The sequence below is a fragment of the Lytechinus pictus genome, chromosome 1 (assembly GCF_037042905.1).
Source record: "Lytechinus pictus isolate F3 Inbred chromosome 1, Lp3.0, whole genome shotgun sequence".
In the NCBI taxonomy this organism is placed as follows: Eukaryota; Metazoa; Echinodermata; class Echinoidea; order Temnopleuroida; family Toxopneustidae; genus Lytechinus; species Lytechinus pictus.
Genome location: NC_087245.1, coordinates 3,758,845 through 3,830,933, shown reverse-complemented (window position 1 = coordinate 3,830,933; position 72,089 = coordinate 3,758,845). Strand labels below are relative to the sequence as shown.

General features: G+C 36.4%; 3 protein-coding genes and 2 non-coding genes across 5 annotated transcripts; 1 reads left to right on the top strand and 4 right to left on the bottom strand.

The window, feature by feature from the left end:
• Positions 1-17,564: 17,564 nt before the first annotated feature.
• Positions 17,565-34,453, bottom strand: LOC129255903 (ferroptosis suppressor protein 1-like). The gene is made up of 7 exons (XM_054894222.2): positions 34,329-34,453; positions 25,949-26,126; positions 24,320-24,555; positions 23,637-23,838; positions 22,515-22,661; positions 21,601-21,801; positions 17,565-20,467 (listed from the first exon to the last, which is right to left on the bottom strand). The coding sequence occupies exons 2-7, from the start codon at positions 26,121-26,123 to the stop codon at positions 20,310-20,312; spliced, it is 1,119 nt and encodes a 372-aa protein (XP_054750197.1). The 5' UTR covers positions 26,124-26,126; positions 34,329-34,453; the 3' UTR covers positions 17,565-20,309.
• Positions 34,454-39,434: 4,981 nt separating this feature from the next.
• Positions 39,435-64,131, bottom strand: LOC129254272 (nucleolar protein 58-like). The gene is made up of 14 exons (XM_064107146.1): positions 64,002-64,131; positions 55,034-55,110; positions 54,229-54,281; positions 52,154-52,278; positions 51,468-51,604; positions 50,146-50,210; positions 49,387-49,521; positions 48,700-48,845; positions 47,308-47,434; positions 46,620-46,783; positions 45,670-45,804; positions 44,687-44,939; positions 43,657-43,823; positions 39,435-42,219 (listed from the first exon to the last, which is right to left on the bottom strand). Exons 1-14 carry the CDS (start codon positions 64,044-64,046, stop codon positions 42,160-42,162), a joined length of 1,689 nt encoding a protein of 562 aa, XP_063963216.1. The 5' UTR covers positions 64,047-64,131; the 3' UTR covers positions 39,435-42,159.
• On the bottom strand, positions 48,458-48,554 carry LOC129268015 (small nucleolar RNA SNORD70). The gene has a single exon (XR_008585222.2). It is a non-coding gene; the product is annotated as a small nucleolar RNA SNORD70 (small nucleolar RNA).
• LOC129268035 (small nucleolar RNA SNORD70) lies at positions 53,188-53,279 on the bottom strand. Its single transcript, XR_008585225.1, has one exon. It is a non-coding gene; the product is annotated as a small nucleolar RNA SNORD70 (small nucleolar RNA).
• A 6,098-nt stretch (positions 64,132-70,229) lies between the features above and the next one.
• On the top strand, positions 70,230-71,657 carry LOC135156108 (uncharacterized). Its single transcript, XM_064107571.1, has one exon. It carries the CDS (start codon positions 70,230-70,232, stop codon positions 71,655-71,657), a length of 1,428 nt encoding a protein of 475 aa, XP_063963641.1.
• Positions 71,658-72,089: the final 432 nt, after the last annotated feature.

The following is a 72,089-nucleotide window of genomic DNA, read 5'->3' as shown; positions in this document are numbered from 1 at the left end:
CGGAGATTTTATTTTTTTATTTTATTTATTTTTTATCTTTTAAACAAGTGCACACCTAGTTACCAATAATGTACATAGCATTTCCATTTATTTGAAAGCAGGATAAAAGAGCATTGTAGATTAAATGCCTTGCTAACAGACATAGGTACCGCGGCCGGGGATCGAACCCCGGACTTTCCATATATAGCCAGGCGCCTTATAGACCACTCGGCCACGGCACCTCGGCCACGGCACCCCCGTGATTGTCCCACTACGATTCGGATGAACGCCATCTACGTTCAGGTGACGGGCGGGATCGATGTAATCATTGCTAATGACGAACCAGCCTCGCTGATTGGCTGAAAGTTTGATAGCCGAGTTCACATCTCTAACTTTGGTGTGTTCTTTGTTGTTTAATAGCTCCATGTTCTCTCTATGCATAATGGTGGATGTAGCAAAGGAATTGCATATATTTGTTCGAGAAGGGACATTGCATTGTCTTCACCAGTGGAGGATCCGGGGGAGGGGGGGGGGGGGGCACAGCCGGCCCTAGATCAAAAGCTTCGGTCCTGTTATGTTGGCTGTTCCGCTGAACTCCGTTGGCTCCACTCACCAAATACAGAGACCGAAGTTCTTGCTCGATCTGTACAGGAGATCGAGACTCAATGGCCATATGTTTATGTATAAAATATGATAAAATGGACGCGGGCGCGAAAGGATACGCTTCGTAGTTCCTCCAGGAATTTAGACTGTTGTGCTCAATATTTTGGCAAAATGTAACCTTTTGCACTTTGCCTTTGGACCATACTTTATGGAATAATCCACATCAGTCTACTAATACTGCTGATAACAGACTACGCTGGACCCTTGGAGCAAGGTATGACTATTTCATTATACTGATTTTATTGTTTCAAATTAACGTCTCCTGATCGAGAAACTCACAACTGCGAAGGGGTACAACGAGGTTGCTGCTATGTACAAAAGGCCCGAGCAGCCCGGGGCGAAACCATGATGCCAAGCCTGTCGGGGCTATGCAAGCCTCGCCAACGCGCAAGCATCATGAGCAAAGATCTCGTGCACGTTCCCGATCCCCGACGAGGTCAACAAACTCTCGATTCAGTGATGACGGAGGCGAAGAAGGGTCTGCTGCGTGTGAGGTACCACTACCAGGCGTCGAAGAAGGGTTGGAGGTGGCTATCAAAAAAGCTCTGCAAGTTATTCTTCTAGAAGAATCGTTCGTAAAAAACCTAGTCAGCTCCATAAAATCTGTTCTTGTGAAGGAAATTGAATCAGCAGTTTCCGATCATGTTGAGTCCATTTTATTCGAGAATGCAAATCTTCTGGAGGAAGTCGGTCGTCTAAAAAATAGAGTCGAGTCGGTAGAAGCTGCAGCTGATGAGGCGGAGCAGTATTCACGCCGCAATTGCCTGATTTTCAGTGGTATTGCTGAATCTGCAAACGAAGATACTGATGCCAAGATCATAGAGGTGTGCCAGAGGAATCTGGGTGTTACAGTGAAACAAGAGGACATCGATCGTTCTCACCGCCTTTCCAGCCATGCTGCGCTTGAGAACAAGCAGAAGGATCCTCGTAGTCGTAAGCCCCGGAATATCATCATCAAATTTTCCAACTACAGGGCAAGAGAGGCTGTATACGCATCTAGGGCTAAGCTGAAAGGCCTTTCAATTTACATCAATGAAAATCTAACACGGAAGCGATCTCAGCTGTTCTGGCAAGTGAAGAAGGGAAACCTCCCGCAAGTCCACAAAGTCTGGACTCAAGACGGAAGAGTAACAGCGATGAATAAGAGTGGGAAAAGAGTTGCTCTTTCAAGTGTAAAGGACCTCGGAAAACTTGATCAATTGAAGGAATGAGACAACAATATCAATCAAATTCACTGAACTGTAATACTTGGTCAGCTTGAGCACACAGGCGTTCCTGTTTACTATTTGCTTTTAAATTGCACTATTAAATATACGATTTGTTTTTAATAACGTTAATCACTAGAACTTGGTTCTTATTTTATTGAATATTTGTATAAAATTACATTCATTACTTACACGTAATACTTTTCACTTGTTTTGAAGTGTGACAATTTACATTTTATTGTTATTGTTGCTGTTGCTATTTTGCACATATTCGGGTCTTTCGTGTATATATATTTGATAATTAAAATGATTAATCTATATAAATTGCTTAGAGTGGAGGAAGTAAAATCTCAACCTAATTTCTACATAAGATTTAATGATTAAATACCCATGTTCAATTTGTAATAAATCTGTTAAAATAAATCAAAAGGCTTTGTTATGCACTATATGTTCACAGTGGGTGCATATAGTTTGTGGCGGGGTCTCAAGAGAGACCTATGATTCAGATGAACTGTTTGAAAATTGGCAGTGCCCGAAATGTATTCTCCAAAGTGTATTACCATTTTGGAATGATCCTGATCTATCTACTGAAGTCGTGTATAACTGTAATAATATTTCTGTCGACGCACATGATGATAGGTCAACCGAAACTAATGATTTTGCTCTAAAAGATATTAAAGGTATAAAATTAGCTCATCTTAATGTCAGAAGCATTGTTAATAAAGTTGCTGATTTACAATGTTGGCTGAATAATAACCCTTATGATCTACTAGGAGTGTCAGAAACATGGTTAACAAAAGAACATTCTGATAGTTTGATTTCTGTTAAAGGTTATAAGTTTGAGAGGAAGGATAGATGTACTCATGGAGGTGGAGTGGGATGTTTTATATCAGAAAATGTATCGTATATAAGGAGATTGGATCTTGAATCTGTTGCCTTAGAAATAAATTGGTTGGAGTTGCAACGTAGCAATAGTAGCTCATTATTTATTGGTATATTGTAAAGAAAACCGGATAATCACTTAGATTTTTTGACAGTCTTGAAAGTAATCTTGAGAAATTGTATACAGTTACAAACAACGTCATCCTTCTTGGTGATTTTAACTGTAATATGCAAACCATAAATAATCTTTCTAGAAAAGTTTCCAGTCTCCTTACTACAATGCAAATGACACAGGTCATATCTGAACCCACTAGAATTTCACCACATAGCCAGTCAGTAATCGATTTGGTATGTATTTCTGATGCACTTGTTGACAATATTATTAAGTCAGGAGTGCAGTCAGCTGGACTTAGTGATCACTCTGTGATTTTTACTGCAATTAAAGGGAAACATCAATCCCTTTCTCCGAAAATAACTAAATGTCGTTCATTCAAGTACTTTGACAGTGAGAAATTTAAAGATGATGTAAGGAAAGTTGATTGGCATGAGTTTTATTCCTGTTGGACTGACGTTGAAAAATTGTGGCACTACTTTAAAAACACACTCCTGGACATTTGTGACAGGCATGCCCCCGTGATATCAGTGCGGCAAAAACAAAGAGGGGTACCTTGGATAAATGATGATTTTTTTTGGTGTTAGCACGCGAAAGGGATTATTATCGAAAGCAATTTAGAAAAACAAGATTAATTTATTGGTGGAATAAATTTCAGTTTTCCCGTAACAGAGCTAATAACTTGATTAAAAATTTGAAAAAGAAGTATTATCAGGACAAATTTAAGGACTGCGAAAATGACATAAAAAAGAACTGGAACATTTTATCAAAGCTTATACCTAAGAAAAATAAAACCACGAGTCATGATGTTAAATTAACAATTGATAATGATCAAATACCTAACAATGAAATAGCTCACGTTCTAAACAAAGCCTTTAACGAAGTCGGCTCAAGGTTGCAAGCCGCTTCGGGTAATTTCTCGAAAGATTTATTTAACAATTTACAAACTCTGTTTATTCCAGATTGTGAATTTAAATTTTATGCAATCAAAAAGGAGTATGTTTTGTAAGAACTATTACATATTGATTGTTCGAAAGCGGTCGGAGTAGATGGCATTCACCCTAAGTTTCTTAAAGGGGAATCCAACCCAAATAAAACTTGTTTTTATAAGAAAAAGAAAAATCAGACAAGTTGATAGGTGAAAGTTTGAACAATATGGGACAAACAACAAGAAAGTTATGAATTTTTAAAAGTTGTAAATATTCGTAATCACTATACTCATGGAGACTTCAAATTGGCCGCATATGGGATGTCATAGTGATGTAAGGTAAGGACTACTCTTCCATGTACTCCAATACATATTATGGCTAAGATGTCATTTTCCCCAAAAGTTTTACTTCAAATTATATTTTTCTTATATGAGGACATTAAACAATATACTACCTGGGTTATATTTAGATTACTGCCCCAGGGGAATGGATACTTAGGAGAAAACCACAAATCCCTGATAATAAAGTACATGGCCTATGGGAAAGTTGTCCTTGCCCCTTGTCATAATTTACTTACACAGTTGCCAATTTGAAATGTACATACTATTAGTGATCTCAATTCTAAAGCAGCTATAACTTTCTTATTGCTTGTCCGATTTCTTTTAAACTTTCACCATTCTGTTTAATTTATTTTTCTCCTTCCCAACACAACATGTTATGGCCAAGGCTGGATTCCCCTTTAAAGGGGAATCCAGCCTTGGCTATAAAATTACCAATATTTATAACTTTTAAAAATTCATAACTTTCTTATTGTTTGTCCAATATTGTTCAAACTTTCACCTATCAACTTGTCTGATTTTTCTTTTCCTTATAAAAACAAGTTTTTATTTGGGTTGGATTCCCCTTTAAGCTGGCAGCAGAGAGTATAGCTGGCCCTTTTAACCCATTTATTTAATGCAACTTTACAAACTAGTGTTATTCCAGAAGATTTCAAAACAGCAAGAATTACTCCTGTACATAAGGGAGGATCATTTGATATTGACAATAATTATAGACCAATTTCTGTGCTTCCAGTCCTGTCCAAAATACTAGAGAGAGCAATACATGATCACTTGTATAAGTACTTAAATGTAAATGATCTACTTGCAAATTGTCAGTCTGGCTTCAGACCGTCTTATTCTACTGCCACTTGTCTAACTGAGATTACAGACTTTTTGTATGATAAAATGGACCGAAAACATGTTACTGGTGGTATTTTCTTGGACTTACGCAAAGCTTTTGATGTTATTCCTCACAATTTTATACTTGCAAAACTTAAGTACTATGGTATTACTGGCAATGAATACAACTGGATGGAATCGTATTTAACAGACAGAAGGCAATTTGTAATGATTAACAGTTGTCGCAGTGAATTTTTGAAGATAAAATCAGGTGTCCCACAATGATCTATACTGGGTCCATTGATATTTTGTATTTTTATTAATGACATGTGTAATTTGAAATTGCATGTACATTCTAAAATGTCTCTTTATGCTGATGATACCGCCATTTTTAATCACGGTGAATCAATTAAGGAGGTACAAAAGTATTTGCAAGATGATTTTGATTCAATAAGTAAATGGCTAGACTTAAATAATATGCATTTACACCCGCAAAAAACAAAAGCCATGGTATTTGGTCAAAAGAAAAAGTTGAGGGGTGCTCATTTGTCAGTGAAATTCAGGAACATACAATTAGAAAATGTAAAAAAGATTAAATACTTAGGTGTCATGCTCGATCCGGGCTTGACTTGGTGCGAACATATTACTAATATCGTTTGTAAAATATCTCGGGCAATAGGTTGTGTAAGGCGGGTTAAGCACTTACTGTCCTTTGATATCATGGAGAAGCTGTACTTTTCTATGATTTTACCTTACATTGATTACTGTATTACATCTTGGGGAAGCAGTGCAAAGATACATTTAGATAAGATACAAAAACTTCAAAATAAATATGCCAGAATGCTTTTGAAAAAAAATTATAATACATCACAAATTTCTTTGTTGCAGTCACTGAAGTGGCAATCAGTAGATCAGCGTATAAAATATCAGTATTGTGTTCTTGTATATAAAATAATGAATGATTTAGTTCCAAATTATTTAAAACCTTTAGTATGTAAACGGCCCGTGAAATACAGGACAAGGTTTTCTTTACGATGCCCCATTCAGCTTCCCAAAGCTAGAATTGAACATAAAAGAAAATCTTTCGCATATGTCGGACCCAAATTATTTAATGCACTTCCTCCAAATTTACAAGTTTGTACCTCGTTAGTTTTTAAAAAATTATGCAAAGCCTTTCATACGAATTGATAAAGAGCGAAATGATATTCCATTTATTTACAATGCTATGTATGTTTAAATCGTCATTTCCCACTCTATATTTTGGTGTTAATTGTTTCTGATGTTAGATATTTTGTATTTTTGATGTTGTTTGTTGTTGTTGTTGTTCATAGTTATCTTGACATGTATTTTAAACTGCAGGGCGCCTTTGTAAAGCAGTTTAAGAACTGAACAGGCCTACCCTGCAGTATAAAATAAATGAAACAAAATAAATAAATAAATAAATGTATTGGTTCGGATAAAACAGGGAAGTGAAGTTGCGCGACAGCCGAAGTAAGTCATTGTTTTTTCCCCTTTTAAGTTTATTTTTCCCCGTTTTGGTACATTTCAGGCCAAAACGGAATAATAATCTTTATTTTGGTACAGTTCTTTTTATATATTTTTATGAAATAAAGACAGAAATCGACGAGCCAGCGGGGGGGGGGGTTGCATTGTTAACCCCCTAATGGTGGCTGCACGATAGCTAGCCGTCTGTGTATACGAGGAGAAATAATTAAAAAAACTCCTCGAAACAGACGGCTGCCAGCTGTCTAAGCCGGCCCGTGCCCCCCCCCCCCTTAAGAGCCAGAATCAAAATTTGTAATGTAAATGTACAGTTTTTACTCAAGTGTGCCACCTTTTTTAATTTGTCAAATTTTCATCGGGAAAATATGCCCCCTTTTCGAAAATCCTGGATCCAACCCTGGTCTTCGCGACTATTTCATCTGACTCATCCGATCTTATATTATTTCTGCCGAGATTTTTTTTTTTTAACAAGTGCACACCGATTTACCAATAATGCATATAGCATTTCCATTTATTTGAAAGCAGGATAAAAGAGCATTGTAGATTAAATGCCTTGCTCACGAGATGTACTTCAACTTCGATCACACCGAATTCATTAGCGAGATTTAATGCATCACCATACGCATCTTCAATTCTGATTCCATTTAGAGTTTTGCATACTATATTCTTACTTCGAGAAAGTTTCGATGACCTTCTTTGCTTTAGCATAGTCTCCTATTATCAGCACATCTGCTTTCATTTGCGTCTGCGAGGATTTCATTGTATTCTGCCTACTTACTTACTGGGCTCATCATGTAATTTTCTGCCACGGTTTTACTAGCGAAGGATTTGTTTGCATTTTCAGTGTCACGGTCTGAATGAACGTCATTATCAACTGTGCCAGATAGTTTATTGTATATTGGTTTTTGTCTCGCCTGCATAGCAGAGCGAGACTATAGGCGCCGCTTTTCCGACGGCGGCGGCGGCGACGGCGGCGCGCCGCGCGTCAACATCAAATCTTAACCTAAGGTTAAGTTTTTGAAATGACATCATAACTTAGAAAGTATATGGACCTTTGTTCATGAAACTTGGACATAATGTTAATCAAGAATAAGTGAACATCCTGCTCGAGTTTCAGGTCACGTGACCAAGGTCAAAGGTCATTTAGGGTCAATGAACTTTGGTCAAGTTGGGGGTATTTGTTGAATTACTATCATAACTTTGAAAATTTATGGATCTAGTCAATGAAACTTGGACATAAGGTTAATCAAGTATTAGTGAACATCCTGCCTGAGTTTCAGGTCACATGACCAAGGTCAAAGGTCATTTAGGGTCAATGAACTTTGGCCAAGTTGGGGGTATTTGTTGAATTACCATCATAACTTTGAAAATTTATGGATTTAGTTCATGAAACTTGGACATTAGGTTAATCAAGTATCACTGAATATCCTGTGCGAGTTTCAGGTCACATGACCATGGTCAATGGTCATTTAAGGTCAATGAACTTTGGCCGTGTTGGGGGTATATGTTAAATTACCATCCTATAACTCTGAAAGTTTATGGATCTAGTTCATAAAACTTGGACATAAGAGTAATCAAGTATCACTGAACATCCTGTACGAGTTTCAGGTCACATGACCATGGTCAAAGGTCATTAAAGGTCAACGAACTTTGGCCGATTTGGGGGTATTTGTTGAATTACCATCCTAACTCTGAAGTTTATGGATCTAGTTCATAAAACTTGGGATATAAGAGTAATCAAGCATCACTGAACATCCCCTGTGAGTTTCAGGTCACAAAACAAAGTCAAAGGTCAGTTAAGGTCATTAAACTTAGGCCATGTTGGGGTAATTGTTGAAGTGCCATCATAACTTTATGGATAGAGTGAATGAAATGTGGACATGTGTGTAGTTGACAGTCTTAAGTCTCCGTTCAAATGTCATTTATGGTCAATGAACGTGGTATTATGTCATTATATGAATGATGTTTTTGTGAATGATTATTTTATAGTAGTTTTCAAAGTTAGCACTGCTGCTATATTAAATTGCGTAATGCAGGCGAGACTGCCAGAGGCGTTCCACTTGTTGTCTATTTCTGTAATCTTCAAGTTATCTATCAATATCAGTAATGTATCATGAACAATATGCCTTGTGACGAGTTGACAGTGGACGGCAATGGCTGTCAACTTGAGGGGACTCTTCATGGGAGCAGCTGGAATCAGTTGATTGCCGAATAGCATGATACTCTTCTATGCAGGCACTATATGTATGGGAGTAGGTTCATCAGAGTGCAACCCAGCTAATCTCAAGTTGCGGGATTTTGAATTCATTATTGGAAGGCGATCTTAATTAAGCCAAATGCAGTTCAAAAAAGCGTTTACACTTTGCTTAGCAGATGGACAAAGGACGCTTCACTCTTGACTGAATAGAGGCGGAATCCCTTTATAACTTGTTCTCAGATGGGGGATCCGTCGGGGGGGGGGGGTCCTGTTTGAACGGAGATGGTCCGATAAACATGAATATCTACATGTATATGAATGAGATTTCCTTGTAGTGATTCAATGTCACAGATGTTGGGAATAGGACAGAATTCCGTTTTGCAGCTAATTGTCAACAAAATTTGCATACAAATCACAATAATGACGACCATTTGAGGTAGTAGGGGAATCCGTAATTTAATTGCCGTTCACTGTAAAAATGCTGTTTAAAATTTTAAGCACGTTGTTTAAGCCCGTCACTCTAACAACTTTAAATTTTTTTAAACTACTGCTTAAACTTTTTAAACAACTTGTATAAAAAGTTTAAACAATTACATAAAAGTTTAAACAACTTGTTGTTAGAGTGACAGGCTTAAAGTGATCATTTCACTTTGTTCTGATTAAAAAAATTCTCCTTTTGGTTCCTGAAAATGGGCTTAACATTAGGCTTATAGTGTAAAAATACCATCCCAAAAGTTTCAGAGAATTATATTTACAGGATCAATTTTAAAACCTTGGAGATGTAAACCAAAGTTTGAAATAATTGGGAGTTGGTTTCAATGACTATGTGTATACAGGGAATCTGTGCACCACAACACATTAATTCTAGATGAACACAGCATGACCTACATACAGTGTGTACAAGGTATACTCTGAATGTACAGTGCAGCTAATAGTGTGTGTATAAGAGATACACACAACAGAAGGCAGTCAAAATAGCCAACGGACTTTTTGAATTGGAGAAAACTGGTCATAAGCTGAACCCGTCTACTAGACGGTTCTCAAAATCAGGCTAATAAATTGCTACTTGTATCTAAATTAGAGCTTTTCATCCTATATTGTGGTCTGTTTCAGGGTTTTTGAGGACAAATACAGGCACTCATACGCACGTTTCAACTCAGTTTGAGAATTTTTTTAATCAGCTGCTCACAAAGTTAAACGATCCCTTTAAACAGCGTGCTATTTTTTTCTGTGCTGGGCGTTGTCATGAAGAGACAGCCGAGGTAATGTAGCGCTGTGGATGTCATGGCAGCCATTTTCGGCAGCTAAAACACTAGAATGACGAGCAATATTTGTATTCAAATGAAAATATATTAATGCTATTTCAGATATTAGATAGGCCTACTGTAGAAGCCAGTGGCGGACCGTGGCCCGGAGGAGACAAAGCATTGGAGGGAAACAATACAGTGCCCCTCCAATCATTGTCTACCGCGGGTCGCGCGTTTTCGTTTTACACCCTGGCGAAGGCATTTTCCGCAAAAATAGCCACAAAGCGACTAGTGAAGAGTCTACACACGTCGCTGGTTGCAGCGTGCGACACAGGCGAGCCAGCCGGGCGAGCCCCACACCACCGCATGCAATCTGCAGTTACTGATCAGAGCATATAGTTCCTCGGCACTTCATGGACAGAGAGCAGTCATATGAGTGAAATCAGAACATGCTTTTGCAGTTACGTTTTTTTATGAAAAGTTATGAAAAAGTTTTTTTCTTCTAAATATAAATTATTAACTAAATGAATAGAATGACAGACAAAATAAAAATAAATAGATAGAGACATAGATAGATAGATAGATAGATAGATAGATAGATAGATAGATAGAAATAGAGAGAGAGAGAGAAAGACAGAGAGATGGATAGATAGATAGATGGGGGAGAGAACTTGAGAGATGGAGAGATGTTATAGATAGATAGATAGATATATGGACGGATACAGAGAAATAGAGAAAAAAGACAGACAGATGGATAGATAGAGAGAGAAAGAGAGAGAGAGGGGGAGAGAGAGATAGAGAATCTGAGAGATACGGTAGATGTTAGATGGATAGATAGATAAAGAATGAGAGAGACAGAGAAGATATACAAATTAACAGATAGATAGATACTGTAGTTTAGTTACATAGATATAGAGATAGAATTTGAGAGATAGATAGATAAATAAATAGATAGAAGATAGATAGAGAGAGAAAGACAGAAAGATGGATAGATAGAGAGAGGGGGAGAGAGAGATAGAGAATTTGAGAGATAGATAGATGTTAGATAGATAAAGAATGAGAGAGACAGAGAAGAGCGACAAATTAACAGATCGATAGATACTGCAGTTACATATAGATAGATAGATAGATAGAAGATATATAGATAGATTGATAGAGAGAGAGAGAACTAGAGAAAGACAGATGGATAGATAGAGAGAATTTGAGATATATATATATATATATATATATATATATTGGATTTTATTGCAATGAAAACTATCAAAATACAATCACAAGCAGTCAAAGACTGAAATAAGTGAATGTTTACATACAAATAGAATCATAACAAAATATAAAGTAAACATTATAAATAAATATCAAATACAATACAAATTCATACAGATAAAAAAGAAATGTATCATAAATAAATACAAAAGGCCAAAAGTAAAGTGTCACCAAAGAAGAAAAAAGCGGAATGAAAGATTAAGAAGAAAGAGGTGAGAGAAGGGAAAGAAATTGGGATAAGACAAAGAGAAGGGAAAGCAAGAGGTGGAATTTGAAAGAGAATAGGAGGCAACCTTCAGAAGAAAAAAAATCATTATGCAATACAAGACATTTAACAATGGTAACAAGTAAATAAAGTAGTAGTTGAATCGAAACGAGCACAAAAAAGGGAAAAGTAGAGTTGAGGAAATAGACTCCCGAAGGAAGTCGAAGCAGTGTTGATATTGCACATGAGTAGATTAACAGATGGATAGAGAGAAATAAAAGAGAGACAGATGGATAGATAGAGAATTTGAGAGATAGATGTTAGATGGATAGACAGATAGATAGGTAAATAGAGAATGAGAGAGACAGAGTAGATAGACAAACTAACAGATAGATATATCATGTAGTACCATAGATTGATTTATAACATAGATAGTGGATAGACAGATATGATAGATATAAGGATAGATTTCAATATTTTAGCTATTATTCGTTTTCATTCATATAAACGATCATGTGCGATAAAGTAAAAAAAAATCATGAAGCCAACGTATATAGTTCAGCGGAACAACCAAAATACAGAGACTGAAGCTTTTGGTCTATAAGCTCAGCTGCATTTGCACGTATGTTCTGCGGATATCTTCGGTGCGGACTTTTGGATCGCGCGCCCAGCTGATTATGTAAACAAACGTAGACGTAGACTCTTCACTAGTCGCTTTGTGGCTATTTTTCCGGAAAATGCCTTCGCCAGGGTGTAAAACGGAAACGCGCCTCCGGCGCACGGTCCGCCACTGGTAGAAGCTGTTATTTTTGCGGATTACGCGATCAGCTGCGACACATTTATACCGTGTTTACACTTAATCGGCTTTTGAATCGGCTCGCGGTTCTGAACCGCGAGCCGATTCAGCATCGGCTTTTTCATAGCGTGTAAACGCGAGTAACTTGCATCGGCTCGCGGTTCAGAACCGGCAATTTGCACCACCAAAGTAGTAGGTTCAGAACCGCGAGCCGATGCAGAATTGGCTTTTTTACTACGTGTAAACAGACAGCCGATTCTGCATCAGCAATTTGTGCGCATTTCATTTACTTTACCATTGTAACGTAATTGTAAGTGCACTGATCCAGCGTTGTCTTTATTATGACGTATATTGTTGGTGTGCGTATCATTTCAGGTTTTTGAATCGGCTCGCGGTTCTGAACCGCGAGCTGTAACAACGTGTAAACGCAAACCAAAAGCCGATTCTGCATCGGCTTTTGGTTCTGAACCAAAAGCCGATCAAGTGTAAACACGGTATTAGTAATCAGTGCCATTGTCCCAAAATAACAGCAAAACTTTGCTCTTGCAAACCTACTTCTAATATGTGGTGAAAAAGTTAAGATATGCACCTATATATTCACAGAAAATAAGTTCGAAAAAGTAAAGTTATTAATTAAATTAATTATTAGCTAGAATTTCACTTTTTTATTTCTCAAACAAAATCAGAGCGTTAAATATTTCTTAACATATTTTTATTTATCAATATTTATTCACTCAATGTAATATTACAATGTATTTTCCATTAAATAATTTGATTTTATTGTCATCAACAACCCGCGAAAATGTCGGGACCCCCGTGAATCGAGAAAAATCATGCATGCGAAAATAACAGCAGTATAATCAATCAGTTCTTTCTCAAATGCTGTTTTAACAATTATCATGTTTCAGTAGATGGGATAAGAGAGTGTTTATACTTGAAATTGTCAAATGTTTGGTAATTTGCATCTAAATTGGTCAGAACCAAAGAGTTCCATGACATTAATTAATTGTTAATTTTGATGCATGAAGGCTTACTTTTAGTATTTTGCAAAGTGTATTCGATTACACTAATATTAGAGATGAGTTATAGCAATAAAACAAAAACAATATAGGCGCATAAAAGGTAGAATTACCGATTAAAGTTTCCAAACAGGGGCGGCGGAACAAATTTTCGTTTGGGGGGCAAAGCCAAAAAGGGCACTTGTCAAAATGGGCATTAGGTGCCAACGGATTATTTCACAATAGAATTATCATCTGCACGAAGTAGTTGTGTGTTTTGTAGTAATTAAATTGAGCAAAGCATTTTTAAAGTGATTTCTGATTGATAAGATATATATTTAGGCTTTTTTCCACGAGTGAGCGTAGCGAGCAACCTGTTTGGAAAAAAAAATCAAATTTGAAGTTGTAAAACTCGCTTTTCGGTCAATTATGTCGCTAATTATACCATTAAAAGGACATCATTGCGAGATGTTGCGAGTGCGAATCGCGAGCTCAAACTTGGGTATTTCATGTAATAAGACATGAAAGTCAAACATTACAAGCAATTTTTGTAATCATGAAAAAGACGTGTATCTAACTACAGAATTAACGCAAGGGCGAGCGGATTTTTTTTAAATATACTTGCAGAAAAGGAACCTGTTATAGGGACTGCATTTAGTGACTCATGAATAATATAAGTATCTTGCCAGGCGCGTAGCCGGGGGGCGGTGCCCCCCCCCCCGAAAACGTCCCCCAAAAGAAGGGGGAAAAATTGATAAAGGGAAAAGCGAAGGGAGAAAAGGGAAGGTAGCTTTGTGGGTTTTTCTTTTTATTCTTTAACTTTTTTTTCCTCAAAAGTATTAGTACCTTAACGAAGCTACTTCACTCTCACTCTAAATCTATATATATAAATTTCGCTTCCGCGCTTTGCGCGGTTAAATGACAATAATGCAGTTCTTTGTTTCCCTCACCCTCTATCTAATCCTGTTTTTCCACCTCGGCTATAGGACTAGTGTGTTTCTTGCCAGTTTAAGTTCAAATGTATACAATAGGGCATGGAATTATAGAGTAAGGTTAGGCCGAAGTATATGAAATTATCTTCTTTTTTTCAAATTGATCACGCAATATTTCCGCACTTCTGGTCGGCCCCAGGCGAGTTAAATATTTATGCCGATCTCAATTTTTGCCGTTACCCCCATATAGGCCACTTCTCCCGCTTTTCAGCTCATTACTAAACAATCATGGGAAAACGGGTTTCTCATTAAAAAAAGTATAAAATTCGTGTCGTATTAAATAAAAAAGTACAATATTTCTATTAAATTCTCTGAAACTTCATGTCACCTCCCTGCACATTCATCTCAGACTTATTTTACGCACTCAGTTTGAATGACACTTAAGTTTCATACGACGCGCTCCAGGATGAGTAAAAGAAATTATACATCATCCTTTTTTATGTAATTTAAATAAATCACAAAAGTTTCAACTTTTTGCGCTCTGTTTTCTTTGTATTGAAGTTCAATATAGTCTTAGGAAATCAATTGAATTGGAACCTATGGGGGTATTAGAGATATCTGCATTTAATGAAACGTCCGCCCTTTGAAATGTCAGAGTTTCACTGCTCTGCGTGGGGAGGAAAATCTTTGTTGATTATTGGTGATATTCCAACCTGATAACTGGACATTCTTCATGGGTAAATGCAAACAGTCCATAACAAATCCCTTTTAGATCAGGCCATGCAGTATATAAAAATATAAGCTCGCGCTTCGTACTCGCAGTTATTAACATCTGCATCTTGTTCATGATCACAAACATTGTTCTAAATGTTCAATTTTCAGGACAAGATACATGAAATTTCTTCAAAAATTTATCCCGCGCTTTGCGCTTGCATTGTTTTTAATAACATACAATTTTCTTGTTTATAAGAATAAAGGTAAGAAGTAACTGTAAGACCCTTCAGAAAAACAATAAAAGTCAGTTTTGAGAGGACGTTAAAGGAAAAATGTGGATGAAAATATTTTTTCAGCCCCCCCCCCCCATTGGCGAAACCTGGATATGCCCCTGAAAATGTAAGTAAAAAAAATTGTTAAACATAATCCAGTCAAATAGAAAAAAAACACATTTTATTATTAACATTAAACATTATTATAGCAATTTGAATTCTATGAATAGTAAGTGTTTGTGACCAAAAAGGACGAGAATGAGCTTGAACGTGAAAATCGATACATATTCTACGAGCTTTCTTTTGAAGTTTATACAAAGATTCGAATTTAGTTTTTCCTTCTGCTGCCCAAGTAATGGTACAATAATGAAAGAATTGTAAAATTAAACAGTTATACAAACTAAATGACACATTTTGACATAGGGTTACACGTAATTTACATAGGACACCAATGCTTTTATAATTATATTTTGTTTGAAATACATGTATTATCAATAGTCCTGGTAATAGAGTGTCATCTAGAATGATTTCGAAAAATTAAACTGAAGTACACACATTCAAATTTACATTGTTTATCAATACCATTTTGAGCATTTATGTTAAGTTTACTTGAATATAATGTGTATCATCCAAGATGTCCTCATTCCTTATCCCATATTTATTATCACAAAGAAAAAAACATTTCCAACACTGTTAAATATCTATGGACATCTTTTTATTTATTTATAAAATTATGAATAAAAAACAAATATATCATGTGCATCAATTCATGAACTTTATAAAGTGAACACTGAAATAACTTAATATATAAAAATTCTATAAATATATGTCATAATGATATTAAGATATACATTGGCTTAATGCTCTCTCTCTCTCTTCCTCTACGAATTAAGGGGGAAAGAATGGAACAATTAAAAAAAAATTGTATGGCAGTTTAATTTTTCTTGGAAAACATATTTTCTTGGAAAACAAGATTACTCGGATGTATTACAACAGACTATTTTTACTTAAAGAATATTTTGAAAATAGATCTTTAAGCCAATAGCCTTATTTAAGCAACCTTTTATTCCATCGCCTCAAGTCCTCAAATCTAGCCATGTTGTTTACCCATAATTCAACATTCTGGGCAATGTAGTCTTGAGCTGGTGCTGTTCACAATAGTTGTGGCATATTACCTTTAAATGAGGAGCAACACCTTTGCAAGAGAGCAAAGACATGGTATTTTCTTTATTTCAGCAAAAGCATTTCAAAGATGAGGAACCAAAGCAAGTACCTTAGAGTAAATCATCTATGGATAATCCACTACTACTCAATGCAGCTTAAACAATCTATGGTATTCTTCATCTTATCATATTTCTATGATTCCTGTTAATGACTATCCATAGATTAGTCCTTGATTACAAAAAAAAAACCCAAAAAACTATGGGCCCCCTTGTTTTGTCAGCAAAATACACAGGAATCCCCCTTTCACTCTAATTGAGAATAATCCAATTTGACTTGTTTTAGCAATGATTTGGCCTAGTCTTTAAGGGTGAGAAGACTGATAAAGAGATATCATCATGTCCACACATACATGCTTACAGATAGAGGCTGTGCGGGCCCTAAACTTAAGAACACATTAGATATATTCATGATTACATCAATAAAGTTTATAATAATCTATCATCATGTCCACACATACATGCTTACAGATAGAGGATGTGAGGCCCTAAACTAAAGAACAAATTAGATATATTCATGATTACATCAATAAAGTTTATAATAATTATCTATCATCATGTCCACACAAACATGCTTACATATAGAGGATGTGCAGGCCCTAAACTAAAGAACAAATTAGATATATTCATGATTACATCAATAAAGTTTATAATAATCTATCATCATGTCCACACATACATGTTTACAGATAGAGGCTGTGAGGCCCTAAACTAAATAACACATTAGATATATTCATGATTACATCAATAAAGTTTATAATAATCTATCATCATGTCCACACATACATGCTTATAGATAGAGGCTGTGAGGCCCTAAACTAAAGAACACATTAGATATATTCATGATTACATCAATAAAGTTTATAATAATCTTAACCCTCAATCTCCCGGGGTATTTTGATTCTTGTCAATCCCGGGGGGGGGGGCCATTATGGCCCCCCCTTAAGATCTCGGCCGCCGATTGCGCGAGCGACGCACAAATTTGCACACTGGTAGTGTGCGATGTAATCTACAAGGCTGTATGGTAAAATTTTCCAAAATAATGAGATTTTATTTTATATGAATTAATTATGCTAATTTATGCATAAATCATACTTTTTGCTATAATTCACTAAATAAAGCTCCTAGAATGCTAATTTTTGGTAAAAAAATTCTTTGTAGCAATCTTAACAATCGCAATTAAAAAAACTTCGGTTCGGAAATCAATTTCTTATGTATTTTATTGTTTTATGAATTTCTTATGTATTTCTTTGTTTTTTCACTTTTTGTTTTTTATTGTTTTTTCAATGGAAATCATTCCAGACTTAGTTCTGATCATAAACAAGGCAAAATTAATTCAGTTTAATCAGTAAAAGTAGAAATAATGATAAATTTATGAATTTTGGCTAAATACACAATTTGCATTGGATTTGTACATGAAATCACGTTTATGAGCAATTTTGGGTCTGACATGCACTTACATAATGTTGCATAATGTCGTAACCGTGTACCCGGGCGTCACAAATTTGGTCTCAAAATTTGCGCAAGACTTGAAAGTAAAAAGTCAGTGAGCGGCGAGGTCAAAAAAATTTGCACAGCAGATATATCGCGAAAATTGTCAAGGGGGGGGGCCATTATGGCCCCCCCCCCCGGGAGAATTAGGGTTAACACAAGATCCGTCTTTGGAGTACCACCTAGTTTAAAATTAACAGACATAAACTTAACCCAGTAAATACCAAATTATCTTCTCCCCAACTACATGTTATTTGTACAAACCAACCGGTTGCTGAAGCTTGTGGGTTAATTTGTTGATGCCAAAGTAATTTGCTTATTCTCCAAGAGATTTGGCTTATGTTAGGTTGACTGTACATGTACAAAGCCCCTTCAGTCTGTGATGCTAGTCAGTTATTATTGACCAATTACCAAAGTAAATGAAAAGTGAAAAAAGTATAAAACACAAATGCAATTGAATCAATTCATTCTTTCAATCTGTATAACATATCGGATGATGATATTCATAAATCCACAAGGCCTGAAGTCAGGTTTAACTTCAATAATGGTCTAAACTGTAGTTTAACTATGGATAGTGAAAGGTGACACCAATGTTCTACAGTAGATATCAAATTTATCAGCAAAATTTATGCTCAAACAATTAAGAATTGCCTGATAATATATCTACACGTACATTAGTTATTTTTCCCCATGGAAGTACAGATATGAAATATACAGTGTTTTGACATGTTTGGCTTTTCATGAATCAAGAAAAATTTCAAATTACGGGCAAGAAATGTATAACAAACTGCACGCCATTACAAATGAAAGCATATTTTTAAAAGATAATTTCAACAAAACTATACTCTATACAGCACTGAAAAAAAATAAATTACAAAACATACATACTTCAAAATGAAACTTGATCAGTAAACATTTCAAAATAGGCAATTCACACACAGTTACAAAATGCAGCATACTATTACAAACTAGTACTTGCATAAATTACATCAAGTATTGCACACTACTCTGCTAAGGGCGTTCCTGCAACTATACAATATTTCTAAAAGTATTCAACATATTCCCAAGGCGTTATATATGTATATATATACACAGTCCGTATAAAAAAAAACGGGACAGATTTGAAAAGTCTCTAAAATTTTTGTTGCAAATTATGTCTATATTTTGATGTTCATAGATGCTCTGAAGTCTTATCTTTCAAATGCCATTAAAAAAATTTAGTTTTGTTCATGCTTGAGCGAACACGGAATGTTTTTGTCTGGGGTTAAAAAGGAGGCTTGCGCCAAAATGGCATAAAATGATAAATATGATGATCGGACTTCTTGCTAATCAGCAGACTTCCTCTTATCCTTATCATTATCTTTGCCATAATTTTCGAATTATGCGGTCAAAATTCATTTTCAAATCTGTTTATTTGCTTGAATTTGTCTGTTGTTGTTTCTTTTTAATATGTTCTCTTTTAGCTTTAAATATTCCTTCTTTAAGCAAAAACTAAAAATTTGTAACCGAAGTATGGGAGAGTGTGCATTTTTTTCAAATCCTTTCATTGTGTGCTACAAAGGTTATGGTGCCTTTGAACAGTGGCATACAGATGGGCGGGGGCTCGGGGTGTTCCCCCAATAAAAACAAGTGGAAACGAAATAAAAGGAAAGATTGAAAGTGAAATATGATTTATTTTCTGAATATTCTGTCAAAATCTATCACAAAATTTGATATTTTAATACAAAAGTGGAAATTTTTGCTTGCTCACTTTGCTTGCTCACAACTTTTTAAATACATTTTATCCGATCTGCCATATCTAGCTCCTTCAAAATTGACCCAATAAACCATTGACATTGAAAGACGAGATTCCTTTCCTGTTTGTCCTGTCAAGCACATAATTATTCTTGGTCAAGAAATCAATAACTCCTTGAAAATAGGATTCATGTTTTCAAAGGTACCATAACATAATTTGTTTCACATAATAAAATACGATTTGAATAATTACAAGTTCTCCCAACTAATAATGCAAATCTTCTTGCTAAATTGGGTTGACAAAAAGTATTCTTTTCTTACTTATGAAGGAAAATTCAAAGGTTAAAGAAGTTTCAATGAAAAAACAAAATATTTCAAGTAAATAAATGTGTAAATGAAGTTTGACAGCATAATTCGAAAATCATGGCAAAGATAATGAAAAGGTTAAGAGGAAGTCTGATGATTAGCAAGAAGTCAGATCATCAAATTTCTCATTTCTGCCATTTTGGCGCAAGCCTCTTTTTGAACCCCCGACAAAAACGTCCCGTGTTCGCTCAAGCATGAACAAAATTCATTTTTTTAAATGGCATTTCAAAGATTAGATTTCAGAGCATCTATTAACATCAAAATATAGATATCATAATTTGAAAAAAAAATTTTATAGACGTTTTTTTGATACGCACTATTAGCAGAAAATATTTTGCAAATACAGTACAACACTCAAGCTTATAACAAACATCAACTCCTTCCCTTTAATACAGGTATCTAGGATCCATTCCATCTGTCCTGTAGCTTTCCCAATGCTTAGTTTGTGGGAGGTTTTAAGCCAAAGTCACCCCACATCCGTCCTGTCAACAGATCATGACTTTTAAGTCTCTTTACAAGCCATGACCCTAGGACCATACTACCAACCTGAAGCTGACCTCTGTGCCTTCCAATAGACAAAGCAAACATTGGTGATGCTGTCAATGAGAAGAGGAAAACACATATGAATTAAAAATCTATGAATTATTAATGTATATAACCAGGTATTACCAGGATTACATTTTTTCCTTAGAGTATACTTTTTGTCATCCATGTCCACCCAAACTGTCAGAACTACTCCCGTAATTCATCTTAATTTCCTAATCTCTGCTTAGAGGATTTCAGGGGTTGATTTTGGCTGAATGGGGGCAAAATCACCAATTGCATAGGTATTTCTGATGTAAAATCTAGAAATTGATTAACACGGGCTTATTTATTGCAAGAGTAATGCCCATTTAGCCATGACCCAAACTTGAATTTGTTTTCAAATCTCAAAATGGTCTCTTCTTGTAATTCAGGCTCAGAGTTCCTCTCATATCATTAAAGGTTCATTTTCATTATACATATATATCAAGCTTGAAAAAGTATAGAGGGAATAATTTATCTGAGGTTGGTCTAGCAATTACTATTTTTCCTGAGGGGTGAAGAGTTATATTGCCAGTCCAACCTGTGATTAATAATTCTCACTATTGATATTTGTTTTATATCCTAATTTTAATAAATTAGAACTAAAATCTATGCAGTGAGCTTGCAGAGTCCGGTTACTTGAGTTGAATGACCTACTTTTCCCTAAGCCACCACACACAGCAGAACGCGGACTAGTGCCTGCGCCGTCAAATCACAGGACATGCCTTAAAGAAACAGCTCTCCAACTGGCATGCCCGAGAGATTTGCTATGTATCTCTTCATCTTAAATGATGACATCAGAATATTTGCTGGGCAGAAAATATGAGGTCTGATGTCAAGCAACATCAAAGTTAGAATATATTTGGTCACATGATGCTATCTGAACCAATCACTATATAGGATTTAATCTATGTAGGATATTAAACACAATATCTCATCTTATAAATAATAGAAGTATGAAGTTGGTGTTACTCTTTCAGGATATAAGAAAGAAGATAATTGAATCAGCAAACCCTTCAATTCTTTCTTCTCAATGAAACAGATTGGGGAGTTGAGGTGGAGTACTATATACATCATGCCCCTCTCATACTGAATTACATTATAGGATAATAGTAGGGACTCCACTGATCATCCTTTCCACAAGATTGAAAGATAGCATACATACGTGATTGGTATGGTTTGAGTGCACAGCCACTGGCATGTTGTAGGATGTTGTGATAAACAGCCTTCCCTTGCTCTCCCGCTCTGTATGCCATCTTCTGAATATCAGCATTGCAGCAGTCACCAACAGCAAATATATTTTCATGACCTTCAACCTGAAGGTACTGGTTGACCTTGAGGGCACCGCCTTCATCCATCTTGGAACCTGTAAATAATTAATGATTTAGTGGTAATAATACTGAAAGAAAAAAATATATACCATTTCATTTATTCATCTGCTGACATCCTTTCACATAGGAAAGAAAACATGAACAAGTTACAACAATTTTAAAACAAAAGAAACAGAGGCTTAGGTCTTTATCCCTACGAAGTTTGTTTTGTCTAAAACCCCAATGTTTTGGGAAAAAACATGTTTTGTACAATTAAAATGTGCTGAAAATTTTCCTTATTTGCAGAGCTGACCTGGGATATATTTCATAAGACATATCCTGCGTTAACTACATCTTTGCTTTATAACTACCATGTAGACCTTGATTTGTATCTAGGCTTCTGAGGTCTGTTACCAAGATAGATACCATAAAGGCAAAGTTACCATAGTTCAAATTTCTAGATGAAATGGACCCCTGAATTTCCATGAAAACTGAAACACTTTATCAGCTTTCCAAGAAATTAATTCACTGAATATTCTAGTTTCTTAATTCTAGTGGCATGTTTCATAAAGAATTTCAACTATAATAACTTTGAATTTATTGTAAGTAACATAGAAACCATGATTGTGATTAGCTGTTTGATGTTTCTATGGTATTTGTCATAATGGTTACCGTAGTTACCGTAGTTGGTATATCTTTATGAAACGGGTCCTAGATCAAGCAAAGTTTGATGACCAAAGTGCCCAAAAAACCTGTGGATACCACTTACCAAATTCTTCTGCATATGCTTGACTGTTGACTCTCAAACCAATGCATACAAATACTATGTCAGCTTGGATGGACTTGCCTTTATCAGTTAGAACAGTAGCTCCAGAAAGGTCTCTAGGAATTTCATCAAAATTGGTCACCTTCTCACCTGAGGAGTTAGATGGAGTAGAGAGGGACATGCAGATATTATTATGTCCCATATTTGTTTAGGGAATCCCCCACCCTGTCCCTGAAGAAAAAGAGTTACAGAGGTAAAGATAATATTTGTCATTCTAAATAAGTGTATGATCAGTTCTATACCTTCCTTTGTGTATTGAGTCTATTCTTTCTGCAAATTTGGGAAAGTCGATTACCAATAATCAAACGCTAATGTTTTAATATTTTGAAAGTACCAACACGATTGAATAATAGCTAAAGACTTAAAAGTGTAGAAAAGGGTTTATGGTATCATTAAGTTGGGATTAAACAACAGACCTATTCTTATTCACTATATAATATCAATTGTTCACTCATTTTCATTTAATAATTTCTTTTTACATTAATGCAAAATATTGTGGAGCCAAGAAAAAAAAAAATTTCTGGCATTTCCAACAATACTGCAGCATAATTGCTGTCCATGTCTACCAACATATGATAGAATAAGCTTTCCAGTGATATCATAAACATGAAACCATACAGGAGAGAAAGTAAAATGAGTGGATTTGGAACCAGGGCCACAAGCTTAAATCAAGTGCAGACTCTGTGGAGTCCTTCCTTCACAAAAACACTATAACCAATAATCACCAAAACAATAAACATGATTTCCTGGGTACATCTGTCCTTTTTAGAAAGTGCATTGATTTGTAATGATATATTATCAGCACATTGCAGTAAGTGTTTTGCATTACTGATCACCTAATGTATGTGTACATGTGTAGTGTATTATTCCCAATGATACATAATCATTGTGGTGTATGGCAGATGAGAGGTGTCAACATAAAAAATGAAAGAAAAAGAAACACAACAATGGTAATACTTATACACATGCCCAAATAGTCGAGAGAGAAGGAAATCCTCAGTAACGAGGGCAGGATAATTATGATAAATTCTACATAGTGAAGAAGATGACAGATAATGCACATACCAAAGATAATTTTAACATTAAGTTCTTCTAACTGCTTCTGTACAGAGGCCCTGAATGTATTGCTTGTAGCAGGTTCTACCAAACTATCCCTAGCATGAATGATAGTAACCTCCTTGTCTGGGTAATCTGTAGCTATCTCTCCAGCAATCTCCACCCCTACAGCTCCTCCTCCAATGATCACCACTGTCTTGGCAGCTTTCACCTACAATGGAATCAGGCATTTTTAAGACTAACCTTGTAGGTCTACGCTAATACATGTACAGTATATGAATATAGGAACTACATGTGAAAAAAAAGTGCGAGGAGAGAAATTATTTTCCTCATCCTCTAATACTAGGGACAAGGAGTTAAGCAAACAGTTCTTTAGGGGCAATCAAATATGAAGAATGTATCAAGTAAAATCCATGCCTGATCAATGGTTTTCTACAAAACAGTATTAAAGTGTATTTGAAGTCAAGTCTATATTTCTAATATGTAATTGTAAACAACAGAATTTGTACATATGACCTTACTAATAATATACAAAATTTGATGTTTAAAATCAATTACATTGGACAAGTGATAAAAATGAATTCACATCCCATCACTTCTGAATAAAGACATATGCATTTAATTCAGTCTCCTAATATAAAAAGGTATCTTCAAATGGACTGAACAGACAGAGGCAAGTTGTATATATCTACCTTGGTACATGCATCTGCATACAGATCCAATGCTTGATTGATAGTGCAGTCATTTTCAAGTTTGCCTGGAAATGGACCAGATGTACCTGTAGCTATCACTAGATAATCATAAGGAATCTCCTTGCCGTCAGAGAGAACAACATGACCTGCTTCCGGAGATATCTTACCCACAGTGCCCTGCTCAAAACTATCACCAAAGACTTCTTGAAGTGGTATAAGACATCTCTTTGCAAAGCCTGAAATCAAAGAGCGAAAGAGCAAGGGCCTGATTTACAAAAAGATGTGATAGACTCTAATGAAAATCAAAATGGTATTGGTGTGATTTTGTAGTTAAAGAGTTAAGTGATGCTAGAAGGGCAATTTCAAGCACCTCTGAGCTTTGAAACAAAGTATCAGGAACCTTTTAAATGATAATTTCTTAACCTCAATATTTTTGTATATTGCTACTTTAAATTTGAAGTCATCAGTGGTAGGTATGATGGGGGTACATTAATTTTGAACTAGGAGGGGATTTCTGAATACAGAGTATTAACTGATTACTTTGCACTTGCTTCTAAATATTGTATTACTTTTTACCTCAAATAAAAAGAGACAAATCAGATTATCGCCCTGAAATAAGCTACAATCTATTTTATCATTCTAGTACAGTTGTTAAGGAAAGTTACTAAATTTGCATATAAAGTAAGAAAGTAGTGACATTTCAGAGTTTTGCTTAATGGCACAAAACAGTTATATGCAAAACAGACAGTATGCAAATGAGGGCATTGATGTAGAAACTCGCTAAATCTTTCACATTTTATTATATCAAATATGAAACATATCATTTTTTTTCATTATAAACCATGGTTTGATTCCTCCATGAACAAGTGGAAATTATGCAATTGTTGTATCCATTTGTGATTCAGTCAAGAGTTTCCTTATAATAATAATAATATTCCGCATTTATATAGCACTTAATACATCGGAACAAGGTCTCTAAGTGCTTTACAGATATATCTTTACCCCGGTCATCGGATCCTTGCATGCCCGCATGCAATGTTGTACCTTCTCCACTCCCTTGGGAGCATTCCAACAAGAGTTCCAAGACTCTATTGCTAAGCATACTGCATAGGCTTTTGCATACCAGGTACCCATTTAAAACCTGGGTGGAGTGGCAAATTGTAAATTGAAGCCTTGCCAAAGGACACTAGGCCATGGTGGGATTCGAACACATGACCTCAGCTCTGATTACAAGGCGAGAGTCAGAACCACTACACCACGATGCTTCCACTTATCGTCCACGCTTACTATCAAAGCTGCAAAAACTTAACTACTTTATCAATTTCATTTGAATAGTGAGATTGTGACACCAACTCTCATTTGCATATCCCCTACAGTATGGTGTGAACATCGCTATTACAAATAATGTTACAAATGTTACAAATCAGCGAAACTTGAAAATGTCATAACTTTCTTATTTCGCATCCTATAATTTATGAACTTTCCAGTTTCCTTTATGATTGTATGATTTTTTTTCTCTATTTAAATCAACTTGTTATTGGGGTAGACCATGGACATGATCCTTTTACTTGATCATGTACTCTGTCACACAGAAAGGCCATATAGGAAGTACACTTTTGGGTTTATTACCTGGTTCAACGCATGCTCTTGGTGATGCTATGGTAACATGCACGGCCTCACGTGGATCAATCACAATAAGTTTACACTGACCCCTGAGAGGATATGCCACTGACTTCCCACCATAGCTGCCACCGATCACAACCACTGTCTTTTCTTTTAAAGCAGTACTAGGTGATGACCCCATGATCTGCAGTTAAGAAATACATATCACATTCAAGAGATTGTTGTTGATAGACAGTCATGGATACCATGCGTTTAGTACCACCCCACACACCTCGCTCAAATTAGACCCTACACACGTAGTGTTGGGGCAAAAAGTACATCCTTTATAACAATATCACATAAATAAGCAGATGAAAATGAAACATACAACGTCCATTCATAGAAAGATTGACAATTAATTCAAAAGACAGTGAATTATAGCCCATCTTCTCTGGATTTCCCTACCTAACTGCGTCGCCCTTTCCCCACATTTCCTTCATTCACGTCCTTTAATGTCCTCATGACCAATATGTTTATGTTGGATATAATTTTGTAATTTTTATATAGGCCTACTATATGTAACTTGCTTTAGTTTGTATGAAATATAGGTTAAGTTAGTGTTCTGATCTTTGATTATTGTATATATGCACTATTATAATTTTTTTAGCAAGTAGTACATAAAGGGCTTCTCATTATTGTTCTTGGTGAGCCTCCCGTTACACCATCAATGTTAAAATTTGTGTTATTTGGTGAACGTGTTGATTTTATTCTCTCCGAACATAATTCCCGAAATCTGCAGACCTTTATGGCACCGAAAATGAAATATTGATTTAAAAATGTAGAGAATGACATTTGTTCCAACTTTTTGCTTTTTAATTCCCTTCACTTTACGTTAGAATCTTTGTTTTCATTCGCTTTTTATTGGGAGTTGTAATTAAAGTGACATACGCATTCAAGCAAATGCACTTTAACATACTGATCAAAATAAAAAACAGGGGGCGCGACTGGACCCCTTCCTGAAGAAAAAATTAACATTAGATAGTAAATGATTGTGATTTTATGCAGCCCTACCACTTTCAAAATCATTCCGCGGCCCCGTATAAAAAATGTTGATATAATTTTGTTCATCCATAGAAATCTTATTGTAAACAAACCTGAACAATCAAACTCAGGCCCATAAGCTAACTAATGACATTAAAAGAAGAAAACTAAAAGATCAAATTCCGTATATACTTTTAAAATGACAAACAAAACTGAATATATGCAAAATGCGTGTTTATCTGATTGTATAGGCCGGTGTCAAAGTTCGCCACTGCGTGCATTTAATTAGGACACTAGTATTGGAATGCGATGCGTCCATGCATACAATGATTTGCTGTCGCTACGTCAGGGGTAAGCGTTATTCGCGCCACGTAGACAGAATGCTAAAAGCCGTGTACAGGAAAGGCCGTACGTGTGAGTGCAGGGCAAGTGAGACCAGGGCGTGGTGTAGTGTGAAGTGAGGTAAAAAGGCTTTGGAGATTTCTTGTCAGAATCCAATGTTTTTCCGTTTATTAGCCGTCAGAACCAAGTCACTACAAGGACCACGCCAACGCTGTTCTGCAGGGTTTTTACACTATTGTTTCGACGAGATAAACGTAAGTTGAACTGGCCTATCATTCAATCTATATTATATACATGCGATTGCTGTTGAAAGGTTGGAAGCATTTAAACTCAATTTACCCTCAATTGTAAATGCTCATTTGTTCTATATACATGTCAGGATTTTCGAAAAGTTATCAATATTGTTATTTTTGTCCAAATGTGACGAATGAGTTTTACTACTGAACTGTAAATGCAACGTAGGACAAATAATGATTACTTCTGTCATAAAAAAAACCCAAAACATGGAATAATCAGTTTTCTATGTATCAGTGGATTGGGTATGAAGTATGTATACCACATTGATTGTGATTTTTGTTGTTGATTTTTTTTGAGAGAGAGAAAACAATTCAAGAAGTATTTTTGATTTTTTTTTTCTATTTTCTTAACTGAAAGATAAATAGAATATTTATGTAAAAGAAGAACTAACAGAAACAGTAATTCCCATTTCCACAGTCTCATTCCTTGGTAAGCCTGTGATACTAGGCCGCCATTTGTGGAACCGGTTTTGTCTGCATGATCAATGACAGGAGGAAATCTTCCTCGGCACTGCGAGTGAGTTAATTCGACCACCCCCTTGAAGACATCGTAGCCCACGATGAGCTTGACAAGATTGACGTCATGCCAACAGCTCAAAGATAATATTAAATCATCCACAGACTGCTAACCTGTATGTATTTATCAAGAATGTGACTCTTTAATACTGCTTTTAGTTTATCAAGGATTGCATCATACTTCAAAAATTGTATTTTATATTTTCTTTTCTATACAAAGAAATTGCGACAAATTCCAAAGGTCATATGTTTGAATCATTGTAATCTTTGTGAATCCAAATCATTGTTTAAAGGTGAACCTTAATGTTGTATGGAACCATTGTGAATTATCGAGATTTGTTTGTTTGTTTTGATCAAATTCACCAGGCATAATCTATTATTTCTCCAAAGAGTAATAAAGATGGTAATTGATTTTACCTAGTTCATAATCACTAAACAAATCTACAGACTTATCTAAAACGTGTTTGTATTTCCCGAGACTAGTGGTGACAGCCGGTGCCAGTGTTTAGAAATATTTGCCATAAAGTTAATATTCAAGCAACACAGTTCATTAACACAATTTCAAGAAAGGTATCATCATGATCATACTTGAGATTAAATTAGGATGATCACTGAACAGCCAACAATTTGTAATATCTTAAAGTATTTGTCAGTTTGCAATATTATTGTTCAATATGTTTGGTTTTAGTTCTCATAATTTTGCAACCGTTTTCATATATTAAGTTTGTTAAGTTTGCAATTATCTCTTTCATGATATTGTTATCAATTGATTTTATACACTCAGTAGTAATAATGTTCTTTATAGTATAATACAAATTATAATACCCTCCTCCCGCCCATTTTCTTCTCATCTCCTTCTCCTCCTTCTTCCTCTCCTTATTATTCTATCCTTGATTTGTTCACATAACAAATCATTATATAGGATCACAAACACCGGCGATATATCAACAGAATATTTCAGCCAGTTTGCCGATCAGCAAAGTATTTTAGCCAGGATGAATCAAGTCTAGAATTTCCAGAAAATTAAAGTGAAATTGTTTTATGTTGCACACTGTGGTTTGTTTACTCTCCGAAATTTTGAAATGTTTGCAAGGCAATATACTGTAAACATCCTTAACTTTCCCCCATCAGACCTCCTGTCTCCTGTACATTGCATAACGACTGCATGCACGCATTTGATACGCAAATATTGCTGTCAACAAACTTTTCTACATTGATCGCAAGTGAGAAAGTAATCAATATGATCGGATGGTTGCCAGCATAGGAAATCTAAATCATCAATTTTTAACTGGATCAATGCGTAAATCATTTTCAATTACCAATAAAAGATTATTTTAGGACTCACGACTTATTGTGATGTTGGTTCCATCAACTTTTAAGACCATGGGGGAAAAGGAGTTAGGCACTATTCTATATATGATTTCTATGTGTAGATCTACATGGAAAATAAATTATAACAATCATCTAAAGTGAAGAAATAAATTATCCGCAATCAGCATCATATTAGGAAACTATACTTGAAAAAATGCAATCATGTTTTTTCGATACTTTAGTGTCTCGTACAGTGTATGCATCAGACACTGTGATAGGGCCTATTAATTTTTTGAGGTCAATTTGAACACCAAATCATATTAAAAACTGGTTAATCAGGACTATGTTATTTTTAATATTCATCCCTTAAAAATCGCTAGAAAATAGAAGTCATAATAATGTATCGAAATTTATGACCAAAGCAAAAACAATTGGGACTGAATAGATCTATATATCGCTGGCCTGTATTATAGTTGTATGTAGGATAGGCCTATATTATGCGCTACAGATAGGCCTATACTATCTTTGTCCTCAGTTTTGCTAGATTTTTTGTTAATAAGCCTGTTCACGGTTGTAAACTGCGCACGAGCAGAAAAAGGTCATTGGAGACAACCATGAAGGTGGCTTTCAAATTCACTGACATAGGCATTTGTGATTTGATGATTATTCATGTATTCCTTTCAAAATGTTTATCACATCCAAGCTGAAGAGTAATAAATAGAGCCTTTATAATCACTGGTATTTGACAGTCACCTAAACAATAGTCAAATGTGCCAAAGGCAGACAATAAAACAGATTTCCAAACTTTATCCCTGATGAACTATTCTAGTCACCTGGGGCCCGTTTCTCAACACATGGACAAGTTAGTCATATCTTTATCCACCAACCACGGAGTTAGCTCCAATCTTACTAAACCTGTTTCTCAAAAGGCTTCCTAACTAGAATACCTTGATATCGATACTACTGGTAAAAAGAGCAGACGAGACGTAGCCTTAGTCACAAAATAGCATAATTTTCAAAAAGAGAAATTATGACAAAATTGCAAATATTGTGATGAATTGGGAAATAAATCTTTTCAAAATAACAGCACAGGTGAATTATGCATCATACATACTTAGACCATGAAGACTGGAGCATTTAATTGCAGAAAAAATTAAATTCTGAATAATTTATTTCATGACTAAAAAATCGCTTGTGAACGTTTAGATGGGTACCCCCGGGATATCAAATTTTAATAGTTTACGAAAGTAAACCATAACGGTTTTCTTTGTAAAATGATGATAAGTATACGGTCTCTTATGACCCCGAAAGTCATCAAAATTATAGTTTAACAAAACTTTTTTAATAATTGATACCGAAACATACGAAATTTGACAAATCATATGCATAAATTAGAGATAGAATTTATCCAACTGTTAATAGGGGTCTGAAAACAACAAATACGAGTTCAGTTATGGATGGCCTGACGTGGTATAGAATCTTTATCGATTAAATCATTTTACTATTTCAAAATGAATGGTTTTGTGGCGTTACAAACAGTTTTTATAGTTTCTTTGTATTACAATCATCATTGAATGCATTATCCCACTTGTTTTGTGATGTAATTTCAACCTCTATGATTGATTAAGTAAGATTGTAATTTTAAAATTTCAAGGCACTTTTGCATGTCATAGTCTACCCACCTGATACCACTACGTCATTAAGAAAGAAGTTATGACAGGTTCAGAGGTGTCATAAATATTTAGTGAGGTTGTTGTACCCGATCTTGGTAAAGAGGGCTTTGTGAAACGGTTAACGGACAAGTAGCTCACTATCTCCGATTTAGTCAAGAAGTTAGACTTATGACGGTGTTGAGAAACGGGCCCTTGGTCTATACAATGCCTTTTGTTCTTAGAATTTGAATACTCTACCGGTAAAGCTTACGCAGCATCTACATTTGAAAATGATACATGTAGTGCTTATCGTAATGAAAAATCACAAAGGTCATTTGAGAAAAGTTGATCATGAGCTAACCGTGAACTGGATTATTTACACTTTAATCCAGTGCAATATTTACAAATTTGCTTTTCCATTTGCTTTTGCGCTCATATGTCATCATTTTGTTCCGGTTCTGTGCTCATCCGTGTACATGCCCCATCTAGGAGCTTCTTCCCAGATTCGATAAGACTTTGGAACTCCCTCCCAACAGCACAGTTAATTGTACCTCTCTACACATCTTTAAACAAGAGGTACAAAAGACCCAGCTCCGTTGATAACGGTGGTTGTTTTTACTTGCACACTGTAAGCAATTTTTTATCGGATAATGTACATACACTTGCACGCTGCACTTCACCAGTACGACAATACACCAGAAGGTGGACTGTACTGTTTCCAGAAGAAGAAGAGGAAGGTATTGTACGCGCATGGCAGGCTGCGAAGACCTATCGAGTAATGGCGGCCGGTCTCCGCGTAATCACAGCGATTTGACGAAGTACGCCCTATTTTTATAGCGTTATATTATCGGTACCGGTATATATCTCTATGGTACAGCATTATTATTGGCATACCATAGTCCTACCTGTAGATTCCCCACAGGCAGGATGCCCGGGGGGGCCACTTACATTTACGAGTGGATACCATGCGCGACCATGGGGTCTCCAAAAGCACCCTAAACACGTATTTTCCATATTCTGAAAATGCACCCCTTAACAAGTATTTGCGTCTGAAACCCTACCCTTAACAAGTATTGGCAACAAAACGATACTCTTGGCAAGTATTCCCTGAAATGAACCCCTAAACAATTACAGCGATATTTTATTGTTATGTCACGGGTCCGTCGGTAGTCGGTTTTACCTTTACACCATTTGGTTTAGTACGGCCCACTCACACTAGTACGAGGTTCGTATATATATATACGAACCTCGTACACCGGACCGTGTTTGACCGTAGATTTCGAAGTAGTCGGCAAACATCGCTTCATTGCTGAAGTAATATTTGCCGAAGCTCCTTCTCGCTACGCACCGGGGCTCTTTCCGGTAATTAGCAATACATTAAAAAATTAAAAAAGTAAAAAGGTATAATAATCGGTCAAAAAGAGCAAATTTCGCTTACCTCGGCCTGGAAAGTGTCTTCGCTTGTCTCTTCTACGGAAATACAAGGAAGCCCGTTGGTGGCGCTAATAAATTTCACAACCTTGATTCAGCTCCTCGGTAATTTCATAACCGTGTCCAAATTCTTTGAATGCGCTATTCTTATGATTACTTGACTAATTATGGGCACAAATAAATGGAATACCTTCATAAACATAATTCAAGATTATTATTGGCGATGATAACACTTTATTGCAAATAATTTAAAACGATGACTAATAAACAAAAATAGAAAAAAAAATCTACGTACCTGGAACGAAACCAGCGGTACAAAGCTATAACAAACGATACGGTCTGCCGAAGTCTATACGACGAAAAGATTGGTCACTTTACGGACTTCGCGTCGTGCTTTGCGTCGATTTGTGTGTAAAATAAGTTAGGTGCCTAGTCTTGGCCCTTGTCATGTCTTTGATATGAATATAAATCGCGCGCCCTCTTTAAGCCAAAAATTGATGTTCATTGTTGTCGTTCATCCACAATCGTACTGCCGCGCGATCGTCAAGAGCAAGAAAAGACGAGGAACAGAGGGGAATAGAGTACTCAAATAAGTCTCCAAATTGACTTCATACGGATTGGTAAGTGAAATGAAATAATTTTATGGAATATTGATATATTTAGCAATATCGATTTGGCTATATGCATACAATTAGTTAATCTGGTCTCCAGGAATCTCCAAATTCTGTGGAAGGATCAGCTCATAGAGTGAGTTGCATGCGACATGCCTTGATTTTACCGTGCACGGCGGCAGCATTGCAACCATGGGTGAGTACGGCCCCACCTTCCACACCTCGCACAAATCGGACTCTAATCACGTAGTGATGTTGGGGCAAAAAGGACATCCTTTATAACACATTTTAATTTTGTTTTATCATCTCCTAAAGAAATAGATACCCTTTTTTCATTATTTTTGTGTTTTTGACACCCTTGTCACGTTACGTACGTAACTAGACCAAAAGCTTCGGTCTCTATTATGTTGATTGTTCAGCTGAACTCCGTTGGCTTCACTCACCAAATACAGAGACCGAAGTTCTAGCGCGATCTGTACAGGGGACTCAATGGCCATATGTTTATGTACTTAAGATCGGATAAAACGGGGAAGTGAATTTGCGCGACAGCCGAGGTAAGTCACTGTTTTTGTTCCTTTTAACTTGATTTTTCTCCGTTTTTTGGCAATTAATGCCAAGAGGGAATATTAATTTGCATTTTGGTCGCGTTGATTTTCAAAATTTTTATTCATTAAAGACAAAAATTGAAGAGCCCCGACGGGGGGATTTTGCATTGCAAGTCCCCTAATGGTGGCTGCACGCTAGCGAGCCGTCTGTGTACGAGGAGAAATTAAAAAAAAAAAAAAAGTTAAAAAACTCCTCGAAACAGATGGCTGCCAGCTGTCTAGTACGTAACGTGCCTTATCTTGAAAAAGACATCCTTATTACGTGTTTTTTTGGTCGCGCATGGTATCCACTCGTCAATGTAAGTGGCCCCCCGGGGCAGGATGGTAATTAACCCATGAGTGCATTAGAATAGATCTAACGTTAGAATCTTAGATCATCTATCTATGACTATGATGATCTATCTGCATCTGTCCGCGTATTACCCAGGGAGCTCCGGCCCGCGGCCCGGAGCTCCCTGGCGCTGGCCTGGGTTACTGTCCGCGGAGCGGACGCCGTTGTCGTTGAGTGTCTTTGGTCACGCATGCCATGGAAACACAACATGAATTTGACGAACTAAATAAAAGTTACAAGTACAAAAACTGAAGGACGGTTCGGTACTTACTTCTCACCACTACTATCCTTCCATTGAATACATGTATATCAAATGGATGAAGACAAAAAATCGGAGAGGTTTTTCAGTTCGGTCGGCCGGTAACATCTGATTGAAGGTCACGTGCCTCGTCACATGATGCGACCGTCCAGGGGCGACTAGTCTGCAAACACAGACTTAAATTTTACACTTTAATCATTCCATTCTAGCATAGGCGGATCGCGGGAGGGGGCGAGGGGCCCGGACCCCCCCCCTAGTGGCGGAGAAAAACAAAGAAAAAAAGGAAAGAAAGAAAAAAAAAGGGAAAAGAGAGGGGGAAAAAGAAGGGTAAACATGGGAGGGAGAGACGTGTGAATAATATACGATGAGGGGTAGACTTGGAAAAATTTTTTTTTTTAATATTTCATGTCACTATATAAAATTTTCGCTCGCGCTTCGCGCTCGCATTACCTTTTAGGTGATTTACATATCTTGCTCAATATGGAGCTTAAAATATCAAATTTGGAAGTCAATATACAAAACATATTTCAGCTCGGAAATCGAACTTTCATTATTTTGTCTGATTGACAAAATTGATTTTCAAAAAGTGCTCTGTAAAAATCTATGTTTTATGGTCTGAATATTGACATTTTTTGCTCGTGCTGCGCGCTCGCAAAATATGATTTGTCAGGTACCTATTGTTTTCCTGTATTCCATAAAGTTCTCAAAAAACTATTCAGGTCAGATTGTCAGAACAGTTATGTATCTCAATATTAATTCTATATACCGGTACTTAAAATCCCCATTTCATGACAGTTTATAAAAAATTTCGGCTCGCGATTTGCGCTCGCATTGATTATTGAAAATATATTAACTCATGCATCTTATTCATAATACAAAAGTGCTTTAAATGTCTAGATTTCAGGCTATAATATTAACAGATTTCGCGCTTTCATTGGGCTTATTAGATTAATAAATAAGATATTAATTTAATAATCAAATTGTCCCTTTTCAGAATGTAATATCAACAAGTTTCATCTCGCGCTTAGGAAGAGAAATAGGAATATAGTAATCATTATCATATGATGACATATTAAATGTTCTTAAAATGTCCCAGTCCTATGTCAAAACTCAATGTAATAATAATGAAACATTTCAGCACTTTTTATACTGTGATCTATATCCACCTCACAATTTTCCTACAAAGTCCTTTAAATATAGAGCTTGAATTGACCCTTTTTCAGAGCGGAATATCAAATGTTTTAAGCCCACGCTTCGCGCTCGCTTTTCTGATGATAAAAAAAGGTATATTTTAGAATGCCCAGATTCTAGGTCGAAATCCACCTCACAATTTTCCTACAAAGTCCTTCAAATACAGAGCTTGAATTGACCCTTTTTCAGAGCGGAATATCAAATGTTATAAGCCCGCGCTTCGCGCTCGCTTTTGTGATGATAAAAAATGTATATTTTAGAATGCCCAGATTCTAGGTCGAAATCTGAAACACGCGCGCGCGTGTTTATTCAGAATCAGATACGCAGCTTGTTCTCTATTCAAATCATTATCCAGTTTCAGATCACAATATCAATAATTTTCTACTCGCGCTTTGTGCTCGCATTATTAATGTAGGAAGATTTCCAATTAATCATCCTTTTCATGATTTACAAAACATGAATAGGGTGTCTCATTTTATGTGTAAATCTCTTCGCGCTCGCATGAATTGTTATCATTTATCCTTTTCACGATTACAAAAAGTGCTTAGAATTTCCATTCTTTAGGTAAAATTTGTTCAGGAAAAACTTAGCGAACAGCTGTCTACATATGTGTCGATTGGATGACTGATAATAGATTATCGTTACACTTAGGCAAAACCGAGAGCATTCTGTTTTGTTCTAAAAGTAATTATAAAACTTCATTTGAATTCGAAGTATTATACAATAATAAGATAATTCAGAGGAAAGAATCTGTAAAGTATTCAGGCATTGAGCTGACCAGCTCCCTCTCATTTTCATCTTTAGTACAATCAATCGTAAAAAAGGCGAATGCCCGTTTGAAATTTTTGTACAGATATCAAAGTTGTATGGATCAGAAAGCAAGGCGTATTCTCTGTTTTGCTCTTATTCAGAGTTTATTTGACTATGCTAACCCTGCTTGGTTTAGTGGCATAAGCAAACTCGATAAAAAGAAGTTGAAAATTTAACAGAATAAAATGGTTAGATTCATTAACTGTTCTGGTCCCAGAACCCATGTTGGCTACATCGAACTCTCTGGAGCAGGTTTTCTTGAAGTCAACAAAAGATCAAAAGAGCTTATTTGCACCACGTGCATAAAATCTATCACAATAGATCGAATCATTATATTGGATCAAACTTTAATCTAGTTACCGAATTACATAACTGTAATACAAGAAACAGCCATTTCAACTTTTGCTTACCAGAAAGGGTAGGTAGTATTGGTTACTCCTTTTATTACAATGCTAAAAAACATTGGAATTCTCTTCCCAATGATATAAAGGAAATAGGAAAGTTTTTGCATTTTAAGAGGAAATTGAAAGAATATCTTTCACTTGAGAGTCAAAGAGAAGATGCAAATTATATGTTATACGGTTGATTTAGCCTGAATACGGACCACGTTCTTTTCTCTTCTCTGCCAGGTATTATTATTTATTTTACATAGTGTGATTGAAGTTTCGATATGTCCTTTCTTCTATTTCTTTTCTCTCTTCCTTCTATTCTCCTCTTCGTGTTGTTGTCGCTCTTTTTGCTGTTGTTCTTCTCCTTATTCTTTTTCTTCCTCACCCTTTTCTTCCGTAATTCTCCTTCTCCTCCTCCCCTTTCTTCTTCTATTCCTCCTCCTCCTTTCTTTTCTTCTTCTTCTTCGTTATATTATTATCTCTATATCTTATTTATTGGAAATAGTAAATTCTGATTTTTTTCTTCATTTTTTAAATATATAAATAGTATAACTTTACCATTTTATTATCTTAATTCTATATGTCGAGGACCCCACTGGAAATAAGCTTTCGAGCTTTCGTGGGTCATTCTGTGCAAGCCTGTTGTTTTTAATGCTACTGTATATAATATGTTGTGGTGACTTGCCGAATAAAATCAATCAATCAATCAATCAATCAGTAGAAAAATGTCAAAATTTTCAGCTCGCGCTTCACGCTTGCATTATTTGATTGTTGAAGTATAACGTCTTCATGGCTAACTGCAAGCAGCCATTAAAAGATCTTTTTTTTTATCAGATCAAAACGTATATTACAAATTATTTAGTTGGATACACACCTCGTTTAGGATCACAAACATTGCCCGGAATGTTAGATTTTAAGGCAATATACATGAAATAAATAAAAAAATAGACCGCGCTTCGCGCTCGCACTATTTAAATAAGGCTTATGAGATTATTATACATTTATGTTGATTTATAAGAATAAAGCTTAGAGAAGTCCCTATTAGGACTACCCCTTCAAGACAAACAAAATCAACTTCGAGCGGCCGATCGGGAAAAATGTGGCTGAAAAAAAATATTGGCGAAGGCTGGATCCGCCCGTTTTAGGTTTGAGACATAATAGAGATGTATAATTATTAGTATACATCTCTATGGGTTGAGACTAGACTCCAACTCTCCAAGCCCTCATTGTGTGTCACATAATTTGGTTGAAGCACAACAGCACATGAGTAAATCTAGTCTCCTACTTCAGCCTCTGCATTGTGCACTGTAAAAACCAATTGAAGGGACGGCCAAGCAATAAGCCAGTTCGTAGTTCCTTTCTGCGCATGATCAAAAGATTCTACGCATGATCAGAGGAAGGTCATTTGTACTAAAGTGACATGGTGGTTTAAAATCTAATGAGATAAGCACCAACTTTGATGTCTTGATTATTCATATATTATTTTGAATTGTGGTTTTCATTTACATCCACAAAAAACAACAACGCGTCCACGAACGACTGGTTTTCACAGTTTGCCAAGTACATTGTGCAACATGCTATGATATGCATTCAAAGTATAGGAATGCAACAAATACCTTCATAAAGTGTTCATTGGTGTGCTATTCTAGTCACCTGGTCTATTCAATTTCTTCATCCTGCTATGTAAGGCAAGCTTACGTGATATTTTGCTTTGAAATCTGCCTATCATAAAGAAAGAAAGAAAGGTCATTTGACCGAAAATTGTCCATGAGTAACTACGAACTGGTCTATTGAGGGTGATGTATATTTTGCAATCCTCAAGAATATTTTTACTTTTTCTACAGGGATCTCAATTCCTGGGGAAAAATGGCAGGAGAGAGGTTGATGGCTTGATCACTAGAATACTGCAACATTGAATGAAAATTAAAGGCACATTACAATCACAGTGGCCATTTAAATTGCAACCTAGCTTCAATACAAAATACCAATTAACCACTGAATGAAAATAGTGTTGTCAATGGATCTAATGCACTTTTAATTGCTTTCGACCAGACTTAAATGAAGACAAAACAATGCAGGATGCACAGTTTATATACACATTTATTAAAGATGGTTACTTGATGATGATGAATACATGAGTAGTCTGATGGTGATTGTACTCTGAAGATGAAGATAAACTCTGCAGTATAAAATATAAACTCTTCTATAGCTCTATCTCTAATCTGATCTGCATGCTGGAACAATCTCTAAGGTAATCTCAGTTGGGTTCAGAAGTGAACTCCTTTTATATTGATCTGGTCAAGACTCTACAGCCAAACAGGTGACGTACAGATTGCTTTGGTCAAGTCCAAGGTTGACCAACACCTGTTTGCTGTAGAGAGTCTTGACCAGACCAATATAAAAGGTCACTTCTGAACCAAGTCAGATTGGAGATCGAGTTTTAGAGCTACAGAAGAGTTTATATTTTATACTGCAGAATTTATCTTCATCTTCAAAGTAGTCACCATCAGACTTACTCGTGTATTATTTGTCATCATCATCAACTTATTTATAATCTTCAATAAATGTATATATGAACTGTACATGCTTTGTATTGCTTCGTTTATTTTATGCTGGTTGAAAATAAAAGAGCATTAGATCCAACGACAACATAACAATAGCCCTGTGGCTGCATATATGTATTTAGTACAACATCAAGATCCAATAATAGACACGAATCCTTCATGAATGCTTTATACAAAGATATGATTTTAATAAAAACATAATTCCAGATTCAATGTAATGTACAAGGAAGCGATCAATCATAAAACTTCCTTCTCTTTTCTTCAAAATGAGACAATGAATGGGGAATGTGGAAAACACATTACATGGTTGAATAAATTGATTATTAGTAAACAGTTATCAGTACAACAAGTCCCTTTTCCTCAGGTGAGCAATAATCATACTCACTTATCCAAAATAATGAGCATTCTTTGTCACTAAGAAAATAGTAAAATGGGATGAAAATGCACAGCTTCTCATTGCATTGTCCTTTAGTATCAAGTAAAAAAATCCTTTAATTTCCATAAACTATAATGTAAAAATAGTACAACTGGGGCCTGACTATCTTTAGTTTTGATAAATACAAATCAAACTAAAATTGCGATTGATCTAAATTGACATAGTTAAAAGGACTTATAGCAATCACAATTATAGTTTGATTTTAATCCATCAAAACTCTTTATAAGATGAACCATTGTACGCCATATGGATATTGTTATATGCATATTCACCTTATTTTACAGGATATCAATAAAAAGACATTCTTTGGTTTACCACACCAATTATGATGGTAAAACGTCAGTGATTTTATGAACCGGCATAAACCGAATATTTGGTCAAATTTTTTTTAAATGAGTTTTTTGCATATTCTGAAAGCCTGTCATAAACTCTCCAGAATGACAAAATTTCAGATCCAAAGTCGTATTATAAAAACATCGAGAGCAATTTCAATTTTGCACGAAACGACAAATACCCCTCCTTTGATTTTACGAAGTGGAACAACCCATTCTTTCTGTACCGAAGCAGTCTCCTGAATGGCGCACAGAGGTCAATAACCCAACTTAGATATTGCGCGTATGCTGCACGTATGCATTTAATGATTTTACGAACTAGGACAAACCGTAGTTTGTGCAGCTGAAAATACTGCACATGATACACATGATTTTACAAAGTGACCTAAACCCCGTTTTTCATAATTTCTTTTAGCAGTTTCTGAAATGAATCTTGGCGCCTCATTTCAAATATTAAATAGAAGAATATATTCAAATTGTGGACAATATTTTGCATTTCATGAAAGGATAGAATGTATGCTTTAAATTGGTATAAATAGTTGCTCTGGTTTCTTCCAAAGTGCAAAATTAGGAGCATCAGAAAATTACCAAAACTTTGAACACGGTCATCTTTAAATTGTATTTGTACCAGTTTGTAAAATCAATAACGAAATCAGGAACTTACATTTTGTTTGCTCCCTCCATTGTGACGACAGAGGAACAGAAAATATTTGGAGGATTTAATCATTATAGTATGCCTACGTACTATTTATAGTGCTGGTGTAATGAAACTCAACTACATCAAGTTCATATTGATTATAAAAGATGAAATAAATTGAAGGATAATCCTGGTTAAAGTGAAAGCATTTATCATGATCAACTGAATAAAAGTAATCTTGCTAGATTTAAGACAAATCAAACTTTCTTTGCCATTTTCATTTAAGAAGGAAATCATTATACCATGTTATAATATAAAATATATAAATGATGGATGTTACAAAGTTAATTGTATGTCATAAGAATTTCAACTACTGTATAATCATAAAATGACATATCATTTACTGGTAATTACAATGTTGCCAAGATTAAAGAAGAAATCCAGCATTGTAAGTCAATTTACCTGGTCTGTCTGATCAATTGTTCCTACAGGATTATAAGGTTGTGTTGAATTCTACTGGTTGTTCATCACAATATATCAAAGCAAGGAAATTCAACCTTTTACACTGAAGGACTGAACAAGCATATTTTAAATAAAATAAAGATAAGATGGGAATTCTTTGCTTTTTTTTACTAAAAAGAGAAGAAATAAACAATGAAATATGTACAAATATTCTAAGAAGCACTTGGGCATTTGAACTTGATAAAAGTTTTTAAATACATTTATTTACCTTTGGCAAACTGAGTTAACTGGAAGCTTAAAAAATTTCCATTTGTCTCCATGCCCTCTGGCCACCACTACACATAAAATCATACCAGAATCATAACATAATTTAGTGAATACTGAAAATATCTTTGACATATGGCTGTGGAAACAGTGGCCTCCGGGAACCTACTGTTTTGTTTTGCTGCTGATTGATACATAATTGGTATTAACTTGCTTACATTTAAACTATGCTCAAGCTGCTTCAAGCCTCAAAACACAAACAGCTGTTAAAGCTCCAAATTGATGACTCCAGACAGACATCTTAAAAGACAGTAATCTGTAATCAACACTTGACAATGCAGCATAAGTGGGCCATGTTTCATGAAATTTGAAATTACAAATGCGATAATCTACAACAAATTTTCTCTTGGCCAATCAAATTACATGATTTAAGTTCTACATGGTTTATGAAACAGGGCCCAGATACATTGAATTGCATTCTTTGCGATGGAATCAAGGTTAAAGTGCAGAAGCAGTTTCATAAAACTAATATGCATTAACCTAAAATGATGAAACAATCAATTTTTGTGTAGAAATTACACTTTTCATGAAGAATTACATACAGAGCATTGTAACTGTGTCTGGTCATATTTGAAGCTTTGAAAAAAAAAAGCTGGCCACATTTATGCTGTCCATATATGTTGATAATTACAGAATGAAAGTGCTCAAAGAATATGATAGGACCTCCAATAAAAATTCTGAATTTTATCATTCAGCTTTCAGTCGTCTTCTGCTACACTTTTCCTTTTCTTCTTCTTTTTCTTCTTTTCTGAACTCGGCTGCAGGAAGTTAAAGTAAAAGGAAATTGGATTATACGATAATACTTTAATAATCATGTTTCAGAGTTGATAAATGATAAGAATATACAATTTCAAGTTAACCCTAAAATGGCCGGGGGGGGGGGGGGGTTGAATTATCCCCCTCAACATTTTCTGCGATCGTTCCGCCGCGCGGATTTTTTTGACCACGCCATTCGCGGAGTTTATACTTTTAAGTCTTGCGCATCTTTTGAGACCAAATTTACGACGCCCGGGTATGCGGTTCCGAAATTACGCAACATTTTGTAAGTGCATCAGTGCATGACAGACCAAAAATTGTTCCAAAACGTGATTTTGTGTACAAAGTCAATGCAAATTGAGTTTTCTCATCTTATTCATTAAGATATGATTATTTTTACTTTAAACAGCTGAAAGCAATTGATTTTAGCATAATTATGCTTCAAAAAGATTGTGCAATAAATCTGGTGAAAAAAACAAAGAAAAACAAAAGGTTGAAAAACAAAGAAATACATAAGAAATTCATAAAACAATAAAATACATAAGAAATTGATTTCCTAACCGAAGTTTTTTTCAATTGCCATCGTTAAGGATGCTACAAATAATATTTTTACCAAAAATTAGCATTCTAGGAGCTTTATTTAGTGAATTAGAGCAAAAAGTATGATTTATGCATAAATTAGCATAATTAATTCATATAAAATAAAATCTCATTATTTTGGAAAATTTTACTATGCAGCCTTGTAGATTACATCGCACACTACCAGCGTGCAAATTTTTGCGGCGCTCGCGCGATTGGCGGCCGAGATCTCAGGGGGGGTTGAATCAACCCCCCCCCCGCCATAGAACAGCCCAAAAAGCCCGGCCTAGTTAGGGTTAAAGAAGAGCACTATAGCAGACTGTTGGTGCATGGAGCATTTACTTTCCATTAAACCATATATATTATATTGCACAAGTTGAATATTTGCCAGTCTAAGGATTCAACCAGATTATGCAAAACAAGGTTTATACCTCTTCTAATTTGAACTTTTCCCAAGTTGAACAGATTTCTGAGGTCCTAATATATTTGCCTTTAGGAAAATTATGATAACAGTATTCACCTTACTGAATTTGCACTAATCGTAATGACAATGATGTATATGAACTATATAGTGTAAAATTAACTGTGTCCTTCACAAAGAATAAAAATTAAGACAATTAAGAATTAATTTGAAGTGGCTGAAAGCCTGTCTAAAGTGTTGTAAACTATATTAGGTAAAGCTTTGGCCCATGAGATGTCAACATTAAAAATGGCCTCTCACAAGTTTCACCAAACTAACCAGTCAAAATCTATGTGAGAATCCTCTGTTAATTATTTATTTCAAACTTAGTCAAGTAAATAAAGTGTTGTGTAAGCAGAAATTAACAACTAAAAACATATATGGGTCAATGTGTACTTACTGTTTCTGGTTCAATAACTTCTTCTTCTGGTTCTACTTTCACTTCCTGATGTTTCTTCTTCTTTTTCTTCTTTATCTCTGGTTCAACTACTTCTTCTTCTTCTGGCTCTTCTTTCACTTCTTGATGTTTCTTTTTCTTTTTCTTCTTCTCTGATGATGGTTCAGGAACTGAAAAGAGTGAATAATACCAAGATGATGTAACAGACAATCATAAATAACTGCAGATATAATTTCAAACAAATGGAATGCTTCTGGCACTCTCACCTGCATCACATGATTCAACATAGCTGACTTTAAAATTAACTATTGAATAATAAATAAAAAACACCATTCGTATGATAATAAAATACCATGTTCATTGACCCTAAATGACCTTTGATCTTAGTCATGTGACCTGAAACTCAAGCAAGATGTTCAGTAATACTTGCTTAACCTTATGTCCAAGTTTCATGAACTAGGTCCATGTACTTCTAAGTTCTGATGACATTTCAAAATCTTAATCTTGGTTAAGATTTCAATGTTGATGAGGCCTTGTCGCAGTAGGAAAAGCGGCGCCTATATTCTCGCTCTGCTATGCAGGCGAGATGAATATCATGAATGAGATTAATTAGATTACAGGATTGTCATTTTTCATTCTTGCCATGAATGAACATGAATCAAATGAGAAATTCATTTATAACAACTTTTGGTATGTAACAAGATATTCTAAAGCTAATATCTCAAGTTGAAATGATTCATATGCACAGTTCTAAATTCTCAATCAAAATATTGTTTCTGTCTGGCTTTCACATTCATGCCTTGAACCGGAGAGCCCCCCCCCCTCCCCCAAATCAACAAAAGGCCAATTGTTTTATTGATACAAATTATTAACTTTTTCATGAAATTTCTGATGACAAGAAGGGAATGAAAAAAACACAACATTACAAGCTTAGGATAATAACCAATGCAAGGCAGGTACTCTTAAAGTAGAATCAATGTAATATGGTGAATTTGATAAAGAGTACAGAGTTTAATCTTGATGTTTGCCTTACCTATTTCCTCCTCTGATTCTTGCTTTACAACTTCTTCTGATTCTGAGACCCTCTTCTTCTTTTTCTTCTTCTTTTCTGGTGGTGCCGTGGTCTCCTCTCCATCATCATCTCCATTTAGTTCTTCTATCTTTCTTTTCTTAGGAACAGACGGTAGAGTGGAGTCCATACCAGGGTCATAGGTCACGACCTCACTCTTGTGCTGGTATTTCTCAAACTTGGCCTTGGCTTTCCCTGTCCCTGAAATCCGTCTTTCCTGGGAGTAGAATGAATTCAGAGGTATAACAACTCAGGGAAAGAAAGGTAATGGTAACTACAATATACGCAAATACTTGCATATACGGCCAAGAGAGGGTCGGGATTGAAATTAAGGTACTCAAATAGACATGATCTACAAATTTACTATCAACTGAATGTTTATTCAATGGACCAATATTTATTTTTGAGCAATTGTTTATTATGTGACCTTCATATCTGCCTCAGAGGTAGTGACGAAGTTGTGTAGAATAATCACAGACAAATCATGATTGTACACAGTTCACATCATAGGCAGAAAAGGCACAAAAAAAGCTTTCTGGGATTATGACAAAACCATCATTGTCAGGAAACAAATCTAATAGCAAAAACACTGTGTTCATATGTATAACAGTGCATTAATGTGTCTATGTGTGCTTATGGAACAAAATCAAAGAAAAGTTCAGATAAGACATGTTTTAAACTATAGATCTAAATACACAGTAAGAGTGTTCTTTGAGTTTAGTATATCATTTGTATTATTTTCTTTGAGTACAAATCCATAGTTTTTATCAAATTAGTGTCAGTGAGTTTGGGAGGGTATTTATTTAAATATGGGCGGCATGAACAAATTTCTTTGCATGATCAAAGGTGTCTCTATCCTAAAAACAATTTTTTCTACAATTGACAACTTTCATCATTTTTCACAAATTCTCACACATTCTACTCTCTGACGAATGAACTGAACTTACTTCTCCTTGTTCAAGGCTTCTTAATCTTGATTCAATCTTGGCTCTGCTCTCCAATCCTAGCTCACAGCTTGCATCATCCCCTAAAGCATCATATCTGATTGCTAATGACGTCTTGGCTGCTAACATTCTTGACATCTATATGTTGAAAAAAAAAAGAAGTGAAATCGATATATATCTCTGGTGTCACGCGGTGGAGCGTTGTGGCCCAGTGGATTAGTCTCCGGACTTTGAAACAGAGGGTCATGGGTTCGAATCCCAGCCATGGCGTAATTTCCTTCGGCAAGAAATTATCCACATTGTGCCGCACTCGACCCAGGTGAGGTGAATGGGTACCCGGTAGGAAGAAATTCCTCGAATGCTCGAGCGCCGATCAAGGTAGCCGTAAAGCCGGGGTAATAATAATAGCAGGGCCCGCTGGGAGAACAGTTTTCGGAACTGAAGTGGCTACCCTGGGTAAATATGCCGATATTATTATTACATTATTATTATCTCTACCTATATACATACATACCGAACTTAGTTAGTATTTCTGAAACTAAGCTCACAAAGAATGCTGCATCCACTGTTTTTTCATCATAAAGGACAATAAAACTGAAATTATTTCATTCAGTCAAGGATGAAGTGGAGTTGGCATTAAAGTGGATAAAAACCTTGCTCCCCATTCATCAAGATGGGATGTTATAACTGAGCCTGCAGTGTACTGTGACACTCCAATAATTAAAGTTGATTTTATTTCCAAGAACAATTCCTAACAATATCTAGATCCAAAACCTTACTGGAATGATTCATCTCCACTTTGTGCTTCAAATGAAGAGATTAAATGCTCTACATGTATCATGAATTGAGTAGTTCACAAAGTGAAAGTGGGAAAAAATGGGTGTCGGATGTACAAAATTGAAATTGCCCCACCCCAATGAACAAAGAGTAATAACATTGCTAATTATTCATACCTTTCCTTTGTTCTTAGGATTGCTTTGACCAACCAGTGATGCATGATAGATAAGACCATATTTGGGTGTGTCTTTCTTGGTCTTAAGTGCTCTGAATAAGGCCTTCTCAGCACCAAGGATCTGAACCGTAGAGGCAGGCTGCTTGGCAAGATTCATCAGTGATCCTGGAGAAAAAAGAAAAACACATGAAACAGGCTCAATAAAGAATTATTCTCTCTAATACTAGTCGGTCTGATTCTGTAGTGGTGCTAGACCAACATGATATTGCCAAAATTCTACAAATAGTAAATGGGGTTTAGTAAAGCAGTTATGGACCACAAGATTATTACAAGCTGAGCTAGTATTAGAAAGAAAGGGATGAGACCAGTGGTGAGAGCCAATATCTGACCATCTTTCCTGTGTTTCCAGTGTTTCCCTTCAAATTTTACTTACATGTATTAGGCACATGACTTTGAATTTATGCAACATTTTAGAAAGATAAAGGCCAAGATCACTAGGAGTGTTTGAACCCCTTCCTCGTCACCACATATTTTAATTAAAAAGCAGTGTATCAATCAATGATTTTAATATTGACATCATTAATACATGCAGGACCTGGGGGTGAATAGGGCTACATTTAAAAGCAATAGAATGAGACAAATTGAATTAAACAGCAGTTTATAAAATCAAGCCTCATGGAGCAACTGACCTGCATGTGATATCAACCTAGCACCAACAAGCTCTCCTACCATAGTTGTTAGGTTAGGTGCAATGGCAGCCATTCTGTTCTTGAGGTAGTCATATAGCTGTGTCCTGTAATCAGTAATCTCAATCACCTTGATGTAGACAAAAAAAAAGAACTAAATGATAATTAAAAAAAGAAGGTGATTTTGGGTAGATGTTTTTCCCTTGCCAATACAGAAAGCATTTTCTCATTGTTAGACAATGGGAGGCTGCTACTTAGCTTCAAAGGGCATCTATGCATTTTTTGCCTCCTGTGCAACATTGTCTGTTAGCTATAATCTCAGATATTTTTCTACTCCCAATTTCACAATCAATAGCAAAATTGGCTTACAGAAAATATTACATCTAGGCCTAGGTACCCTAATGTGTTGCATCAAGTTCAAAACAATTTGATCTCTAGCACTCTTGATCAGGAGAAGACTATAACTCTTCAGATCAAACATATGGGGACTCTACCTTGATTCATATCAATTGTAACTTTAGTCTCGTCCAGATGTGGTCAAAGTTGAGCAAACTTTCAGTAAGATGATCACCTCATTTATGCTTATCAATGACTATTACATCCTACAGGACCCCCCCCCCCATATTGTCCTAAGTTACAAAACAATGCACATCATAATGATCTCATCATGTAATATATAATAAGTTCAGTATGATGCCATGAGTTTGTCCACAAAAGTTCTGCAACTTTTAGCAGACTTTATTTTATGTTAACCTTTATTAGGAATATCAATTGAGAGGCAGACGACCTTTTGATGCCTCAAACCCAATTGAACTTGCAATATAAATTTTGCTAAGCCTTGTCTCGCCACATCCGAAAGAGGCTTTGAATGCATTTAATCTCAGACATGTACTTGAGATATAAGAGTTGATATCAAACTGAAATGTATGACTGGCCTGAATTGATCGCAACTCTTATTCAAACAGGGTCCTGGAGTAATTCAAAACTCAACCAAATTACTGTCTCCAACATGGTAACAATGGATTTAACCTCAAGTAGGCCAGGATATTTTGGTACCCCCCAGCTAGTAAGGGTTAAGTCACAAGGCAAAGAATATGTTTAAAAAGCTAAACTTAAAAGAAAAAAAAATCATAAGAGAAGAGTACTTTCAATTTCCATTTCTGTCTCAGAGGTAGTGACGAAAGAGAATTTGTGATAATCAGCATGATCTCATACTACTACATTCTATCTGCATCATTGACAGAAACGGCTTTCATATAATAAAGTATACTCCTCTAAAAACTAGACACATCTTTATGTGTAGGCTTAGTCCCTTATCTGCAAATGTAACCTTTGAGGGACAAGATACAGAATATCAACATTCCTGAAATTCCAGGGGATAATTAGTCTTCTCACCTGTTCACATAGGTACTTTATGTTTAGGATGTCTTCTTGAGATACTTCTGTTCCCATGGAGATTTCAGCAGCCAATTTTAATTGCTCTTCAAGTTCCTCAGGGAGGATTTCTGAGAAGTCTGTTTTAGCTGCATTGGTTCTCACACCTTCAGAGGAAAGGATAAAGTACCCTTGCAATCTTAGTCAGGGGGATGTGTGGTGACAGTAATAGAGATGCCAAGCCATTACAGACACTCACTACACTTGGAATCACAGTCTATTTAATTTACACCCGGACATGAATGGCGTCCCATAGACAATCCCAGATTTCAATCAATATTAATCTTTATGAAACATCTCCAACATTTTTTTTTACATTATATCATTGTGACATGCCATCATGACAGGCAAATTTGGCTTTATTTATAAAAAGAAAACCAATAATAAATAATACAGAATAATAATAAATACAGAATAAAAAATAGACCAATCTGAGACTAAATACAGGTTGCCTCTTAGCAGTAAATGTTTCGATGTGAATTGTTGCTGCTTGTAGAAGTGATGATATAGGTGCAACAGTGAAACAATATTCATATGAAGCTTACTTAAGTATACATTATACTTATGACAAAATTAGCTACAGAAAATAAAGATCACTTCTTTGATCTCGAGACTCATTAGTGAAGTCAGTGATCTTGAATAACTTACCCATATGTAGTACTGTCTTTGCAAATGCTAGATTGTCTGTGATGATTTTACCAAGCTCTGGGAAATGCCAGCCATACCATTCTCTGCATCTCATCACATAATTATTCAGCTCTTTGTCTAAGTCATCCAATAGTGCTAAGTGAATGGAAGGAAAAAGGAGACATTTAGAATCATATTAGGGAAAATTTCACATGTATTTCAAGAGAGCTCTATCCTATATTAACAGAGGGTTGATATGTATTATTTGTATGTTCATTTCAATTAATAAAATTGGATGCAGTCACACAATCTACCAAGATATGATTTAATATTGAAAGGTTTTTAAAATGTGAACTTTACAACTCAAAGGGGTTTTGACCATTCATTTCCTTTTACAATAATGGCAGGGTTGGTACATTTCTCATTTTTTGTCACTGACCAGAAATTGTCCAATATTTGTGTTGAAAGACAAGAGGAGGGATCTATATTTCCCGCTAATTGACCACAGAGGTGTTTTGCAAAGATTTAAGTATGACTTAGGTCGCACTCAAATGCTGATGCGTACATGATATGCAACACGCAATCTTATTGATTAATACGCAGTAGTGCACATCTTCTTCGCATAATCTGACCAATGCGGTCATACCTTTTGTACTGCATGTAACTAGATATTTAAGTGCGACTTTAAGTCATACTTAAATCTTTGTGAAACATCCTCAGGAAATAAACCTAAGGTAAGGTCACATGCCGACCCTTATCAATAGCAACATTCATACTTACATATGGCTTGAACGATCATGGTGTCCACTTTGTCTGGGCTGAATTTTAACTTGTACCTTGATAAACTGAAAGGTAATATACAAAAGGGATTCTATTATCTAAAACGAAATCCCCCATTACATAAAACAGTCTTATACACCTAGTTCCCCAAACTATATAGACAAGCAAGTATTATTTTATTGAGCTTAAGGACCAAATCCTTTTGAATCTGTTGGTTGCAAGAAGCACAACAGTCAATCTTTTGTATCTCTGTAAACAATTTAGACTTTTATCACAGGTGACAGAACTTTGAACCCAAGGAGAGTGCAAGTCCTAGCTATCGTTATAGACATCATATGCTCTCATAATGATGTGATGTATCAGCTAGGTTTGAACAAGTCCTAAGGCTGATTTTTATGACTGATTACATTGATCATTATGTAAGATCAAATGTACAAATCAACTGTGTGATCAATCACTATGCTTTGTATTATGGGTTCCATAACATTTGCTCCGGCAACAATTGCTCCGCTGTAAATTCCATAAAAGGAATGACCAACTTTAACCCTGGATTTAACTCTATACCATATCTGAGCCTTAATCTAAACCTAACATAAAACCCTATTGCAATCCTAACGTTAAAGAGAAATTCCAGTAGTTGCAGTAAACACTGATTTCATGAGAAAGTCTGTAAAACCAGGCTTAATTGTCAGTATATCATCGAGGATCTAGATCTGGTACAGTTACATAAACTGAACTTTGTGAAATCTTGAAATCTACGCTGAAAAATGTTCAGACTGAACTTCCCCAACACAGATAAGCGCACGTGGGACAGTGTATAATTATTGCTTTGAGCGTCGGGCCCGACGCTCTACCCGAATCCTGTGCTTATTTGCTGATTTCTCAGCAATTACACAATTTCTTCCAGAATCCTTTGGCACATGCGTTTTATTTATACAAACAGACACTTTGGTGGTCATTTCATTGGATTCTGTATGAACTCATTTTGATATCGTTACCAAAACTAGCATTTACCTTTAACCCTATATCTTAGATGGAGCAATTGCCGGCGGAGCAAATGTAATGTCACCCTATTACGGCCCCATGTTGATGAAAAAAGAAGGAATTTTCCCAAATCAATTTTAGATACAATACCTAAACTTACCAAGTCCTTTTTTCAGTAACTACATAATGTATTTCTCTTGGTCCTACTAATAACCTAACATGTGAGCTAGACAGAGTGTCACATCAGTCACCTGTATGCATTTTTTTAACCAGGAACCAAACTATCAAACTGGGACCTGATCTCACTCATCAGTTCTTAGTCCTACTAATAAACTAACCTGTGAGCTAGACCCAATGTCATAGCAGTCATCTCTCTTCCAGGTAGACCAGGAACCAAACTATCAAACTGGGACCTGATCCCTCTCATCAGCTCTTGGATTGAAGAGTTATGGACGCAACTCATGCTCAGTTTATCCTGACATCAATGAGAAAATAAAAATATTAAATCGTTCTGTCGATGAAAGAATAAAACATACAATGTCCTAATAGATGTATGCATTTAGCAGCATTTTATTGCACTTAATATCCATCAATAGGACTACATGAAATCAAGCTATCATAAAATGTTCTCAGTATATTCAAAATTCAATCTCGAAACAAATTGAAAGCAATCATCAGGTCAATAAAACTTCCCCAAATACGTCATTAAATTTTTGAGAGAGCTAATAATATATAACTTTATATATACCATTTAGAGACACTGGTCATCAAGTACACTATAAATGCTTTGTCATCAGCATTAAAATCAATTCTGTCAAAATCTGTTTTATCCACTGATGATCATGAAAACTAAAAAAGATTATCTCACATCCTAGGACATTCCTGACTAATTTACACATCTAATACTCAGTGAATATTGAAGTACAATGGTAATGATTGCAATATTTTCCCTCATGTGAATGCCTGTATTGAATGAAAGCAAGGGCAATTTACATGAATGAAGTGTCTATGGTGACAAGCTTACCTTAATAATATTTCCAAGCTTGGCATCAGCGACAGCAAGCTCTGCTTGAGCATCTTTGGCTACCACTTTCTTCAATATCTTTTTCAGTCCTTTGCTTAACTTGCCTTCAACAAGGGCGGTAGCAGCTGGAAGTAAAAAATAATAGAAATATTTACATTTATATCACACTTTATACATTATGTTTTTAATGTAGAAAGACCAAGAATATTCTAAAACCAAACAGTGTTAATAGCTAAGACGTAAATATAAAAGGTGTGACTTCCAATTTCACTTGTTAAAACCAGACATTCATAAAAAATTATCATAATTTTCAAGTTATCATAAATCTGGAAACCAACTTGAATACATAATGAGCTGCAACCTCTCACTGCAGTCTTTGAATTTTAACCTGATCTGCATTTTTGTGTCATTTTGGGTGTGTTTAATGTTGATTTTCAAATTTAAACAGCAACATGAATCATGATTGAAAACTCAATTAGAAAACACTGATCACAAACACGATCAGCGGTGCAGCGTCAAAATATAAAGGGGTTTAAATGTTGATTGTCTTTAAATTTCCTGCTTCCGTAAGCGCAGCTTTAGTGCGCAGTTTGAACCATCCCAAGAAAGGTCAGTTCTGGCACCTGTTTGTGTAGGCTTCCACTGCAAGAGCAAATTTAAAGACGTTTCAAAACTCAATTGTGTTCAATGTCGCATTTGCGATGCTCAAGGTCATAAAATTGGGAGTGATCGCGTAAAAGAAAATCTTTTCAACATTTAAATTTTCCTCCGAATCATGATTTGAAAGACGTTTACTTTTACGATCGGGAATGGAGGACATTGAACACAGGCTTTGTTTCTCATTATATCCATGTTTTCAATCATGATTCATGGTGCCGTTTGAATTTGGAAACCAACATTGAACACACCCTTACTCACACAAAAAATGTTTAAATCTATCCAATATCATCTAAGTTATTGAGCAGAAACCATTTGGGGGATAATCAGACTGACAGGGACAATGCTTATTCATCTGCAGGGAATAAAAAGGAACCCCTATTCTGTCTCAGAGGTAGTGACGAATAAAGTATGATCTTAATCACTCTTTATCATAGATTACTCTGTATGCATCATTGACAGATATATATGGGGGCTGTTCCACAAAATTGTCCATAAATTTACACGACTTTACAAGACAACTTAAACATGCTCTTGCGTTAACCTTATGTGACGGGGGCCATGGGGGGGGGGCATGATGGGGGGCTGCCATGATGCCCCTCTCAATGCATTGCATGATATTTCTATAAATTAATGCAAAAAGAAAGCGCAGAAAACGTTATAACTTTTTCATATGAAGTGTCACGCAACTTTTGAGATCAAATTTGCGATGTACGGCTACAGCATCACGACGCCACATGACTTGGTGAAATTCACAAAGGGTGACTATTTTTCATTATAACTGGTCTGCCTAATTAATTTAGGGTTTAATTTAGTCGGTTAATGGTCTGTAATAATTTCCACTGAAAAAAATGAAAAACAAGAGATGAAAAAACAACTAAATACATAAGAAATTACAAACACAAATAAATACGCTAATTTTTTTTTCCTTTTAAAATTAGTGAAGACCTCTAAATAAGATGACATTTGAGGGGAAAATATGAAAATTTGAAGTGAAATTGGGTGTTAAATATGCAAATTATGTTTTTCATGAATAACTTTGCATATTTTTATTAATAAATAAAAAATTATTTTAGGATATTTTATGTTAACTGGCTTGTGTGGTAAAGAATGTGCAGGCCAAATCATGGTCCCCTCCAGTCCTCAATACATCTCAAACAGCCCAGTCCTTTTTAGGGTTAAATGAGTTCCCCAATATTTCCCTGGTATCTACAAAGTGCGACCTTAATTCCTATAACCTTAATAAAATTTAAACAAATTATAAGCTTTGAATTCAAATGATTGTTATCAACAATTTTGATGTACAATATGGGACTTAAAATACCACCAATAAATGGCGGGTACAAGTTAAATCATTTACATTTCTACTTAAGTTATTTAAGTGATGATGAGGACCAGAATGTTCATCATAGATTTACCTGCCAAGGCTTCAGTTGTGTCTTGAAATTTCTCAAACTGTTTTAGCTTCAGTCTATAAAAAATGCAAAACATGAAATCATAACATAAATCATCACAGGATTTCCTGATTAAGATGAAAAACAATCAAGAATGACTTACTTCACACATATTCTCAACATCTTACATACTATTTGTATGTACATGTAAGCTTATGCATTTTATCCAAGTGAAAATTAGTCAAATAATCAAATACCCATTTACATTCCCCTGTTTGTACATGTAAATAATCAATAAGGCCCATACAATTTTATTTTCAGAAATCAAGACTACTCATTTAGCCTACATTTTAAATCACAATAATTCATAAAAACATATATGAAAGATGCAAGCTTAATTATCTAAAGTAAGACTTGGTAAATCTTACAATCAAAATGTCTTAATTAAAAAAGCTGGGTCCTTCACTTTTTTAACCACTCCTTGTCTCATATCCATTTTAAGCAACTTAACACACAAATACTTGATTGGCTTGTTCTTAGCTTCCAAATATATCTCAATCTATAAGCTTTTGAAGGATTTTCTCCAGAAAACTATTTACATTATCGAGACAACTTCAGACAAGGCAATAATAAATTAATAGCCAAATTTGATTTTAATGACGGTCAAGATAATTTTGTAAGATTTGAATGTTACAATAATAGTCACATGTAATTTGGATAAGATAATCTTTACCAAAACGGAAAGGCTTCCGTTTTTTCTTGTCTTCACATATCAGGAATACAATTTGAGTAAATTTCCAATTGAAGTTGCAAAGTGTGTTATACTTACACCTTGCTTGCTTGTTCTGGAGAGTCAAATGATTTGTACAGATCATCAACCTTCTGAAGTTTCTTCTCATCAAGAAGCTGCAATAGGAAAAATAATTTCAAAATTTTTTTTTGTAACTTTGATATAAAATGTTGATAATTGTAGGAAAACATGGTCCATAACATCTCATCTATTCACGGTGTTCAATAAAACAAGAAGCAATTATTATTGTAGAAGTACTTTTGGACAAGCGCCTCTACTGTTTACATCTAGATCTACTCATTTAGATCTAGACTGAGTAAAATTCAGATCTTTTGGGACAAACAATATTTTATTTTTTTCTTTCTTTCTTTTTTTCTTTATTTAGGTAAATATACACATATCTAGTTGAACATATTGAAATCTTCCCTCGTAAGGATAATTATCTTTCCAGGCCACCGAGTGTGATTGACTTTGACGAATTTTTGATTGCATTTGACTGTGTTACTGATTGGGTTTGTGAATTTGCGACGTGAGTGAGCTGAGTGCCGTATGCAGTGTGAATGTGTTGGTGAATATTATTGATGATACAATTGTGAGTTGATCTTGCTTTTCTCCTTTGACCGCCACGCTGATGCTGTATTATTTGCTGTATTATATTTTTGTAATTAGATTTCTGGGTGTTTTTTGGAGAAAACACCAGAAATTTGCTGCTGCTGCTGCTGCTGTTGAATTGTTAGGGATTTATTATTTATTTTTGGTTACGTCTCAGATCAGGAAATTCAGTCTTGTATTAATCATTTTGTTGTTGCTGCTGCTGTTGTATTAAATATTTTGTTGTTGTTGCTGTTATATCAAATATTTTGTTGCTGCTGCTGTTGAGTGGATGCTGTGAGCTGTGCTGCTGATCTTAATATCAATTCACATTTAATTAATAAATTATAGATTGCATAATTAAATAAATTGTGTATAGGCCTATATTTAAATAAATTGTATATTATTCCGCAGGGTGCTACATAACTTTTTAGAAGCACTTGCCCAGTCGGGCAAGTAAATTTTCAAATAGTTGGAATATACTTGCCCGAATAAAAAGCAATGAAAAAAAAGTTTTACCTATTCAAAAGAAAGTTTTGCGGTTTTATAAACCATTGACCTTTTCCTCTCATTTGACATGAACTGATCTACTTTGTTATTGCATTTCTTTTTCCAAAGTGATTTTATCTTGCCTGCCATGACCCAAATTAGGGTCAATATATCATATCAACCCTAATTTTGGTCATTCTACTGATAATTTTGCTTGCCCAATTTGGGCAAGTAGTTTGGGTCTTTACTTCAAAACACTTGCCTGACTCGAACTTTTACTTGCCCCGGGCAATCGGGCAAGTGCTTATGTAGCGCCCTGTTCCAATTGTTTCTCTTTTCCCCTTTTTGCGAATAGAGAAAAGCAAATTTGATTGAAACAATTATTTTACTTGTAAATATTAACTTTTGTCAAAAAAAAATATATACATATACATATATAATTAAATAAGAATTTATTTGAAATTATTCTTATATTTCATATCTCTCTTCGAACAAGTGAGCGTTTGTTTGCTTTTTTTTTCTTTTCGCTCCTAAGAATTAAATCATACAGGAATTTTATTTTTTAGGCAAGATAGCCTCTGGATTTTAATTTGATTACATTCTCAGGATATTTTGAGGTTAGTTCTGTTATTTTTTCTTTTAAGTTCATTATGTCCAAGATTTATTTTGATTTTATCCGCAAGACAAAGTAGTCTGCAGGACAATTTCTGGTTAATTCCAGTTCAATTTTTTAATTTAATTTGTCCCAAATTTATTTTCAATTGACTATGGTGACTGATTTATTTTATTCTCTACATCAAGATGGCGAGCAACCTAACAAGAATCAAAATCAACTTTTGTTCATCTGAGGAATTGATGAGTCTGCCCGGAGTGGGTATGGCCACCGCCAACCGCATTCTACATGCGAGGGAGGCGGTCGGAGACATTCTTGTCGATCCTCACATACCCAAGGCGGAACTGTTAGTTTACGCCTTTGATTATGAGCCAACAACAATGGCTCGTAATGTCAACTGTAGAGAAGTGCGCTCCGAAGGAGACAAGCCTTCTACGAGTGTTCCACTAATTCATTCGAAGCAGCCCCCCGTGAGCCAGGCGTTTAAGGTTTGGCCACAGCACACCCACGCACATAGGGCACAAGGTGCTGTAGGCCAGCCTTCTCAGACACAGGCCGGGGAGGCACATGCATTCTTCACAGGGGGGAGGCCAGTTGGTACTCCTATTCAGCAGCCTTCGGCCTCTCCACAAGATAGGGCTAAGTCCCTATGGGCTAATCAATTTGGATTTTCAGGATGGAACGATGGCCTGTTCCCACCACAGGGTCCCCACCAAGTTACACCACCACTAGCTACCCCACCAGGACCCCAGTTCCAATTTGGTCCTCGTGCCCAGGTAGCTTCCCAACCAGGACCCCAGTTCTAATTTGGTCCTCGTGCCCAAGTAGATTTGCATTGTCAGGCTCCCAGAGCTCAGAGTGGCCGACCAGCAATGTTCAACCAAACTACCCAGACACCTCCACATAGCTATCCACAGGCCGTTCCACACTTTACGCAAGCACAGTACGAGGAAATGTATGGCGTGATGTTTTGGATGATGCAAATGATGCCACGTGGAGGAATTGGACAACCAGCTCCTCCATACAGCAACCCTGCTGCCTCCTATGGTGGGTATTGCCCATCGTGGGCTGGAAGCAGATATCCGCCTCACTATCATAACACTGTGGCCCCGCAAACCTCTCCCCAAGGACCATGTGACTTGCAATATGGGGATAGCAACCCCGTGCATCAAGGCGCTGGACCCCAAGGAGATGGACAAGGAGGCCCAGTAAGCAATTAACATAGAAACACCACAAGGCCATCAGTAAGTCCTGGATACTTGGGGCTGCCAACAAGAAATCAGCCGCCCCGTGTCACCCGACTTACTTCGGCCTCAAGACCTGTGGTACAAAGTGTGTATGACAACAGAAGGCCCCCTCTTTATAGACCAACCCCTTTGCCGAAGACTTTTTCGTTCGACGGCAAGGAAAGTTGGGCGGCCTTCTATACAAAGTTCCAACTGTACACCGAAAGACACAGCATGTCTGAAGCAGACAAAAAATATCAGCTGTGTCTCGCGTTGGAGGCCGAAGCCAGTAAGTTCATGGCTCTCATCCCGGAGAGTAATGCAAATATCGCCTTCTCTGACTTGGTTACCAAGTTGGAAAAGCGATTCGCTATCTCTGGAAGTTACTCAGATGCAATTTCAATCGGCTTTTCAACATGGGGATGAAGACATTATCAAATAGGCAGATAGGCTTATGACCCTTGCATGTCAGGCCTTTGCAGGCCTACCCAACAATTTCTTCCAAGAACTTGTAGTGGCAAGGTTCTGCCAGGGTGCCCAAGACAAAGATGTAGGGCATCATGTCCTAACTTCTTGGCCAGGGACATTAGATGAAGCCATGACTTGTCCTAACTTCTCGGCCTGGGACATTAGATGAAGCCATGACTAAGTACAAATGGTTTCAGTTTACCCAGAAGACCATGGATACGCATGGCCCTAGGCTGAGGAACGAGGTAAGGCAGCTATCTGTAGGAGAGGATAAGAATAACCTTAGGGTACAAGAGTCGTCTCCTCAGGATTAGTGCTCTGGAGGCCAGAATGCAAGATGGATTTGATGGTCGCTGCAATCACGGATCTGTCTCAAAGTACTAAAGAACTTTTGTCAGTGTCAAGAGGCCAGTCGAGTTACTCCTCTGGCCGTGCCCCTATCACAGCTGACAGACCAAAATATACATCTGGCCGAGCTCTGGGACCACCGGACAGACCAAATTATACCTCTGGCCGGGCTCCGGGTACATCAGACAGGCCGAGGTATAACTCTAATAGAAGGCCAGATCGGTCAGAAGGAGGCAGAAGACCATTTTCGGTCCTTCCACCAACCGATCGGCAGCGAAACTTCACAGGCTACTTCAACTGTGGGGAAGAAGGCAATTTCAGTAGGGCCTGCCCCATGGGGAGATCGTCTGCTCAGAACAGACAACTGAGGGCTGTCACCTTCGAGGAGGGACATGGACACGGATTGGAGGAGATGGGGAATCCCCGATACGATCACAGGTTCCCACCCCCACCATCTCCATTCCATTAAAGGACAGCCTACATGTAATGCCACAAGACCATGGTAACCCAAGGGCACCAGACTCGCAAGCAAATTCTCTGAGGTAACAGAGGTCCCTTGGAGGAATCCGCCATGGCCACCAGACATTTTTGGTGAGGTTAAAGATCAAGAGGTTGAAGTAGTCATTTGTAGAATTGTGTCTACTTCAACATTGAGTGATGAGATGACAGTTGGCAAAGAGCCCATTACATCAGTTTTGGACACTGCGGCAGCTGTCACCATTATTTCAGATAGGCTATTCAATCGCCTCCAGCCTCGGCTGCCCATCCTTATGCGTGTAATTCTTAAGGGGGCTGGCCGAGACATACAATGGACAGCGTTGTGGTAGGGTCTATCAACATTAAGCTGGGTACCCAAATACTCAGCAAGAAGATTTATGTAGCTCCGATAGCAGATGAGATGCTGTTTGGCGTTGACTTTTTACGAAAACACAATGTCAATATTACATGTAGCATCCCAAATGCTATCTTAACTATGAATGGTGAAGACCTACCAATCATACAACAAGAAGATTCATAAAACATGGTGATATGATTGGGAAGGCTTATAAGTCTTGATTGTAGGACCTGATGTAGAACCTTCAGAATGTGTCCCATTGTGGATACTCATGAATTTGATCTACTTCTTCACCTTCTGGATCCCTGGAGCCACTCTATTGAAGGGCTGGCCCCAGGGGAACAGGAGTCGAGAAGGCTTCTACTTAAAAAGAAATTAAGTCAAAGACAAAGGGTCCCAAATGTGGCTGTTGAAGAATCATTCCCTGTAATGCGCATAGATATATCCTTCAACAAAGCCAATTCATTTCAGATCCGAATAGTTGACCCAGGTGAGGTGGCAGAGGAACCACCTTCGGACAATTTAGTCAAGATCACGAATCACGAGAAACGAGACCAACTCCTCAAGCCCCTCTGCAAGTGGTTGACAAGAAAGAGACGGTTGAAGAGACTCTGTTTCTCCTCCCGCCCAATGGAAATTTTTTGTGGACAAACAGGGAACTCTTCTACCTTTATAAAGAAGGAGTTATCTTAATGGAGGACGAGAGTGATGTAATGGTGATTCCTGAATCACTGAGACGTTACATCATTCGGCTTAGTCATGATCCTCCTTCAGCAGGGCATGCTGGGATCGGTAGCACTCAGTACTACCGATACGGCATGTCGGAAGACACTCGCATCTGCAAAGCCAGGTGTGCAACTTGTAAAACAAGAAAGCGACCCGTTCTGGGAGGCATCCTACGAAAGGTTTTCATGCAAGCGCCCCCATGGAACGTGTCCATCTTGAATTGAGTATCAATCCTGGTTATGGCAGACTAATACGAGGGAGTTCTATTGCCTCAAATAAAGGGACAATGCTACTCTCTTGCACCTGTCTCTGCCTACCACTGTGCGAATCTATTTATTTTATATGAATGGCAAAAAGAAGCTGCTGAAAGCTGCTTATCTAATATGAGAGCCAATGGAGTAAATTAGTAAGTCAAAAGGGGCCTAAGCTTTCGATCCTAGCAGAATCTTCGTCGGAGGCAAATTTTTTTTTTTATATGAAGTATACTTTAATGCAATACAAGAAAGATAAAATGGATGCCTATAATTTACGACATAATTTCACCTGTAATTTATTACCCAATTTATTTTGTACGCATCCCTTATTGTATATATATTAATGTATTAATAAAATAGAAAAGTTAGGTGGTTGGCAATATCCTATATGTATACATGCATATATTTATTATTTTACATATTCATTTTTACCTTGGTACATAGTTACACGCAGTAATCTTATTTAATTAATTTATATCATGGCAGAGACAAGGTAAGAATATTATTTATGATTGGTAATGATGTATATATATTGATGTATATATTTGTTATATTTATGTTTATGAACAAATAAGAGTCAGAAAAAAGAAAAAGATCACAGAGAAAGAAAAGAAAAAGATCACAAAAGAAGAAAATAAAAAGATTACAGAAGAAGATAAAAAGAACAAAAAAGATCACAGAAGAAAAAATCAAGAAGAGAAAAAGAAAAACGAAAGAAGAAAAAGAAAAAAAAAGAAATCAAAGAATAAGAAAAAAGAAAAGAAAGAAAAAGATATGATCAAGAAAACAAAAAAGAGGAAGAACAAACACAACAAATGTATGTTGATGTATACTTTATGTTTAGTGTTACCTTATGTTAAGTTATACCTTATGCTAAGTTAAGTATGTTCAGTTATATTAAGTTATATAGAAAATAGGTCACCCAATTTTTTTAGGGTGGGGGAAGTATGGTGTTAGGGGGGATCACTAGTAGTTTAAGCAGACACCACTCCATTCGCGAATCACATGACCCACCGGCGGGAATATGAATACAATATAGATCTTCACTCACCACCACTGCACTAGTACTACACACAACCCAAGGATGGTACGGACTTCGCTTTATGAGTGAGTGTGCCTGACGATAGGAGCTAGAGACAGAGTGATAAGGTAGGACCATTTTCCCAATAGATTACCGTAAGTAACGGTCTATTAACCGCACCTTTTTCTCGGCGAGATAGAAGCAAAAGTCGGGGGTGCGGTTTATCCACGGTGACGGGTCTGAGCCAGCCCGCCGTAACCCCTCCCGAACATGTAAGACGTCTGCAAGTTCACAACACATCGAGTGGCCGGGGGTAGCCGCCCAGGGCAATGTCATTTAGAGGGGTATGAGCCGCGGGTAATGGGAAGCGATTATTAATCGATCTTAATCAAATATTGTCCATAACAAACGCACCCACCTTCATGACACTAATTTCGACTTTATTCTCGATTCAAAGCAGCGAAGTACCCTGGCTAAGTTCAAAGAGAAACCAAGCATACTCGGTAATATTTTGTCACAGCTGAGAGCTAGAGCTAGCTTGCATTGTATTGTGGCTATATAGTGCGACTTAAGCTGGCGCTATTCATTTTAACCCCTCCCGGCCGCGAAAGTCCCGTTTCGCGCCAGCTTATTTTTTCTTTCTCGTTTGCTTTTCATAAGATACCATGTACACCACGCAACGAGAGAGACGGCACAAAGCCGTATAACAATTGGAAAAAATGCCAATTTCTTTGTTTCTTGAACCTTCCTGTAATCCCGTATCCAAAATTCATGCTAAGACATCGAATGCTAGACAAATTCTGAAAGTGATTGTGAGGTTGTGATGCAAGAAATGTGAATGTTTCTTCCTCCTACGCTGGGAAAGACACATCATAATTTGATAAGATGTACTGCTGGTACCGTATCTAAGTTTGCAATGTAAGAACAGCAGTGCTGTGTGTGTGTACACTGTGACTGTGAGGTGAGTGTGTAACTTGTAAGTGGCCAATATTGTCGGGACTTTTCTTTCTTGCTAACATTTAGATGAATTGATCAAGAACAGCAGATTTTCGCATACCGGTAATCTCTTTGGATACCTTGAAATCTTTAACTGAGTTTTTGTTTCTTCGTACCTCAAATATGTGAGAAGGATTTTTTTTTTTTTTTTTTTTTTTTTTTTTTTAGTCCAAAGTTGGGGGTGCGGTTAATACTCGGGTGCGGTTTATAGTCCGTTACTTACGGTATATATGAGTGTATGACTGTTTGTTTACCGGCCGCTCTGCAATATCAGCCTAAATTTACATTACAGGGGACCATTTCATCAACATTTTCAGATCTGACATCTTTCCTTGATTCTGATTGGCTGAGAGGCACTGCACTGTTACTATAGTAACTGTCGGATAAAATGGGACTTGTCGGATAAAACGTCCGACAAGTCCTTTCATGAAACGCTCCCCAGAGCATCACAAATTTAGAACGCCAAAGCAATTCCTATTTTACCCCGTTCCAGAGACCCTCAAATTTGTGGTTTCTCGTTCCAGTGTATGCCCATCTTGAACTACTCAGAGCAGCGAGGTTGATCGGCGCAGTCATAGGAGTTCCGGAGACCCCCATTTCTATGTGGCAAGTTCCAGACCATTGCATTTATTTTAGCAGTCGTTGATTCAAGACTCCGAAGACTGCCATTTTATGTAGGGAATTCAGTGACTTTTTTAAATCTTGAACTTAAGGAATCTCATCAAATAGCGCAGAGGCGATAGTTGGACAGCACTCTGCGGCCGCTTTTCACCAAAATTGCGGCTCATTGTAGCAGATCAATGCAGACGGAACGGCGTAACGGAAAATATACGAAGCTTTGCCTTTGGAGCGGATTTCTTTTTTCACGATAAGAAAATGCTATGCTTTGGAGCGGCTTTCTTTGTTTTTCTCAATAATTAAGACAAAAATGTTATGCCTTGGAACAGAAATTTGAGTGTAAAAATTGGGGTCCCCTCCGCGACACGTACCCACTATGCCTTATATACTGAGTGCCCCCCCCCCAAGCACTGCGTCTGAAATATTGACGGAGATATTCAAATTTCAGTAGGGCCTATACTATAGTGTCAGTAATTTACAGGGGAAAATATGCAGATTTTGTTATCCAAAAAAATATTAACAGCTTGTTTGAATGGACTCAACTAGACTGTTACAACTAACTTAAATTACAATGGTTAAGTGTAATTACACTTAGTTATAGTACTTACAATGTCAATGACTTAACAAGTTACAGTGTCACGTCTCACTCTCAAGTCTCAGATCTAAATTACATCTACCTACAACCAACACAAATGTGAGGCAATGGGACTGGACACAAGAATGATATAGTTTCATAATCACCAATACGCAATTAATTTCATGCACCTATCACATGATTTCACATAAAAGTAATATTTGTAGCTAATATGCAAAATAATCTACCTTAAAAATGGCATATCCTGCCGGCGATTCAAAGAGGACCAACATAATTGCAAGCTTTTCGTTCGTGATTGTGGATTCTCAACAGCCGCAACGACCACGCGGTACTGCATATGCAAATGGGACCGACCGGCCACATGTAGAAAAATCACCAAACGCAGCGATAGGATAGTCTGCAGGCCCAGACCCTCATTGGAACTTTGATCAACAAGGGTGCCTCCACGCAAAGACTAGCACATACAAAACTTGCTGTCCTTCGCGAGAGAGCCTTCAGTGCACAAGGCATGAGTAGGCTGCACATTCAGACCCTTAACTCGAGCGAAGGGTTTGCCCAGCAGACTAGCGATAGGATTGTCATGCATTACAGCCAGCTCAGCTCCTAGTCTGATATTCAGACCCATTAATTGTCTTCAATTCTGCGACAACTTCTTCCTCAGTTCACCTAGCCTCCGTCTATAGTATATTATAGGCTACAGTTCACCGGACTGACCGTGATATTTAATTCGTTAGAAAAATACAGATCATTGCTCTCGCATTTCAGTTACTAGTAGTCAGACGCATATCTGGTCCCCCTGGGGGGGGGGGGGAGCACTTACATTCAGTGGCGTAACAGGCGGGGGGCAGGGGGGCAAGCTGCCCCCCCTGGCGGATTTCACCGGGAAAATAAAAAAAAACGAGAAAAAGAGAAAAGGGATGGAAAAGAAAGCGAAAGGGAAAGAAGGAAAGGGGAAAAGGAAAGGAGGAAAAGGAAAGGGATCAAAAGAAAACGAAGAAAAAATGGAAAAGAAAGGAAAGCGGGAAAAGAAACGAAAGAAGAACATTTGAGAAAGAACAAATCATTCCGAAATGGGCCTATGTAATGCCACAGCATGATTAGTAAGAAAGGGAAATAAATCAAAAGATGACAAAATGGCAAACAAAAGCGGGAAATGAAGGTAGAATGGAATTAGCCAAAAGCTAAATTGGAAAACGAAGAATAGGGGAAAAAAAAAAAAAAACTTAATAACACGACCGGGCTAGCGAGGATTGAAAATAAAGAGTGGGAAGAAAGATGGACTGCATACAACATTTTGCTATAGGCTTGATAATTTTCATGAAAATAATGAGCTACCGGGCTCTGCCCCAGACCCCACGCAGTAAGTAGGGGCTCTTCATCTATAACCTTCAAATGGCTCTATAACGCCATGCAGGGACCCTTCCTACATTAAGCTTTACGTTCCATCACTGGCGTACAGGCGGGGGGGGGGGTCTTGATTCCACACCCAAGAGGAAATAAAAGAAATTATAGGAGACAACGTAATGGAATGAATGGAAAAAATGAAATGTGTTATTTGCTGAATATAATGGAAAAATCTGTCTCATAATTAGTTATCTAATTTCAATAGGCATCTTTTTCCAGCTTCGCTTTGCTCGCTGGCGACTATTTACAAATTTTCCCGCTTTGCTATATATATCGTGCCCCCTCAAAATATTTGGCTCATTACGCAACTGGGATGAGTAAATGTGTTATGTAAATGAGTATATTATGTATATACCCGCGATTTTATTAAAAATAGCGGCAATCTGCGAGGTTTAAAATGGCTTTGATATCAAGAAGTTCCGGGGGCTCCGCCAAGGTCCCCAACAGCAAAGCACTGCCGTATATGATTATGGAATGGTTGGGCCATGGTCCCCAAAAGTTCTACAACCAAGAACAAAAAAAGGAGGAAAGAAAAGCAAAGGAAAAGTGTAGGATATGATTTTATTTACTGAATATAATGTCAAAAAATATCTCAAAGTTAGATTCTCATGAAAAGGTGATTTTTTTCTCGATCGCTTCGCTCGCTCGGGACTTATATTAAGCACCTTTTTAGCACATGCGCCATACTACGCCCCTCGTTTCTTTTTTTACTCTTCACGCTACTGCCGAAAAGAATCCTGTTTACAGTGGCGTACAGACCAAAAAAGAAAAGGGAATGGAAAGAGAGAAGGGTGAAATATATTTTTCTCTGGATATCATGTCAAAATTGGATTTTTGTAAGAAAAAATTCAAAATTTTTGCTCGCTCGCTCGCAACTTTAAAAAAACAAAACAAAAATCCTGCCCGATACGCAATATCTGGCCCTCTCAAAATTGTCGCCTCAAAACACCATTACGCCTGTTCATACCATGATATGACCGGGAAATTTTTGGCTGTTGCCCCCCCCCCCCCCCCACCTGGCCACCGAACCCTGTTACGCCCCTGCTTACATTGACGAGTGGATACCATGCGCGACCAAAAAAAAAAAAACTAGTAAAAAGGATGTCTTTTTCAACATAGGGCACGTTACGTACGTCAAAACACTAAAATAATGAAAAAGGGTATCTATTTCGCTAGGAAAGCTTTGCGAGGGTAAAAAGACTAAAATGTTATATGAAGGATGTACTTTTTGCCCCAACAGTCATCACTACATGACTACGTGTTAAGAGTCCGATTTGAGCGAGGTGGGGCCGTACTAAACCCAATGATGTAGGTAAACCGACGTCCGTGACATATTTCTAACAATTAAAATATCGCTGTACTTGTTTAGTGGTTCAATTCAGGGAATACTTGCCATTTGTTTCCAATACCTGTTAAGGGTAGGGTTTCACACGCCAATACTTGTTAATGGGTGCATTATCAGAATATGGAAAATACTTATTTAGGGTGCTTTTCAGGACCCCATAGTCGCGCATGGTATCCACTCGTCAATGGAAGTCCCCCCCCCCCCCCGGGATCTGGTCTAGCAACTAGCATCTACCTCTGAGTCGCATATTTTTGTATTCAGTGTTATTTATCATATCATTTGATATTACCACGGTATATATAAACAATCTATGAAAGGGGCTTCTGATCATTTTCAGTTTGTGTTATTACACTGTGTTTGTTGATTATGCTGTTATATTTTTTTTAAGTCCTAAACAAATAAAAGCTTTTGGCAATAAAAGTTTGATTGGAATAAAAAGAGAAAAATCAAACAAATTCAACACTGACAATTTTCGTAGGATCGGGTGTAAAATAAGAAAGATATGACATTTTAAGATTTTATATATATACATGTATATATATATGTATATGTATATATATATATATATATATATATATATATATATATATATATATATATATATATTTCTGTATACATACATATTACAAAACAGTTACTATGCACAACATGTGATTTAAAAATAAGAGATGATGACTTATTCACTATTTTCATATCTTATTGATAAGTTATACAATATTCCTATACATTTTTGCACATTTGAAAATAAGGCGCGACAATCCATTGAATTAAATTACAACAAATGGCATCCGGGAGGAATCAAACTTTTATGAGAAAAATAAAGTATTTCTTCTAAAAAACACAATAGAAATTGTGAATGGGTGACTTCATCGATATGTTCATTTGCATACCGGTCAGGAAAAATTGTTTAACGAAATTAAGCAAATTTTAAGATGTCATCCTGATGAAATTTTCAGCGTTGCGTTTGTTTGATTTTTCTCTTTTCATTCAAATCAAACTTTTATTTTAACAAAACATTTGGAGTTGGACTAAAAGTGATGCAAGGGTTAAGCACGGGCTGAATTTGTTTTACATGCTGAACTAAAACACACAAAAAAATCAATAATCAATTAAATTCAAATAAACATTTATTTTCTTCCATTGACAAATTTCTACATTTTTGTAAACATAAATTCATGCAAAAATCAGTTTGCCGTGATGAATATAAATATGTACATGCTATGTTAACAGCAGAAGGCATAAAGAAAAGGTTTGTGGCGGGATATGCCAGTATACACAGTGAACAATACAAAGAAAAGAAGAAGGGCTATAGAAAGGGTAGAGAGAAGATGAGAGGGGAATGGAACGAGAAAGAGATCGAGACGTGAGCGGGGAGACGGGCATGAACTATATAGTAAAAAAGAGAGCGTACACCAATTGTACGAGGTATGAAAAAAAATTGCTGCAACAGCAAGTTTATAATATCATGTTAAATAAAAGTCAAAAGGAAAGATGAAGATATTCATACATTAAAATGACAAAAACATTTTTTTGTTCATTTTATACTTGAAGCTAGTTGTTGACAAAGATTTTTTTTGTAGTCCGAGATAGTTTTCAATTTTTTCGGGCCAGTATAATTGTGTTGGAAAATAATTTTTCTATGTTTAGGAATAAATATTTGATTGTTTGAGCCGGGATTTTAGCGGGTATCAAAATAATGTATGTGTCACGTGTAAAAGTATTATGGAATTTTTGTGGAATTTGAGAATTTAAACACCTGTACAGAAAATTACACTGCTAAAGGTCATTGATATCGTCTAATTTTAGCAATTTTAGGGAATAATTTTTTTTTTAATTTTGGTGTAGGCTAATGCTATGTTGTCGTCTGCAGAAAAGATAAGTACCGTAATTTTGAAGGAAACAATACTTTTTAACAGTTTAAGATGGCTTTGGTATGCGAAAGAACATCAGACCAACTTACAATAATGAAAATATGGCAAGATAACAGAGCAATATAATGTCCGCAATATACAGTTTTAGGCAGGTAAAACTAAAAGGCAGCGCGAGCTGAACATTTTTGGTATCTAGACCGGAAAATTTGACATTTTAAGAACATTTTGGAATAGTAACCGACCTCTGTATATATATAAATGTGAATGTATTAAAATTACGTTGGGAATAAGATTCCTGACATAAGCTGTCAGAACATTCGGCAAATATGCGTGCTCCTTACTTTATTATTATTTTGTTTTTTTTACACAAGTGCAACGGTATGACGTATTTCTGCTCGTATAGATGGAACGGAAATTCACTTTTTTGTTTATGATGTTATCAAATTTCAAATTTGTAATGACTAGATAACCAAAAATTAATGACGGTGGGAGGAGGTAGCCATTGATATCATTGATTCCGTTTAGGGTCTAAAGCCATCTGGTCCATTGTCCAAATCGTCCAACATGCTAAAAATCTAATTTTTATCAGCACACAGTAACAAAATTTATACAACGCTGTCTACTATATGAACCTTACAGTAATTGCTTAAACAGTTTAAACAACTGTTTTAATCTTAAGCAACATAGTTTAATTTTCAATATCTAATTGTCAATAAATTAAACATGATTGTTTAATCGGTTAAACAAATACTGTAAGGTTCATATAGTAAACAGCGTTGTATAAAATCTTAAACAGCGTTTTTACTGTGTACGTCCGCGATTCTTTTCGCCTTTTTAATCTTTTAATCTGGAAACACAACATAAGGCTTGACATAAATCATAAGGGCCAAACTATCCTCTATTAATGATCTACCACTGGCAGTGGTGGCAGCAGGGGTGGGGGCATTGCCCCCTCAGTCAGGAGCGTTTCTCCCTCAGTAGTCCACCCCCCCCCCGAAATTTTGAAAACTGAAAAAAAAATGTATAGTAAATGCTGTCAAAGCATCCTACTCAAGCTGTAGTCAGAGTGCTCCAAAACAGCATTTTCACTCTTCAAATTTTGAATGTTTTCACATCCTTTCACTGCTCCCGACACTATGAGTCTTTGAAATGGCTCGCTTGAGTTTGTATATCATGTTATATAAGTTTAGTATTTTTGCTTTACAATGCTAATTTTTGCCATAAAACAATAACAAATTTTCTTATTCAAATCTGCTCTCTCATGCACAAGCAACTACAATTTATTTTTCGTAGGAATTTGGTGCCACAAACTCCTTTTTTCTGATTACCCCATTCTATATCATTTTATCAACACCGTCTTTCACTAAATATAAAAGCTGCACAAGAAGGCTATATTCTCGTAACAAGACACGCAGCTATTTTTAGATAGAAAAATAAACTTTACTCTAATAAAATTATTCCTTTCTCTTGATTTTTTTTTAAAGTTATGTATGAAAGTTATGTATGAACAAACAATACTACTACTAATACTACTACTACTCCTAATACTATAACTACTACTACTACTACTACTACTACCACTACTATATAATAATAATGATAATGATAATAATAATAATGATAATAATATTAATATTAATAATATTAATAATAATAATAATCCAGTATGCTCTCTCTTACACGCTACGAGTTATGGCTACAGATACAAAGGGCAAGATGTATCTACGACAATAAACCATCTGATATATATGGATGATATCAAACTCTTTGCAAAAAATGACGATGAACTTCACAAGATGATAGCAGTAGTTAAACATTTCAGCGATGACATCAAGATGTCGTTTGGTATAGACAAGTGTGCCAAAGTTACACTTGTACGAGGAAGGAGGGTAAATACAGGCGACATGTTTGTGCAAGATGAGGAAACATCAATCAAGGAACTGACTAATGATTCGACATATAAATATCTAGGCATAGCTGAGAACGATGTCATTAGCCATAACACAATGAAGGAGAAGGCAACATCAGAATACAAAAGAAGACTCAGGCTGATCCTCAAATCCGAACTGAATGCCAAAAATAAGATTGAAGCGATCAACACACTAGCCATTCCTGTGCTTAGATACAGTTTTGGTATTGTTAACTGGAGACTAGCTGATATATGTGGCCTAGATGTTATGACCAGAAAGCAATTAACGATGCACAGATTACATCACCCAAAGGCCGCAATCGAAAGGTTGTACCTTCCCCGTGATCTTGGAGGAAGAGGTCTACAACAAATTGGGATGGTCTGGAATATGGAAGCAACGAACCTCGCCAACTACCTATCCAATCCACCTGATATACTGACGAGTATATCCCTCGATTATGATAAATGTCAAGCAATATACTCCATTAACAAGCAAGCATCTATCTTATTGGCACAACATCGACTGACACTACCCTACGGTGAAAAAGAGAAGGCAAGACTTAAATGCTCCTTTCACAAGAAACTTCAAGAGCAACTTAAATCCAAGCGACTTCATGGCCACCATGAAAAACAGACGCATCGGGAGTTCGTAGACCAGAAAGACACACATCAATGGCTTAAGTCGGCGGGACTAAGAGGTGAAACTGAAGGGTTCGTCTATGCTATTCAGGACCAGGTGGTGAGGACCCGTGCCTACGAAAAATCTATCCTCAGAAGAGACACAGACGACACTTGCAGGATGTGTGGAAAAGAGGCCGAAACAATCATGCATTTGGTATCAGCATGTTCGACTCTTGCTGGAACTGAGTACATCACAAGACATGACAATATTGCCAAAGTTATCCATTGGCAACTACTGAAGGATCGCGGTAAAATGACTTGTGATCACGCTTGGGAACATCAGCCACAAACGATCACCAAGATCAATAACAGCACCATATATTGGAACTGTGGCATACTAACGGATAGAACCATCAACTGCAACAAGCCGGACATCATCGTCAGAGACAACAACGTAGTAAATATCATTGATGTCTCTGTTCCCCATGATATCAACATTGCTGTAAAGGAAAGAGACAAACGGCTCAAGTATCAAGACCTAAGGATTGAGATCGAGAGGATGTGGAACGTGAAAGCAGAGGTCACACCAGTCATCATTGGTCACTCAGGAATGGTGAAGAAGGGAATGGAAGCCTGCATAACCAAGATCTCTCCTCACCTTCGGATGTACGACATTCAGAAGGCAGCTATCTTGGGTACAACCAGATTGATAAGAAAGACTCTCGGACATTAGTAGTGTAAAGTTCCTAGTTGCACTTGAAATTACTTGGTGCTTTTTGTTAGAGCAAAGTTATTCAAGAAAAAAATACGGACTTGATCCTGTTTAGAGGAATAATAATAATAATAATAATAATAATAATAATAATGATAATAATAATAATAATAATAATAACAATAACAATAATAATAATAACAATAAGAAGAAGAAGAAGAAGAAGAAAAAGAAGAAAAAAGAGTGATATTCATATATTTTTTTCGATCAATGCTGCAAAGTGCTGTTTTTACTTAAAACAAAATGAAAAAGAATGATAATCAGATGCATCGATCCTGCACGGGGGTGGGGGCATGAGGCGATCGCCCTTCAAATAAAGATATTGGGGACATATTGATTTGCTCCCAAGTAATTTTGACAACTTGAACAATTTCTGTAATTCTGTATTAAAAT

Coding starts and splice junctions, on each gene's coding strand:
- LOC129255903 (XM_054894222.2), bottom strand. CDS start 26,123: ATGGGGTCATCACCTAGTACTGCTTTAAAAGAAAAGACAGTGGTTGTG. Junction 23,839..24,319: donor ATGCAGATGCATGTACCAAG/GTAGATATATAC, acceptor ATTCCATTGTAG/GTGAAAGCTGCCAAGACAGT. Junction 21,802..22,514: donor AGCATATGCAGAAGAATTTG/GTAAGTGGTATC, acceptor AATTATTTACAG/GTTCCAAGATGGATGAAGGC.
- LOC129254272 (XM_064107146.1), bottom strand. CDS start 64,046: ATGTTGGTCCTCTTTGAATCGCCGGCAGGATATGCCATTTTTAAG. Junction 47,435..48,699: donor TAAAGTACCTATGTGAACAG/GTGAGAAGACTA, acceptor GTCTACATCAAG/GTGATTGAGATTACTGATTA. Junction 42,220..43,656: donor AAGTTATTGAACCAGAAACA/GTAAGTACACAT, acceptor AACTTCCTGCAG/CCGAGTTCAGAAAAGAAGAA.
- LOC135156108 (XM_064107571.1), top strand. CDS start 70,230: ATGTCGTTTGGTATAGACAAGTGTGCCAAAGTTACACTTGTACGAGGA.